The 69,675-nt window shown below is 42.0% G+C and overlaps 7 protein-coding genes across 12 annotated transcripts in view; 5 read left to right on the top strand and 2 right to left on the bottom strand.

Moving 5' to 3' along the window:
• LOC308113798 (cysteine and glycine-rich protein 1-like) overlaps positions 1–4,969 on the top strand; it is an 8,216-nt gene extending 3,247 nt beyond the window's left edge. For both annotated transcript variants that reach the window (XM_080470275.1, XM_080470274.1), the window contains 3 exons: positions 2,552–2,633; positions 2,727–2,823; positions 4,562–4,969. In XM_080470275.1, coding sequence (XP_080326401.1) covers positions 2,553–2,633; positions 2,727–2,823; positions 4,562–4,638 — 255 coding nt within the window. In that variant the 5' untranslated portion in view covers position 2,552 and the 3' untranslated portion in view covers positions 4,639–4,969. The remainder of the gene's footprint in view (positions 1–2,551; positions 2,634–2,726; positions 2,824–4,561) is intronic.
• A 2,155-nt stretch (positions 4,970–7,124) lies between these two features.
• phlda3 (pleckstrin homology-like domain, family A, member 3) lies at positions 7,125–9,517 on the top strand. Of its 2 annotated transcripts, XR_013935509.1 has the most exons (3): positions 7,209–7,885; positions 8,607–8,685; positions 8,894–9,479. XR_013935509.1 is itself a non-coding variant. In XM_080468481.1 (2 exons), the coding sequence occupies exon 1, from the start codon at positions 7,447–7,449 to the stop codon at positions 7,867–7,869; it is 423 nt and encodes a 140-aa protein (XP_080324607.1). In that variant the 5' UTR covers positions 7,125–7,446; the 3' UTR covers positions 7,870–7,885; positions 8,894–9,517. The 2 variants fall into 2 exon arrangements, 1 of the variants encoding a protein (XP_080324607.1); XM_080468481.1 differs by lacking the exon at positions 8,607–8,685 and having other exon boundaries at positions 7,125–7,885; positions 8,894–9,517.
• A 4,374-nt stretch (positions 9,518–13,891) lies between these two features.
• Positions 13,892–18,318, top strand: tnni1a (troponin I type 1a (skeletal, slow)). The gene is made up of 7 exons (XM_080469389.1): positions 13,892–13,995; positions 15,921–15,956; positions 16,284–16,325; positions 16,782–16,913; positions 17,051–17,140; positions 17,244–17,420; positions 17,937–18,318. Exons 3-7 carry the CDS (start codon positions 16,317–16,319, stop codon positions 18,039–18,041), a joined length of 513 nt encoding a protein of 170 aa, XP_080325515.1. The 5' UTR covers positions 13,892–13,995; positions 15,921–15,956; positions 16,284–16,316; the 3' UTR covers positions 18,042–18,318.
• A 2,011-nt stretch (positions 18,319–20,329) lies between these two features.
• Positions 20,330–27,694, top strand: lad1 (ladinin). 2 transcript variants are annotated; one of them, XM_080470426.1, is made up of 14 exons: positions 20,330–20,529; positions 21,449–21,634; positions 22,210–22,486; positions 23,503–23,576; positions 24,249–24,417; positions 25,384–25,476; positions 25,565–25,608; positions 25,699–25,741; positions 25,817–25,860; positions 25,979–26,045; positions 26,128–26,226; positions 26,432–26,521; positions 26,882–26,972; positions 27,079–27,694. In XM_080470426.1, exons 1-13 carry the CDS (start codon positions 20,492–20,494, stop codon positions 26,957–26,959), a joined length of 1,302 nt encoding a protein of 433 aa, XP_080326552.1. In that variant the 5' UTR covers positions 20,330–20,491; the 3' UTR covers positions 26,960–26,972; positions 27,079–27,694. The 2 variants fall into 2 exon arrangements, with proteins under 2 accessions (XP_080326552.1, XP_080326553.1); XM_080470427.1 differs by having other exon boundaries at positions 20,411–20,529; positions 23,506–23,576; positions 27,079–27,527.
• A 670-nt stretch (positions 27,695–28,364) lies between these two features.
• tnnt2a (troponin T type 2a (cardiac)) lies at positions 28,365–35,622 on the top strand. 3 transcript variants are annotated; one of them, XM_080469184.1, is made up of 14 exons: positions 28,365–28,430; positions 28,525–28,598; positions 29,168–29,185; positions 30,534–30,605; positions 31,885–31,914; positions 32,275–32,299; positions 32,874–32,937; positions 33,039–33,155; positions 33,231–33,308; positions 33,383–33,493; positions 33,594–33,703; positions 33,836–33,926; positions 34,019–34,059; positions 35,017–35,390. In XM_080469184.1, the coding sequence occupies exons 7-14, from the start codon at positions 32,884–32,886 to the stop codon at positions 35,048–35,050; spliced, it is 636 nt and encodes a 211-aa protein (XP_080325310.1). In that variant the 5' UTR covers positions 28,365–28,430; positions 28,525–28,598; positions 29,168–29,185; positions 30,534–30,605; positions 31,885–31,914; positions 32,275–32,299; positions 32,874–32,883; the 3' UTR covers positions 35,051–35,390. The 3 variants fall into 3 exon arrangements, with proteins under 3 accessions (XP_080325310.1, XP_080325312.1, XP_080325311.1); XM_080469186.1 differs by lacking the exons at positions 28,365–28,430; positions 28,525–28,598; positions 29,168–29,185; positions 30,534–30,605 and having other exon boundaries at positions 31,885–31,973; XM_080469185.1 differs by lacking the exons at positions 28,365–28,430; positions 28,525–28,598; positions 29,168–29,185; ... (1 more) ...; positions 31,885–31,914; positions 32,275–32,299 and having other exon boundaries at positions 32,695–32,937; positions 35,017–35,622.
• A 728-nt stretch (positions 35,623–36,350) lies between these two features.
• pkp1a (plakophilin 1a) lies at positions 36,351–49,826 on the bottom strand. The gene is made up of 15 exons (XM_080470391.1): positions 49,428–49,826; positions 47,607–47,719; positions 44,374–44,568; positions 43,992–44,275; positions 43,744–43,885; positions 43,313–43,520; positions 42,674–42,842; positions 42,463–42,580; positions 41,101–41,268; positions 40,853–41,029; positions 40,614–40,767; positions 39,332–39,512; positions 39,157–39,241; positions 38,483–38,582; positions 36,351–38,273 (listed from the first exon to the last, which is right to left on the bottom strand). Exons 1-14 carry the CDS (start codon positions 49,609–49,611, stop codon positions 38,508–38,510), a joined length of 2,253 nt encoding a protein of 750 aa, XP_080326517.1. The 5' UTR covers positions 49,612–49,826; the 3' UTR covers positions 36,351–38,273; positions 38,483–38,507.
• A 2,660-nt stretch (positions 49,827–52,486) lies between these two features.
• On the bottom strand, positions 52,487–58,745 carry tead3a (TEA domain family member 3 a; the record flags this gene model as incomplete). Its single annotated transcript, XM_080468694.1, has 12 exons — positions 52,487–54,015; positions 54,340–54,492; positions 54,625–54,765; positions 54,997–55,167; positions 55,252–55,385; positions 55,462–55,523; positions 55,644–55,687; positions 55,852–55,962; positions 56,346–56,357; positions 58,268–58,330; positions 58,450–58,512; positions 58,674–58,745. The coding sequence occupies 12 exons, from the start codon at positions 58,743–58,745 to the stop codon at positions 53,902–53,904; spliced, it is 1,140 nt and encodes a 379-aa protein (XP_080324820.1). The 3' UTR covers positions 52,487–53,901.
• Between the last annotated feature and the right edge of the window lie 10,930 nt (positions 58,746–69,675).

A 69,675-nucleotide genomic window follows, 5' to 3' on the forward strand; every position in this document is an offset into this window, starting at 1 on the left:
TCCACCAGGACCTCCGGCAGCTGAGGCTCCCCCTGTCCCCTCAGGCTCCTGACATTCGTCCGGCTGTTGAGAGTCCTCCAGCTGCTGAGGCGACTCAAGCCTCTGAGGCTGCACATGCTTTTGATACCTTCCTTTTCTCCGGCTCCTCCGGCTGGGCTTCGGCTCCTGAAGCTGCTGATGCTCCACCAAGACCTCTGGCAGCTTGGCTCCTAAGACTCCTCCGACAGCTGAGACTTCTCTAGCTTCTGAGGTGCCTCTGGCCCTTGAGGTTCCTCCAGCACCTGATGTTCCTCAGGTTGCTGACGTTCCTCTGTCTTCTCCGGCTCCCGAGCCTCCTCCAACGCCTGAGAATCCTCAAGCTTCTGAGGCTCTTCCAGCAACTGAAGCCTCTGAAGCCTCTGAAGCCTCTGACTTCTCCGTCTCCTCCGGCTGGGCTTCGGCTCCTGATGCTCCACCAGGAGGTCCGGCAGCTGAGCTCCAGGAGTCATTGGTGCCATCGTCATCGTTGTTGTTTGTTGATTCCCTGTGCAGAAAGTAAGCAAAAAGAAATGAGAAAAGAGATGAAAAATGTAGTATTTCTTTAAGAATATACAAAGCTGGTGTTGAACAAAGCTAAACTGTTATGCTAAAGAAGTTGAAGTAGTTAAAATACCAGAAGTTTTAAAAAGGGACAGAGCCCAAAAGGCCAGGACACTTTTGTATTTGTAATGTTTCTTCTTCTTATTGTTTCTTATTCCTCTGCATCATTAGAGCCAAATATGACCCCTAAACTCGCTCAAAAACTCACCAAATGTAGTATTATCATAGGGAGATCAACCAAAACTGAATTGTTCATCCCATCAAGACCTACAAATCACATGCTGATATGCCTTCCCTAAATCCAACAGGAAGTCTGCAATTTGCCTTTCAAAATAAGATTTTCACTGAAAAAAGGCCTCTGAGGGCGAATATCATTTCGGCTTCAAAACACGATTAAATGAAAGGGGAAGCAACTAATTTGTAGACCTGTGACTGTTTACACAAAACTTTAACACCTATTTTTTTCTTTAAGATTTAGAAAATAAATAATTCAATGACGGATGAATAAAAATAAACCTCTCAAGTCTGAAGTCTCACTGTCACTTGTATTTGTATTTTTGCCATCAACCAACTCAACGATCACTTCCAGTTTTATAAATACTGCCATTTTGTTCGCAATAAATGACTTTTCTACTGATTTAATCTCAAACTGCACAGGTCTGAAAGTCAACAGTTGCTATATCAGCACCCAATAATACATTTTGTGAATAATACATATCAGTTTGTGATCTGTAGCCGTCCGTTTCTGTAAATATGAAGAAATGTTAGATGATTCAGCAACATCCCAAAACGTTGCCACATGTCAACAAAAAAACAAAAAAAAAGATTCATGCAAATGCAGTAGTTAAGCCCCACGTTCACTGAAAAGGTCTACGTCATGAAGACAAAACATTTAACATTTAAAAATGACATTTCAGTAGAAAAGCACAGTTGATTTTCTATTAACCCACAATTGTATTTCTACTGCAACTAAAAATGCTATTAAACTATTGTAGAAATATTTAACAAACGAAGGCAAATTGAACACCACATATTTAATATCGTACTTCTTGTACAAGTTGTCCCAGTGGTCGTTTAGATCAGGAGTGTCAATTTTAAGGCTCATGGCTCAAAAATCTGTCAATCTGACCCACCAAAATAAATGTCAAAGATAGATTTCCTAACAAATTTCTTTAGAGTAACGGACAAAACACAACACAAGCCAAGATACTGATGATGCTGACTTAAAAGCCAGTAAAATTGGTAGTGATTTGGGGGGTTTCGTGAAAATACAGACATTTTTATAACATGCACTCTTCAAATTAAAACTTTGTTATTGAACTTTTTATTTGAAAAACAAGTACACAGATTATACATGTTGCGCACACCTTTGTGTTCACCAGTGTTTTTAACACTTGGCCTGAATGAAATAGCATTGAAAGGTGAAATATATAAATTAACTTCAATAAATGAATAAACAAAAAGGGAAAAATCAAAGCAACTATTAGAGCTCTTATATATTCACCATCCTCCAGGTATTACCTATCCTGTATACAAATATCCAAACTTGCAAGCATAATAATGAATATATAATAGAACAAAAGACAAACAATAATGATTATAATAACGGGTTTGTCCACCACTATAAATCCACCTCTCACATCTGACTGCAAATTCATTCTCTCTTCTGCTCTACACGCCTAAATTCTGGAAGTAGTCTCTGATAAACCCGGCAGCGAGGAGACGCATTCTGCCATCTGTACCCAGGCTGTGGTGATCTGCTCGTGCCAGAAGCTCAAACACAAACAAAGAGTCAACAGCAACAACAACCTGTTGCCTTTGACACAGATTATTCTTCACCAAACACACGTTCCCTCGTGTTTCATGTGTAGTTCAGAATGTGACCTGTATCACACGTTCTGGTTACATATTTAGTCTCTTCTTCATCATTCACCAACGACTGACCACAGTGTTGTTCATTACTTTGACGCAGGATGCCTTTTGGAGGAGGGAACAAGTGTCCTCGCTGCGGGAAGAACGTCTACGCTGCGGAGCAAGTCATCGGAGCTGGGAGCGTAAGGAAGACACATCAGCACACACATCAGCACACACGCCCATGCATGCATCAAACAGGCGTCTCCTTAAATAAATCTTGCATGTGTTTTCAGTCATGGCATAAGATTGGATGTTTCACCTGCGCCACATGCGGGAAGAGCCTCGAGTCGACCACTTTAGCCGACAAGGACGGACAAATCTACTGCAAAAGTAAAGATACCACACACACACACCCCCGTCACAATAAGAGCTGACAATATGTGGCAGTATTACCTTCACACACACATTTAATTCATCTTTTTCACCACTAACACTTGACACGGGTCCTATTTTACATGGATAAACTGAATGCACTGCAGATTCTCAGTTGTATAGCGGGTCAGTTGGATGATTTTTCACAGCGTGATTCAATTTGGTATTGAATTTTTAAGAATAAATAATTACTATAGATGTGAAACAAAGCATGTGTGGCTTGTAGAATAATAGAATAGAATAGAATACAATAGAATACAATACAATACAATACAATACAATACAATACACTGAGCAGTTTTCAGTTTTACTATAGACAGTGTATGATATTCAGCATGATGTGTGACTGCTAAAATTGTATGATTGTCAAATATGAGCAGAAGGGAAGAGAAGCTTGAATTAATAGTTTGATAAAAAGAAATCAGAAGAGGAACTGGACTGAGTGTAGCTGATTGTAATGAACACAAGTTTACAGTAGGGGGCCTCAGAGAGCCTTACAAACAGAAAATTCCACTCAACAATGAAGTAGTCAGAGATTGAAGTGGAAGTTACCGGCTTGACAAAACATCACACTTAAATATTGTTTTTCATGCAACACAGTAAAGACAACCATACTGACGTGTACTTATTTTCCTCACATGTCAGCGAGAATAACCTGAAGCCGACTTTTCAACCTCTCAGGTCGATCATTGAGAGATCTGTTCAAACACTCGTGGTCTCACTCCTTCATCGACAGACACTTTCAAAAGTCAGCTCTAATCTAAAAAAGAAGTGTATTGTAGTGTTTTTAACCCATGTGAACCTAATATTGGCAACCTGTAACTTTGAATGAATGTCATATTGATCAGATCTTCATGAGACAGAATAATTTTCCAGCATAAAGCGACAGAAAGACAGATTTCATCAAGCAGAAGGGAGTTACACGAAGAAATAAAAAATAAATAAATAAATACAGAAATGGCCAATTTTAAACATGGAAACAATAAGTCCAAATGATCAAAGCTCCTACGTGCCACAATCAACCACAAAATATCCACAAGATAAATCTAAACTACATTTGAGACTTCAGGCATCAAAAGAGGCTGACTGCAGAAACTTCTAAAACTGGTCAACACACAGTCCAGAGGAAGAATTTCAAGAGTCTTTGTGATTTGACCTTTGACTTCCAATCAGCGAGAATGTTTTAGAATAGATTTTAATGATGACGACTTATAAAAGTCACCCATCACTAACCTGTAAGTTTTTTGTTGTTGTTGAAAATAGTTTCCACTGAGTCTTCTTTAACCTGTTTTCTTCTTGTTTTAGTCACAGTCAATGAACGACAACTTCTCCCTTAAACTTTAGAAAGCAACTGGAAACCTCACCAGACTCCTGCTTCTCCTAGATTTTTCCTTTTTTTAAACAAACATTTGCAAGAAGGAAAGATGAAACTTCACCTTTTTCAACACGTTTCTGCAAAAATCCTTAGATTATTGACAGGTTTTGTGAAAGTAGAAAGTCGTAGAGGAAGTAAAACACTTAGAGGAAGTGACTTTCTCACACAATGACACTGATGACAACTTGTAATAGCAGTTGCGTTGAATGACCTTCAATAGACTGGGTGTGGATTTAAATAACTGGGGACGAAGCCTGACATTATCAGACCTGGTTTTAGAATAATGCTGAGTGGTAATCCCAATGCGTTTGATTTCCACAGGCTGCTACGGGAAACAGTTCGGTCCGAAAGGGTTCGGGTACGGTGTGGGAGCGGGGACGCTCTCTCACACACAGTGAAGCTCACCTGCTCCGCACGTCGCTGTGGGCGGCTGCAGTTCCGTTCCTGTCCGGCAGAGGCCGCGCTGCTGCCGGCTGCTCCATCCGGCTGGAAAGCTTTATAGAGAAAACGGCAAAAAAAATTGACACAGAAGATAAAAATATAAATTTTCTCACGTTTGGTCAGAGGTTTAATGCAACCTAATATATAGATATGATTAATCCCTCGAACGATGCCTCTCTGTTTTGCAGTTGCTTTAAATGATCATTTCTAATCATAATTTTTATCAACGCACCTTCTTTGTGGCACACTTTGCAAACAGCATGATAATAAATGAATTTCAAACGCTGAGAGCTTTCGTGTTTGCTTATCGTTAAAGATGCGTCACATTCAGTTCTGGTGGAAAACGAGCATATTGAAACTTATCTTGGTCACACGTCCATGGTTTGGTTTTGGGCTTGAGGGTCATTCAATTGTCTTGAATGTCTTTTCTAATTACTTATGATTATCTAAGCACTCATAATGGCCATTGGCAAAACAGAAAATACATGTCTGACATGAGGATTGAACCACTCCTCTGCACCAGATTAAGTAACTTTAAGAGCTTGAGAAAAAAAAGAAAAAAAAAAGGTGTGTGACTGTTGATACCCATTGAAATCATTCACGTAACTTTTAAGTTACTTAAGGAACCCAGGAAGGAAAACAGCATGAAGTAGAAGGAGATTGAACACATCATTCAGCAATCCACCTCAATATTTAAGTTTTTTAAAACCACCATGAGATCAGACAGGGACTTGTACATGTTTCAAATAATTTTAGTGTGCATACCAGACGTCACTCCACATCAGGAAACTGAGCCAGTATAATCAGTCCACCTAAACAATACACGTCAGAGCTATTTTTAAAAGTAGATGTATATAGGAAACGGTCTGGGTTTTACATTTAGTGTATCTGCGTTGGCAAATCTTGAACTTGTGAGTTTACACGGCACGTTTTCAGTAGGTTTACAAAGATTGATGCCACATCCGACCATATCAGTAGTAAATGTCAAACACGTAACTATATCTTCAGACAAACAGTATAAGTTATATATTCTGACCTGTTGAGGTTTACTGTACTCATTTATTTAAAGTACTTACTGTGGAGAGTCAAAGCTTGTATGTCTCAGTAACATGGTTTGGAAAGCTACTTTTACCACACTACATCAGTCAAGTTCTCGTATTTCTTTGCATATTTCATGCGATAATATGAATTATAATATCTTTCTACACAACAACAACCATCCTGAATCTATTATTTTGGGGTCTGTCAGGCTTCACCCTGGCTGAATGTGTATCCTTCTGCGAACTTCACCCAGAATTTCTAAACTCATTCTTATCTTCTTGAGGTGTTACAGCCTATCATAACAGACGTATCAGCGTTACCTATTGACCTGGGGTTTTATCAGGGTTCAGGTAGTGACAGACTGAACTGTACGAATGAGAGAAGCTGGAACAGAGGTCGCACCAACTCATGTAATCTGCCTCACACTTGAAGAACACTATTAAAAGAAACTGCTTGAATAAAAGTGGAAACATGATTTGCATGACTGTGAAACTTCATGGAATCAACTGCCCTGAAGGTGGAGAGAGGAACAATAGCTCTGTGTCCTCAGGTCATCATGAGGGAGGAGAGTTCATCAAACTTCACTGTCCTCACACCGCTGCAGAAGGTGAAAAAGGTGATTCTGTGTTTCAGGAGATGATGACACATGTACATTGTAGCCATTCCTCTCATAACTGTAGACTCACGTCAAACTGCGCGAAGCTCATGACGTACTGTAAATCCAGTGTCTTGGAAAATAAGGGGAATTACAGCTTTGCTCCACCCACAAAGCTCATTTGCCTAGAAGTGAGAAAAAGTAATTCATTCCTCATAACAGGTTTGATAAAGATAATTGAGGAACTTAAAAGTTGGATTGTCTTTGATTTTTCCGCATGTAAATACATTAATATTTCTAGTTTGCGAAGAATGTAAAATAGAAGAATCGAGTTAAAACAAAGTTTCTAAAAAGTAATGGGAAGTAATTTTCCTTTACTTTTCTGTTAACTCCAAACATTTCTTTCCTGGACTTTGTTTCACATTTACACATTACAAACACCCACACACATTCCAGCTCAAAAAAAAAGAAGCCAGATTTAGCAATGTGGTGTAAACACTCACGGGAACTTAAAGGGACAGTGAAAAGTGATTTGACCACATTTGATATTTTGGTGACGGTGGAGGTTTGGAGTGGCAGGTGAAACAACAGCAGGTGCATGTGGTGGCTACTACTTGTCTGCAGTATTTCTGTTAACACATTGACAACGCGAAGCTGTAAAACCCAACTGTCTACTTGCACTGACTCACTCTTTCAAGCGCAGACACGCGCACAAAGGCGCGCGCGCGCGCTCACACACACAAACACACACATACACTCGCACAGTGCACGGAGATTCATAAACAGCCCGGATCTCCTCCTGCCGTCACCGGGGAGGAGGAGGGGAGGAGGGGTGGAGGGGAGGAAGAATAGGAGGAGGAGAAGATCCAGAGGAGCCGGGCATGTTCAAACATATCCAGGCAGAGCAGCCTATGAAACCTACACAACGTGCCGTCTTTACGCACAGTGGATTCATTCCCAAACGGCACAATGGATCTTTGAGGTATTATTAATGCCATGTAGACTTGTGATATCCACGCTTAAAAGTAATTTACGGCATTTGATGGAACCATCCTGATATCCAGCGGCGCTGAAGACTTGTCCAGAGTTTTGTTTCTTCCTGAAGATTTGGGCACAGCAGCGCGTCTCCATGTCTTTCCCGACCAAAGTGATGAGAGACGGGCTGCTGGAGAAGCGCAGCAGCGGACTCCTGCAGCTGTGGAAGAAGAAGCGGTGCGTCCTCACCGATGAAGGTCTGCGCCTGCACACCTGTAAAGGCGGCGGTGACGCTCCCCCCGGGCCGGCCTTCAGCTCCAAAGCCAAGGAGCTCCGGTTCGAGCGCATGGCCACGGTGGACTGTGTGGAGTACAAACGCGGGCTGGTGTATTTCACCGTGGTCATGGCCACCGGGAAGGAGATAGACTTTCGGTGTCCGCAGGACGGCACCGCCTGGAACGCAGAGATCGCCCTGGCTCTGGTGCGCTTCAAGAACCTGCAGGCCGTGCAGACCGCCAGGAACCGGCACCTGTCCACCGTGCACCTGGGCAGCACCGGCGAGGAGGAAATGCTCTGACATGGGGAAGGAAACGGTAAGATGATTTGGGAATTTTGGGGGAGTAGATTTCTTCATTGTAGAATGTGTGCCTCTGTCAGGGAATAAGCAGAACCTTCCACCCAGTGCGTAAAGATCAGATTTCTCTCTCTTCCTCCCAGTAGGTTTCTATCATTCCATCAACACAAGCCTAATAGTTTCAATCCTGGAAGCAGCTGAGGTAACAGTTAATATGTGTAATCACAAAAACAAGCTGGAGTAGGATCAAATGAAAACACACACACACTCTCGGGGAATCAGTTGCACATGGCTAGGAATGAGTCAAACCTCAAACCAAACTTAATGTTATTTACAAGCAGTGTTTAGATCATTTCCCTGCTCTTTGAGTCATTTCTGGGTCTTCTCACTTCGGTCATCTGGCCTAACTGAGGACGCAAACCACTCTCACTTGAGGACATAATTACGACGCCTCCGAAATAACATCTGCCTTCCTCTCCCTCAACAGGCACTCGAGTATTTTTAAACACTCTCACACATAGAGCGGTGCCTTCATGACTCCAGAAGTCTGATCCTTACAGAGAGACTGACACAGTAACCTTACAATCATTCCTTCTCGTTCCCATCAGAGAACACACCCCTGTAATATTCACACATTCTGGTCTAATCCAGACACAGACTCCCTCAAAGGCTCAGTAAACATGGAGACAGTTGGACGTTCCGAGGTGACAAAAGCCCTCATGCATCTTTTTGGCTTTCAGGAAACAGAGACATCATATGACAGCAGAGTAATTTGCTGAAAGTGGCCACAGAAATCTCAACTGTTCATGAACTGAGAGTGTAAGTCTGAACTATGAGCTCACGGTCCAGGAATCCACAGCCATGCTTCCTTATGAGAGCTGCAGCCGTCAAGTGCCCAAATTAACTTAGTAGCCGTGGTAACAGTACAATCTAACTCCCTACAACGGCACTTTGTGCAACACCAGATACCCCAGTGTCCAATATATGATCTCAATATCTGACTGTTTATGTTTTTATTTTCCCGCAGCCTTCGTGAAACCAACAAGCGAACCAATCAGCAGGGAGAAGAGCAGCAAGTCACTTTATCAAAGCCTGACGGGGACGAACCGAAAAGCCATCAGAGGATACGGACGCGCAAGACTCGCAGTCCTGTGTACCCTCGTGAATTTATTCACACCCTCATACAAAGAATAGGAAAATAACGTAGGAAAATAACGACAGTGGAAACGCAGCCTTTTCCTGGCCTGACCTTATCGGACGGGGTCACGGTGGTGAATTCAGCATAAGGAAAATATGACACACAAGAACATGTGGAGCCGGGACACTGTTTACCTTTAATGCCTTAATGTTTGAAACATAATTGTCTCAATATTTTTTTATGCTGCTCACGCAGGCGTCACTTTTGTTCTTCAGTCTTGCTTTTAAACGAGTCTTACTTCTTGTTTCGAAACATTTTTGTTACAGACTGATGTGATCCGCATGCTCCTTTACAGCCGATCATGAAGTATAATTACTTTGTCCATACTCGTTGCACATTGTGTTCTATATATATATATTTGCTGAAACCATGTACAGTATTAGTTACAAACGAAATAAAGCATTTTGTAATCCTGACGTGCCGACATATTTCCTCAAGGCATCAAAGGGTTTTTTTTTTGTTTTGTTTTGTTTGTCGTAAGCAGTCAGCTACAATTTATTTTAGGTTCAGCCCATTAATTGCGAGGCTCATCTGTTTCCAGTTGTGCTGTAAGCTTGCTGTTATAGCCTCTGGAAAATACACACACACACACACACACACACACACACTGTGGTATTGCTGTCCTGATATTGCGTGTTTGCTGAAGTCAGGACACCTTTTGTTCTGAGCGGTTTGGAGGACTAATGAGAAGCGCAGTGAGCCCGAGGCATGTGCACACAAACATCCACCCACACGTATTCACCTACAGGAGCGTAAGTCGGTGAAACACCCAGGACGAAATTCAACGAGGCCAACGAGCATCAGCGGACTCTTGTTAGCAAGACATAGCATTTATTGTTCATTTAAGCCTGGTGTGCGTGCGTGCGTGTTAAGAAAATGGCAGTCAGTGTGAGATGTGTGTGTCTGTGTGTGTGTGTGTGTGTGTGTGGTACAGCATAGTGCAGGAATAAAGGGTTGGTTGTGTTACGACTTCTCTTGTTACTGTGGAAAACCCCAACTGCAGCCACACCGCGTGAGTCAGCAAGAAAACCAGGAGTGCTGCAGTGATTGTCGGACACACCAGGAAAGAAAAAAAAAGGATCGCTCCATTAAACCTGTGTGGTTTGGGACGGGGACAGGTGTAAATACTGGTGTAAATAATATTGGATATGCGGGAGGACTGTGAGCTGTGTGTACCTCCAGTGTGCGCTTATGGACTCACACTCCTCAGAGGAATGCTGGACGCAGACGTCAGAGTGTCTCTCCAGGGCATCTGGTTTTCTTCGCAGATAAACGAAGACACAGACCTGAGAGCTCATAAACGCATAGATACGCTTGCAGAGCGACACGGACGTTATATTCTTTTATGTTGACACTGGGGATTTTTTTTTTTCTCCCCACAAATACAGCAGTCGTTTCTTCAGTTTATCAGTGTTTGCACGAACAAAATAGAGTGAAGTCCTCAGTGACCAGAGGCTCTAATATTTAAAATAGAAAATAGAAACGGTGCTTGTCACAATATCTCAAGTGGAGCTGCAGTGTGCCGCTTTAAACACTAGAGGTCAGTCTGTCTCCTGTTAACAGAAAATCTACTTCTTTTCACTGGTGTTTGGAGATATGAACTGTCAGGTTTCATCACGTCATCCATTCACTTTTCATTCATGACGCAATACTAAAAGTCCAATACCACAAGTGTCGTCTATTCTTGGTCAGAACTGTTGTCAACTTGGTATTTTTCAAGCATTTCAGCAGCATTAATGAACACATTCCTGGATTAACTCATGTCTTTATCACCCGAGGGTGAAATGACGCCGTGGTTCACACAGAAAATATTCCTGGTATGAAACTGTTGGTGTACAAATTCTTTCAGTGTCTTTATTCCCACACTCCAAAGCCGTGCTCAGTACTGACTCTGAACTAACCTTTACACTAACTGTGTAAAGGTGTGTATGGATTATTGTCTGTCTCTCTCTGTTAGTCACGGGATGGTGGTGCGTCCAGGGCGGGGATCCAGGAAACAAATTACAAATATCTTTTTCTATGAGTATTATTCAAGCGGGTAATTGGTCAAAATAACACAGAGGGATCTACTTTTTGAAAATGTAAGTTGCTGTTGAGTAAAATAATAAAATAGAATGCAGTTGTTTGTGGAAGCAGGGATTTTATGTACAGGTAAACAAATTCAGTGTGGTTAAAAAGTAACTAATACTTTGAATTATTTTTGACAAATGCATTTTTACCAGAGAAACTGAGTACAACTTAAACAATAGTAGTTGTAGCTCAACTCTGGCTAATTAGATTTCTGTTCTCCAAGGCTTCGGCGCCATTTAATTACATTTTGTATGTACAATAATGAATGTTATTTAACGTGTAGCCTTCGTCTTCCTGTCTTCTTTGTAAAAAATACTGATGCATGAAAAAAAGCCAATTAAAGACGTGAACATAAGATTCATAGCTATTATTAAAGAAAATAAAAAACTCAATGCATTTTAAGTGAGAAATGGTCCCATACATACACTATCTATATCTAATAATGAAGAAAATAATAACTTCACATTATAAAAGTTCAGAGATGGAAAAAAAATGCATTAAAATGTAAAGACATTAGAGCAGTATTCATGATCTAAGGGCATAGAAGATGTATACATAGATGTTATACGCCCAAATAAGTGGCTTATTTCACGTACTATATAGTTAGTGCCTCAGAATTAAAGCATCCCTGTTCACTCTTCTTATTATTATCATTAGATTAAAACGTGTGAACAGGGATGAAACATGATGAATGACCCAACTTATTGCAAATTAAAAAAAAATTGTGTATCACATGCCTTTAAAATATTAGACATATTAATCTTTTAATGTGCTCCTGCATATCCATCAGCCTGTTGGAAGGAATAACAGCTGCCACTCTATTGTCTGACGTGTTATTGATTCCATTCATTCATCATGTCTGTTATGTCATTTCTATCCCGGAAGCTTAAAACAACACAGAAATCTCCCGAGGGCCTGACTTCTCGCTCCTCCGTCATTCAAGTCTTCCCTCTGAGATTCATGTGTGAAGAGTTGTAAAGTGGTGTAGGCGTTTCTCTGCAGGCCAGTCAAACGAGGCCGTCAAACACAGCTTCGTCCTGAGGTGAGCGTGGCGACGCTCACATGAGAACAATACATTCAGCTTCTGATTCGGGTGAGTTCCCACGACTTCTAGTACCAGTCGTGCACGTCACATAAAGACATGTTATGAACCTATAATCATATCTAATCTCTTTTCAAGTCAAAAAGAGATTTCTTTCATTCTCAAGCCCACATGATTTAAAATAAGACTTTCTCTCTGGTTGATTTCTTTTCAGCAAATATTTCTCTTTGTGATCTGGATGGGATTCAATACATGACACACACACACACACACACACACACACACACACACACACACACACACACACACACACACACACACACACACACACACACACACACACACACACACACACACACACACACACACACACACACACGCACACGCACACGCACACGCCTCCCTTTGTCTACAGATAATGTGGCCTGTCTTCACCATGACAGAAATCTGAACAGTGAATAAAACCAGAAGACACAATGAAACCGAAATAAACTAGAACCAAATGAACAAAACATGAAATGATTACATCTACCGTAAGCAAATGTTCAGGAGAATAAATCAACAGATATTTTGACTGATGTCAACATGAACAGTGTAAACTCAGTTCAAACTCGACATTTCTGCTGCTCGCTGTTGATTCAAAATGTGTTTTGTCTGCGTTTTCTCACCTGTGTCCAGTCCTGACCTGTGATTGGTCAGATACTGACTGTCAGTCATCCTTACAACAGGTGAGCGGATTTCCTTCCTCCTTCCTGCTCCTCCTTGTTTGAAGGTTTTACGAGTCAACAGCCAGGAAGAGCCACTTTACCACCACCTCCTGGACTGGAGCTCGAATCAGTTGAATGTTAAAAAAAAACAAAAAACCTGATCCACGCTATAATATACACAAGAAGGCACACACAAACACAAGATACAATTTAGAGTCACCGATTAACCTCACCTTCATGTTTATGGACTGATTTTATGCTTTCACAGGGAGAAAACTCCACAAAAAATATCCCTTAGTACTGGAATCGAGGTGATAAGATGATATTTGTTATGAAACTAAAACTATCCAAATGACATGAATGATTATCGAGGAAAATGTGCCATGTGTATTGGACAAAATTTTATTTTTAAATGTGTGAATATAGCAATACATTCACTGCGGTTTTCGTCAGTTTATTTTGTCTGTCTTTGTTTTGATCAACCAGTTATCACCGGGGGAAAAAAAAAATCAAACCAACATGGATCACCAGAGTCATTAGGATTTATAATCCGGGGACTGTAAATGTCTGGATAATGTCTCACGATGTTCCAGCCAAGAATTTCTGAGATATTTCAGTCTGGACCAAAGTGGTGAATAAACAGATTACCGTTGGCATCTTTTAGAGCTGCTGTTGGCGTGGCTAAAAATAATATAAATCCTAACCACATGAAAAACCCCAGTCATTCTGCAAAGCTCAGGCGTCATCACATTTTCTCAGCACTTCCACTTGAAATCCCTGGAGAGTTTTTGCTCGTCCAGACCGTCTTTAACCACCATTAACATATTACTTCTGGCCTGTAATTCATAATTTGCTGCTGTCGTCTCCCTGCGAGGTGCGCCAGCAGCGCTCGCCCCTGCTTTGGTTGAATCGGCACGCAACAAATGGACAAGAGCCTCATTACTCGGTGAGAGAGATGGGGTTCACTAATAATAGCCTCCACGACCAGAAAAAAAGAAGGCGAGAGCCAGACAATGGGTGGCGCAGTTAAATAGAGGGACACAAAATCAGTGGGCTCAGCCTTTATCTGTCCACCCTGCTCTGTCGAGGTCCGTCTCCTGCCTCCGTCACCGGTAAGATCCTTTAATAGTGTGTTTTGTAATGTGTTTTTTTTTCTCCAGTTCTGAAAAGTTTGACTGCTTATATGTAAGAAATGCAAGCATCCATCTTCTAGAAATATGTTGTAACCATGTTTTGAGACAGTTGACCTAAGATCTTTGTACATGAAGGGATGAGTTCTCGCAAACAGAGGAGATTATTTCAGTTTTCAGGGAGAAGCGTGTGCATGTATTATCTCAACCAGGTGAACAGGTAAAGAAAGCTGGACCTGTAAAACGTGTTCACATCATTTTGTTCACAGTTTCATCATCACCTTTGGAAAAAAACCAATGTATTTCAATAAACAATATGATGACGTTGGTTTGAATCCAAGGTTGACGTAAACTTTGCAGAGCAGCTTGGGCAGCTTCTTCTTCTGTTGGCTGCACCACAGAGACACACAAGTACCCCCTGAGTCGGGAGCACTAAATCCCCGAGTCGGGCCCGGCACCACGGTCCACAATCTCCCTCCACAGCTGTCTGTCAGATGTCCTCTGGTCTATTTGGGGAGGCAGGCCACTCTAAATTCTTCTCCCTGAGATAATCCTGACGAGGAGGATGGGGATGAGGGGCAAAAGAGATGGATGAGGGATGGCTATCAGGCTGGAATTTTCCTAATCCACTGAAGCAGCTTGTAACTCCGTCATGCTTGGAGGTCTTACATCGTTCTCAGCTTCACCCAAACAGCAACGTGGCCAAGAGGCATGGAGGTGAAAGGGTGAGATAAGGTGAGAGAAAGAGATAGAGGGAGAGAAAGAGAGAGAGAGAGTGACGCCGCAAAGTCCCAGTTCACTTGATAAAGGCCAGAGGGTCTCGAGACCCTGAGAGGAGGGAGAGAAAAGTGAAAACACCAGAGATCAGACACATAACGCAGAGTTCAGTTTCACCAGATCAACTTTTTTCATGATACAGAATTTTCAGAATAAACTACTTCCTAAAGAAACTACACAACAAAGGATATTAATTCCTGATTGGATCAAGAAAAAAAAGGATCATTTGCTGAAATAAAACATCAGCTAGATCAGCAACAGCGATCTCAAAACTTTAGTAATGTAGGATTGCATAGAGAAGTGGTTTACATATACTTTTAAAAAAACAAACCTGAAGTAGTCCAACATCTCTTTGTCTCTTTTTAGATCAAATCTTAAAACTTCAATGGAAAAATTTGGCAAATTTCCCGATTTCCAATTTCATCAATATTCACTGTCTTCAAGCTTTAGTCCTCCCATCGATTTTCAAAAGTGACGGCCTAAAAATGCTTCTTACGATTTGTCAGAGGATGACGGTTGGATTGTTCTGAACTTGTCCCATTGTTCACATCACTCAGTCCTGTTGTTCCAGAATTTTATTAAATACATGCTAAAAAAACAAACCAAAAAAAACAATACACATACTCTTCATACATTTAGCATATATGTTCTTGGATTCTGTAACTGTGGTTAGATGAGGGAAATCTCTTTATATCCCACCTAAAGCTAGAGTACATAGTTTTTGCCAAGTTACCGGATGTGTGCCTTTTGTGTCTTTTGATTTGCGGCTTTTTTTAGTTGAGCCATGAGTTTTCCACACAGCCCTCCAGCAGCAGCCCAGCTACTAGAACCAATGAATGAATGAATGAATGCTATTTTTCCAGCTCAGACTGGAAATTGTAACACAGTAAACACTTCAAACATGCTTCCTCATGCTTCCATAGAGGTTGAACCTGCAAGGGTGAGGATTTTATGACTGGCCTGCAGAGTGTTTACATGCAATAAGAGTGACCCCACATTCTGAGAGAGCCGCAGGAGTGTGGGAAGATGATCTGGTCAGTCGGGCCAAAAGCTGAGACACAACCACGTCTGGGGATCGAGCACGCGTGTGTGAGAGTTTGTGATTCTAATCCTTCTTATCTCCCCTCCAGTGAAATCTCATCGGCAGGATGCCTGAGCATGTGTGAGTGATCAAGTATTTGTGTGCTTTTTATAGATCATTGACTCTGTCTCACTCACACACACACACACACACACACACACACACACACACACACACACACACACATAGACACACACAAAAATATTTATAATTGTTTTTCTTTTATTCTTGAAATTAATTCAGAATTTTGTTCACTATTCCTTCACAGGCAAGAGGTAAGACATGTTTACACTGAGCTTTTTGCTTTCATTGATACAAAAACAAATAACTTTTCAAGTGGTATTTTAAGAGTCAAATAAAGTGTTCACACAATAGTGTTGTTGTCTTCTCATCAATGTTCTTGTCCATACAGAGGAAACCAAAGATCTCAGCTTCAAGGAAGTTGATGCTGAAGGTAAAAGAGATCATGATCAGTTCAGACTAATGTAATTCAAATATTAAGCCACAAGAGGGCAGTAGAGATTTGATACTTGATTATACAGTAGCGAAACCCATAGAAATGTACTAGCCACTACTAGAGGGGGATTTACTAAAGTGATACAACAAAAGTAATACTACTAATTACAGAGTGTATCAGAGTATATTCAATCTGATTAAATTAGTTTCCATTTCCTACTACCTGCATGAAAACACCTTCAGTCCCTATATATAGCCTGCTACTTTTACACCCAAATTTGTAATACATATTATTTTAATCGTTGTCATTTTTTTGTGTTTTTGCTGAAGTTCATAAGGGAAAATGAACTTGGTCCACCTTGATATTTCCTCTATTGCTCTCCACTGATGTACTCAAACTTGAACGTCTCATCGATTTCCTGTAGAAGATGATTCTATGTTGATGTATGTGCAGAGTCTGATGGTGGCAAAGGCCAAGGAGGACCTGGAGCAAGAGATCCTGGTCAAAGAGGATGAGAAGAATAAGTACCTGTCAGAGAGAGCTCCTCCTCTGAACACTGGAGGCCTCGGTCTGGCACAGCTGCAGGTAACAAGGCCTCTAATGTCCAGAAATCTCAAACTGATGAATTGAAACACTTTGTGGTGATTCATAAGCACTCACAAGCTGCTCAGACATGTTCAAGTTATTGTGACATTTTACTGAATGTTTGTGTGCATGTGTAGGATCTGTGCAGAGAGCTCCATTCCAAGATAGGCGTGGTAGACGAGGAGCGCTATGACATTGAAGCCAAAGTGATGCTGAACACGCGCGAGGTAATCTGGAATCACGTTCACTGATGCTTCCCAGATATATTCAATATGGCTGAACTGGAAATGTCGGAGGATCTTTAACTACGATTTTCTGATTGTGACCCAGATTAAGGACCTGAGCATCAAGGTGTTGGACCTGAGGGGGAAATTTAAGAGGCCCAATCTGCGGCGGGTCCGTGTGTCTGCTGACGCCATCCTCCGCTCGCTGCTGGGCTCCAAACACAAAGTGTCCATGGACCTCCGAGCCAACCTCAAGTCCGTCAAGAAAGAGGACACGGAGAAGGTTTGAAAGCAAACTCATGCACACAAAAAGCAACTTCTTCCTCAGGGTGCTGGAGTACGTTTAGCTGCTTCAGATGCACACATGACGTCAGTGAACGCCGTGTTTACGAGTGTGTAAATGGTGTTTGAGATACTGAACGGTAGGCAGGTGCAGGGTGGAGGCCGAGCATGTGTGAGAGGAGGTGCTGTTTATAAGACAATGATGCCATTGTGCACTGAGGAGAAGCTTTTGTGAGAGGGCTTGCTCGCCGGTCAGCGCGTCAGCCGGGGGTGCTGGCGTGTATCTGCGCGTGTGCTGGATGACTCGGTGCATTACATGTGCTCAGAACCAGTTCTACAAGTACGGTCACACAGTAAGCTCTGAGGGGATTCCCGTCTGATAGCAGCAGGTCTCAAAGGATTACAGACAATGAGTTGGTTTAACAGCATCTTTTCAAAACGATAAAACTGAAACAAAACATGTCGGGATTGCTTGTGAAAACAACTGCTGGAGCTTAGAAATGTCTTCTTCCTGCAGAAGAGGCCTGTAGAGGACAGCGACTGGAGGAAGAACGTGGAGGCCATGTCAGGGATGGAGGGACGGAAGAAGATGTTCGATGCTGCTAAAGGTCCTGCCCAGTGAAGATGGACGAGAGGCTGGCGGTGTGTGTTCAAACATCACTCGCGTTTTTTCTTCAGTCTTTGGCAGCTTCTGTATTTTCCTTTGTTTTGTTTGTTTCCTGTTGAAATGCTTTGGGTAAGTCTTGTCCGTAACCTCTTGTTATGGTTGTTATGGGCAAATTTAAGTGGACATTCAACATTTCTGTTTGGGAATCAGCCATAAAGATGCGGTGGAGATTTGTTCGCTGTAACAAAAGTTGAATAACATGAAGATTGAGACAATAAAAAAATCCAACAGCATTTATCTGGTTTGCTTTTTCCTGCATGTTCAGTGTTTGACCTCATATATACATCAAGCAGCACGTGGCAGGACAGTGTTTCTCCTCAAATCTAGTAAAATTGTATTTCCAAATGTTTTCTGTCTCCTCGGGTTTGGTTGGCTGAAGTCAATCCCAGAAAACATCACATACAGTAGAGGGTATGGGTTTCCATTTAAGCAGAGGGTAACGCCAAGAGACTCAAGTTAAACTATTAACTTAGTACGCATGTCTTTGTGATGTTGGAGAAAGCTGGAGGGATGAAGTGATGAAGAGATTCCTCTCAGAAACGCCTCGGACTTGGAGAATTAATGCCGCAGGTCGAATCACTACACCCACATGCCGCTTGGCACTCAAGCAATCTGAGCAAATCATAGTGGAATGTCAAAGATTTGCACGTATAAATTAATTCTTTGGGCATCCTCTGATTTCTCATTGAGGATTTCTATCTGATAGCAGTTTCACATTTAGTCGCACAGAGATGCTTGATGCCTCACACACAGAGGCATTTCTGCAACATAGACGCACATTAAATGGAACATTTCAGCTAATATGCAATTATATCTGTGATAGCTAAAAAAAAAGAAAAAAGGAGGGGGGGCATGCTCTGGGGGATGAGCACACACTGGTACTGCATTTTATTTTCTAAATGTCTTCTCTGTAATTTCTTCATGGTTTCTGTTTTGATTCCTGGAATATGTTATCGATTCCATCGGTCAGTGTTAACTTGATATGTGTGTGTGTGTGTTTGTGTGTGTATTTTCTTTGTCCAGGAAGTGTCATGTAAACCAGTTCCTCAGGATAACATCTTGGTGTTACTAACTTTAAAGAGAAACTTTACCATGAGTGCAGTAAGAGTCTTTGGGACATAGATGTACAAAAATAAAGGGGGAATTGTGACTCGTGTTATCAGTTACATACTGAGCCGAAACACCATGGAGGGTTCCGGTTTGGTGTGAAATGAAGGTGTGTGTCAGTATGTGTGTGTTCGATTGAGGCTTATCCTGGGTCAGAGTCCGACACACTGGGATTTACAGAAAGGTGTGGCCTCTCTCAACAGAGCAAACAACCTGAAGTTCACTGCTCGGTGGAACCAGACATCCTCCTGAAAGACCGTGGTCGAGCACACATGAAGTCTTCCATTTAATTATAGATGATCCAATCATCCCATCTCTTTATCCAGCTTCATGTCCAGTTGAATACGGATATGGGGACTGGAGGTTAGTGGTTACCACAATTTACCCACAGTTTGAATCAGGGCTTGACTAAAGCATGATAGAGGATGGAGGAATCGATGTGAGCTATCACACTCACACATCCACACTTAGGAACATTTAGATTTGTCATTTAGCATCACAAGTATAGATTGTGGGGGTGAGATGAAATAAAACACATTAAATTAGATTAATGAACTCCACACGTAGAAGTACCAGTACAAACTGAACCCAGACCATCAAAACTATACATACTACAGGGTCATCTCCATAGAAACACAATCCAATTCACTTTAGACATCTTGTTGTTGTTTTGTTTACATTTCTAATTGAATACTATTTTATTTACAATGTAGTAACTCATGACTGGAGTTGTTGGATTTCTCTCCGTTAAAAGCGCCTAGAAATGAAATATAGTTGAATTGAAGTGAATACTAAGATGGCGATAACTGATATTACTACTAGAACCTCAATAATGTGGACACTCAGTCATTGAGGTGAATGTATTCCTATTTTCCATAATTAAACTCAACTTGATTTAAGCTTTTGAAATCTTAAGCAGCTTAATTTTAGTAATTCTAAAGAATAATACAATCCACAATAGGAATAAAGATGTTTAAAACACTCAGTGATCTCACCTGTGCGTGTGTGTGTGTGTGTGTGTGTGTGTGTGTGTGTGTGTGTGTGTGTGTGTGTGTGTGTGTGTGTGTGTGTGTGTCCCCTCCTCCGTCAGGTGGGAAGCGCACTTTGCCGGTCACGTGACACGCGCCGCAGTGCGCCGCAGCGGGGTAAAGGTGGACAGACATTGTGTCGCTCTTATTGTAAAAGTGACTGCTTCTGTTAAATTTCTCACCGGGAGACTCTTCCTCCAGCTTTTTCTTTCTTTCTTTTCTTTTCTTTTTTTTCTTGAGCCCAGCACAGCTGGACACTTTCCCCTCAGAATGTCCATCAGTCGGAAGAACTGGTCGGCTTTGTCCAGGTAAGATTACAGAGGAAACCACACCTGGTTGTTTTTTTTAAACGCCGCTGTTTCTTTTCTTGGCACGCACTTTGATTTCGCTTGAATAAAGTCACAATTTAACCCTAAAGATGACGGAAAGCTTTTGCACCGTGCTTGCAGAGAACTTGAAGTTCATACTCAAGTAAATCCCTTGCTACACGCATTCAGTGATAAATCGAAATCCCGTTGCATTAGTACTGTTACAAAGTATCAGTTACTTTTATAGTCTTTATTGGAGGTATTTCATTCAGTATATACCTTTACGATCAAAGCACATTTGTCATAAAAGACAATAATATATCATATTTAAACTGCCAGAGGATTGTGGAAAAAGAAACAGGGATTTGTGTGTGGAAAGAAAAAATTAATGTAATGACTAATAAATTGCAAAAAAGGTTTGCTCTGTTAGTAGTAAGGTGGTACAAAAAGTAGTTTAAAGTAGATTGAGTAAAATCACATATAATTACTGAGTATTAATTATAATTATTCAGTTACATGAATGTGATAACTTTGCTGAGTTTCACCCCAGGTGCTTTTTTCATGTTAAATTGTTTGTGCACACAGAATCTAACTGTCTCTCACTGTCTGCGCTATTAAACACTGTATTCCTATTTACAGATATAATGCCAAACGCTGTGCTAACTTGATTATTTGCATATGCCTCTAATACAAAAAGAAAACAGCTCTTGACTTCACCGATATGAAAGTTGATGAACAAGAAAAGCAGGCTCTGCGTAACGGTTGCTCTAGCTATAACCTTTCCTCTTCATCAACAGAACGTCATAACAAGTCGTCTAATTTATGTGGATTTTATCAGAACAAATGCTTTGTATCGTCCTCCGTTTCATTTTCTGTCCTCGTTTGAAAACCATCATGTTCCTCTGCATTGTGGCTTCAGCCTGACACGTCAGTGGACGATGGAGGACGAGGAGGAGGTGGAGAGGGAGAGGAGGAGGAGGGTGAAGAGCTCGACCAGCAGTGCAGACCCGGAGGCCGACGTCGGCCAATCAGCTGCAGACATATCCACCAGCAGCAGCTCCTCCGACAGGGACAAGTCCAGCGACGTGTCCCAGGGCCTCAGCAGGTTGTTCTCACTAGTTTTAAAAAAAACAAACCCATTGATTTCCAGTTGGTAAAGCCTATTTCAGTCACTGAGAATGACTGTGATGGTTTCTGACGACTGTCCTCGTCTTCAGTCTTTATGCTTCACCCTTCAATCTGACTTCAATGTGTAATCCGACCACCGTCAACCACTAAAAACCTCTCTGATCAAAGAAAACTGATCACACGGCCAGTAATCCTACAGTTCGTGCCCCATGGGAGCGTGTCATCCTGTATACTATTCAAACGTATGACAACACCTGATACCAGCAGAGAAAGTATGAAAAGCTGTCAGAAGCACCTCCAGCCGAGGACCCGGAGCAGAGGACAGCCCTCAAAGAGAGAAGAGACCGACTGTGAAGCCTTTTAGTGTCGAAACCTGAGCAGACGTGAGGCTGACACGTCTCTCAGCTTCTCTCTGCAGACCATCCATCATACCTGGTAACGTGTGTGTGTGTGTGTGTGTGTGTGTGTGTGTGTGTGTGTGTGTGTGTGTGTGTGTGTGTGTGTGTGTGTGTGTGTGTGTGTGTGTGTGTGTGTGTGTGTGTGTGTCATCAGTGAGGAGCAGATGCAAGTGGACTTTGTGGAGATGCTGCGTGTGCGTGATGAAAAGCGGAGGATGAGGCATGTGGAGGTACTGAGACGACAAAAGGATGAGGAGGAGGAGGAAGGGGAGCCAGAAACCAGCAGAGGAAGAGGAGGAGGAGGAGGAGGCGCCACGATGAAGCTACAAGGGGATGTGGCGAAGGAGGAAGATAGTGTTTTCACACGGCAGCCACCCCTAAAAACTGCTTCCTTCAGAACGACCCTCAGAACAAGCAGCACAAGCAAACAAGTAAGACTAAAGTCCACTTTTTTCTTTTTTTTTCTTTTTTTTTTAGCAGAGAAAAAAAATCGATTGTCGCCCCAAAATACACATCATTTGATTTTACATGACAAGCTAAAGCTCTACATGGTACTTGAACCCATTTCTGTCCAGAATGCAGTAGATTTTATGAGACACTGGTTCCTAACCGAGTCAGGAGAGATCGCAGGGGGAACCCAAAGCTTCATCTGCACATGTCAAAGAAAAATAAAATATGACATTATCTAGTGCAGCGGTCAGTAAACTATTGTCAGTGTGTGCCACAATCACCAGCGGAGTAAAACTAAATGAAAGCACTGTGCCAGATTTAATCCAACTCAAACTTTTTCTCACAGATTACACGGATCATACTGATGCATCGGGCAACAAACAGAATATTTAACTTGACTATTTCCAGTCAATTTCCAGTCGCCATGCTGTTATCGGGGATTTGACACAATGACGCCACTGTTGTAGAAAAGTCAAACACTTTGATTCATTAATGTGAAAAATACATGTTGTTAAGTCGACTCAGGTCAGAAGTATGGGCTGGCTGACATGGACATCCCTGTCCTCCCTGGCACACTGAAAGCCATTACAGCCTGCAGGTTAACTGTGGCTCCTCTCAGTGGGAGACTTCTGTCAATCATTTTCTAGACTCTACAACAACACAACATCAACCCAAACCTTTATTCAGTGACACACACAAATACTCATTTATGTTATTAGTACTGCTATTTTTATTCACAATAGTAGAAAATATTTTCAAGCGTTGAGATACAGTTTGAGTGAATTAATGTTTAGCTTTTATAACTGGACTTCTGTACTTCCTGTAAATGATCCAAATCATCAAACGTTGATACGGAGTGCTTCTTGTTGTAAGCTTTTATTACACCTGCAGACGGTTTTAATTCAGCGTCTGGAAAGACCAATGCCGTGACCACACGGTGTTGTGCAACGCGAGGTGTGTCTCCCGACGGCTGATCGTCTCTCTGTGTCTTTGTCAGCAGGAAAACGGAGCGACGTCGGGCAAAGAACCCGAACCCAAACCACCGTCCCGCCAGGCCCGCAAGTTTGTCAGGTTGAAAATGAAAAATGTTGCATCTCTTTTTGTCTTTGTAGTTATATATCAGGAAAAACACTGATTATTTGGGGGGGGGTTAAAACTGATGCCAGACAAACTGAAGAGAAATGTGCATTGTAAATTCCCATTTCAAGATGTTTGAATAGTTTTAAGCTTCTATTTAATCAACATAAAGACTCAGATAACAGAGCATTAATGTACTTGTTATTTTGTCTTTGGATTCAAATAAGATTTTAATTGTATGATTTTCAGATTCTGATTCTGACGCCTTCATTTATCCTACAAGGGGCAGTTCGTCTGTAATTTCCCTGTGTGTACATTTACATACATGCATGCATTCAGCCATCAATCAATCATCAATCTGTCAGGAATTAAGGCGTGACACGGGGAAAGGTCAGAACAGACAAATATATTTGTTTTTATCTTATGGCTTAAAATCAAAAGAAATACCACGGTGGCTTCTTTCATTCAACATCCTGAATTGAACTTGACAGGACAGGAAATAGAGTTGGTTTATTCTCACATTTCAGTGTATTTTGTGAGTTTTATGATGCTTGCACTGAATATTTCTCAAAGAGTAGATTAAGTTCAAAGAATGATATTCCAAGAGATTCTTCATTGTCCCTTTTGCGTCTTCAAATCATTTCTCTGTCGTTTCTTGTGCTGCAGCTCCGTCTCCTTCTCACTCGACAAGAGTCCCACAGTGAGCGTGTCCTCTCCTCCCATGAGCCCCTGCTCTCCGACGACCCCCCAGTCGCCCCGGGACCTCAGGCCCTCGCCCTGCCGGAGCCCGCCTGGCCCAGGAGCTCGAAGCCCCGTGCAGAACGGAGAACTGGAGGTACAGATCCATGATCATATAATTTTACTTTCACACTTTGACTGCAAAGCGCCTGAGACCACAGCGGATGTATTTAATAGAGGAGACAGCGACATCTAGTGTTAAAGAGAAACAATTACAGTCTCTGTTTGAGCTCAGGCCCTTTAAAACAAACATGTCAGAGTGTTGCAGGAGTGTGAAAAGGTTTTAGGAGCCACATGCTGTCATGTTGGATTTCGTTTAGGCCCAAGCAGTAAAAAGATGGCAGAAAAACCTTTAAAAAAATAATATTAATAATTAGAGCAACTTGAAATCATGTCTGCCACATGATTCCTCTTCAGACCTCTTTCAGTCGGATTCATCAGTGTCTCCTCTTCCTCTCCCCCTCCATCATCTTTCACCCAAAATATAGAACCTGTCCAATCTAGATTAAATATAGAGGAGAACTCAAACACTGCTATAGGTGGAATATATATATATATATATATATATATATATATATATATATACACCACCATCAGCAGGCGCAGACAATCACACTCTCAGGCAGAGGTGAAACACATCAGGGTGGAGATCAGCAATCAGACACAGGGAGGAGAAGTCAAGGGGCCTGAACCCTGAGACAGAATTAATCTAAAAATAACACAAGAAAACATGAACCATGACATGATAAATAAACTAAAGCTGTCCCTTCGATTTGTTTTTGTTTGTTTGAAGCATGTCTAGCATGAGATTCTTTTTTCATTGTCTGGCTTTGTGCTGCTGCATTATTTCTCCTATTTACTGTTCGGCGCTGAGTCTCAGTTTTAATTTTCATTCAGTTTATTAGTTATAGTTATGAGACGTGTGAATGCAAAAAAAAAAGAAGCTTTCATTGTGCTTACAAGATAAGTATCAATGGTCTTCTTTGTAATTTTTACTCTGTGTAAAGCTCTTCTGTTAATATCTGATGAAGCAAATCATTTGTTCACAATTGTTTGCTTGCAGACTTCTGTGAATGGCTCTCCGACCAATAGTGACCTGGACCGGTCTCCGAAACCTGCCTTAATCAGACAGAGCTCCAGGACGGTGTCTTTCAGGGTAAAGACACACACAAACACACACACACACACACACACACACACACACACACACACACACACACTCATGTTTCCGTGCTCTTCCCCAGATGATGAAAAAGAAGGAGGCGGACAGTTCACCGATGCGACGGAGGTAAAGTAAAAGAAACTTCTCGTCTTTTCCTGTGTTTTCTGTTATAGTTTTCCTTGGATTTGGTAACTGGAGGACTTTATTCTGCTCTAGTTCCAGTGTGAGGATCGCCTCCAAGAAGTTCGAACACACCACAGTAAGACCACAATCTCAGCCTTCGTCCTCTTCACGTATCAGTGCCTAACGCTAAATTTCTTCTCCTTCACATTAGGAGCAAGACGAGGACCAAGACAAAACGTCGCCTTTCCAGAGAAAGTGAGTTTGTAGATATATATATTAGCAGCGATGGACATTTTTTCTTCTACATGTATTATTTATGATGAGTTAGCGTTCACCAGTGAATCTGCTTCATGCATGCGTTCTGTACTTCCAGCGCGAAGCAGAGGACCTCGTCCAGGTCCATTCAGGAGAAGATGGAGAGACTCGCTCAGGCTGCACAGGTCCACGCTCGTATTTGGACAAAAGTTTCAGTGACGACCATAAAGTTCCTTTCGCTGACGGGTTTCTTCTCTTCCTCCACAGAAGTCGGAAGTGACGAGGTCTCCGGACGTGTCTCAGAGGACCCTCTTCCTGCTGGAGGAGGTGTCGAGGAAGCGAGGCCTGTTTGAGAAGGAGCCACAGGTGGACAGCTCTTCTTCTTCTTCTTCTTCTTCTTCTTCTTCTTCTTCTTCTTCTTCTTCTTCTTCTTCTTCTTCTTCTTCTTCTTCTTCTTCTTCTTCTTCTTCTTCTTCTTCTTCTTCTTCTTCTTCTTCTTCTTCTTCTTCTCCTTTTTTTGTTTTTCTCTTTGTGCGTCCGAAGTGTTACTGATTAAGATGTTTCCATGAAGGAATTCAAAGGCTTCTCCTCCGGGGTGTCGGGACGCATCGGCCGTTGGCTCGACAAGGCCAAACAGACCGGCTCGTCTCACAGTCCTGCTGTAAGTTCATCCTCTCATCGTCCGGCAGCGTCTCCTCATGCGTCTCTGGTAAAAGTGTAAGAAGTGAGGACTGTGGAAGACAGGGGGCAGCAGTTCTCCATCAGCTGCTCCTCCTGGGCCCTTCAATGGAATATAAGTCACATCGGTTTTTATCACTTACTTTAGTGTTTTTCAAGTTTTATCACTTCTTATTATGAAACAAAACATGACAAGTTTTTTTTTCCCCTTATGAAAGTTTGCTTTGTTAACAAGTTGTGTGCTAAAATAAAAAAACAACCTTTATCAAGACTTTTCAGTGACTTTTCCGTCCTTCACCTCGTGGAAAAACAATGTACTCATGTCGTCATGTTGCATCTGCAGGATTTAAGACACGTGAGCATCAGTAGTAAGAGGAGCCTGTTTGAGAACAGAGGAGAAAGCAGCTCTGGAAAACTTTAAAAGTCATAAACAGGTAAGAATAATGTCACAACGATGAAAATAATAACTGATTATACTGTGAAAGAAATGTCTACTAAAGTAATATTTTTTGTCTTTCTGTTTTTGTTTTCGTTTTGTAGGATTTATAATCTGGATGAGATGTGAGATGAATTTCTTGACTGATTTTTTATTTTTATTTTTTTTTTCATTTTTATTCAAGATTATTCTGGTTTTTTCCTTCAATTTAAAATGCAGAGAAGTGAAGAAACGGAGTTGCTTTATGGGACCAAATAGGAGAGAAGCTTTGGAGACTGATATCGTGAATATTTGCCTTCATTTTTCAAGTCTACAAAAAGCTTCTTGCAAATATTCCTAATGTGAAAATCAAAATAAATAAGCTGAGAGATGTATGTTTAGAACTTTCCCGCTACTTGTCTTTTTGTGTAATTTTGTACTTTCAAGCACTTTCAACAGGTCTGCAGTCTTAATGAAATCCAAACTTATCAAACTGCTGTAAAGTTAATGGCGGGGTTGTAATTGTAATTGTGTGTTTTATCAAATCTGTTGAAATAAAATATTTTACTACTACAAAAAACACTGAAGTTTCATGTAACTGTCTGCGGTTAACCCTTTGTCGGATTCCATTCCTCCTATAGTCTTTGATAGCGCATTGATGACAATCATATAATATGTTTGAATCATGTAATTCCTCTCTGTAATCTATTACTTTTGTCCACACTAATTTGCTGACAGTGTAATAAAACAACAAAAGAAGCAGCGTAGTCATGAAACTAAGTTTTCCATTTTACAACACATGGTTAAATGCTTTTGATAAGTCCTTTTTTTAAATACATTCTATTCAGAAGCTATTACAAAGCTTCTGAAAAGCCGGCAGCTTTTACAAAAATCTGTTGAAAAACATATCAAGTATCAAGATTTTTTTTTCACTTTAAAAGGTGAAACCTGCGACTATGATGCTCTTCACCGTATTTGATCACGTACAAAGGCCACATAAGTGTGTTTCACAGTGACTTTCATTGTACCGCAGTATTCTGATATCCACTAAAGGGTTAGATACATCAACATTTTGAGGATTTAAATAGAAGTAGATAAGAGCTACAGGTCTGGGTTCTTTCAGCGGCAAGGTGCCTGACATGGGTGGGCGTGTGTGTGTGTGTGTGTGTGTGTGTGTGTGTGTGTGTGTGTGTGTGTGTGTGTGTGTGTGTGTGTGTGTGTGTGTGTGTGTGTGTGTGTGTGTGTGTGTGTGTGTGTGTGTGGGTGTGTGTGTGTGTGTGGGTGTGTGTGTGTGTACTCTCCTGCACACTGAGGCCTTCTTTGGGAATGGTGATAATGTAGAGTACACGCTATCTAAGAAGTTATTAATAAACACATCAGGGGGTCCTGAAGCTTCCTCCTCCACATCGCAGAGTGTCCCAGTGTGTGGACGTGAGGACTCGGCTTGCCGTTCTCCATCCCTCCATCTGATCCACGGGTGAGTTCCACTGCTTGTACTGCTGCATGTTGTGACATTAGTGTAACTATATGCCGACGATGACGGTAAATAAAAGCGGATTAATTTCTCCCAGGTGAACCTGAACGTGCTCCACCATGTCAGACACAGAGGAAGTGGTTGAAGAGTATGAAGAGTACGTTGAATTATGTCTTTTATATTTCCACTGCACTCTTGTGGGTCTTGTTTTGAGCACATCAATCTTAGTTGACATCTCTTCATATGCACATGGTTTGTATGCGTGCGCTCCTCACAGGGATTGTGTTGTTATAACGTGATGATATATGAAAACGCTCGTGTCTTTTTTGTACCCACCACTAACTTATATATTGTGTTTGTCTTTCACAGGGAGGTGGAAGGTAAGGACTCTCATCAGCCTGAATGATCGGATCTCATTGAGTCGTTTCCAGAAGAACATAATAACGTCACCTACTCCACTAAGTACATAATGCCCAATTCAAACGTAGAACGAATTTCATGACATTGTTAAAACCAGCTCTCTCATGATGAAAATCTTAAATTCATATATAAATGTTGAGCCTGCCAGATCAGCATTTCAGTTTGAGTTTGTTGGAAAAGTAATTCAGACTGACAAATATAATCAATCACCCTGTTGGATAATTTAAAACTGATGTCTGAGGGTTGATTGTGTTGAAGAGGATAAAAAAAGTAAGCCACCATTGATCGCTGTCTGATTTCTTTTTCTCGGGCTGTGTCAGAGGAGGAGGCTGTTGAAGGTATGTGCAGCGAATCTACTGGCATTTGAATGAAGTTTTGGCTCGGCACTGAAACATGGCAATCACTTCAATCACCATAGCAACCGCTGATTGTGATTGATGAAGGCATTTTAATAACCTGCTGGCCGAGCTAACCTGTGCTTTGCTCAGCAGGAGAGCAGGGAGTAGAGGAGGAGGAGGAGGAGCAGGAGGAGGCGGAGGAAGGTACTGCTGGAGCTTTGGGCTGAAAATGCTTCTTTGTTTTCACGCCAAGCTGCCTGTTTTCGCTCACATTGGACCACAAATGTTTATTTTTATTTTTTTCCCCTGAACGTCTGCTGCGATCAAGCTTCAATAACAGTAAAATGATCACATACAAGCGTATAACATTGTAGTTTAAGTGGGAATTAAAAAAAACAGGCCGGTGATTCTTTTAATACCTTGAATTAGTGATACACACTTCTGGTTTAATGTGTCTGTATTATGCTGTATTATGTTAATTTATTCACATCCAGTCCAATATGGTTTAATCTACTTATAAAATAAAATAAAATAAAATAAAATAAAATAAAATAAACCATGTAGCGGAGAAGAGAATGGTAAAATGAAAGAATAATAAACACTGAATATATTTCTGTTTGTTATGAAAAAAACTCTTACTACACTTTTAGCCTTCCAGAATTTATTTTAACCATTTAAAAAATTTATTTTTTTGTTTTGTTTTTGCATTCCCATATATTTTGATTCATTCAAAAGCAGAATTGTTTCAGTTCAGTAAAACATATTGACAATAAGTTAGAAATTCAAAGAATAATTTAAGATAAAAGTTGTTTTTTCGTCCTCTGTAGATGTTTTAATGAACGTCTGACACACGGTCGTCTTTTTGCTGTCTGGGAAGTTTGTATTTCAGAAAACAAATTCTAAATATTTAAGAAAACATGTTTTCAATTCATTTATCTTGTGTTCTTGAATTCCACAGAAACTGACCAAACTCTGCATTCCTTAGTGCTGTTTGACTTTTAGGAGTTTGTTATCTCTTTTGTTTTGAGGACCTCGAGTCCACATTGAGAAACTTTGGCGTCATCAAAACTTTGTGTTTTACCAGCTTTTGAGCTTTAACCTTCAAATTCCAGAGTGACTCGCTCATTCTGGAATAACTTCAGCTTATTGCTCTGAACATTTAGGGCAGGATTAAAAGAAATGTGGATTCAGTGTTGTTAGATGGGTTCTCTCCTTTGTTTCACATTGACCTTCTGAATAACAGCAGGCTGTTGACAGAAGAGAGTGGCTGCTCAAATAAGTCTCTGAGTCAACATCACACCCAGTGACAGTGAAGATTTCTCACAGATATGCCACTGTTTTCTACCAGAGGCCGTGCAGGAGGAGGACGGGCCTGCTGCCGAGGAGGAGGAGGAGGAGGAGGAGGCCAACGAAGGTGACGGTGAGCTCTGTTTGGAGTGGAAACACCGTCAGGTGCTTTCCTCTTGTTTGTCTGCGAGCTTGTCGGTAATTACTCAGCAGGACAGCGTCCCAGCTCAGCGCTTGAGCCGAGCTGACAAACACAGTGACGATGATGAATGTTTTCCTATCTTAACAAAATAGTTAGAGGCAGACGGGAACATCAACATCAACGACTCTTATCTCTGGCAAAGGTTCACTGTGGTATGTGACAGTCTGCAGATACTCACAGTTTTCTTAGTCACACCAGACAGAGCAGCTGGCTGGAATTAATCCCCGGCACTCCCAGCCCTGCGGCTCTCTTCATTAGTCAGAATTCACCACTAAGGCTTCTCTCTTTTTGCCTAATATTTAATGGAAGGGACATTAGTCACACTCAGTCTCATCTTTCTGCCTCACTGATGCCTTCTGATGGGAAAACGCCCAGTGACACACCTGGGAGCTGCTGGCTGGAGCCTCACACTCACACCGGAGCAGAGCTTTAACAGTTATCATTGACATGATTATATTTCCATAAGACATTGCACAGAAGTTGACCAAAGCCGATGACTTATAATAAACAGTTTGGCTCAACAAGTGGGACTATTCACAGTGATAGTGAAGTCTTGATGACTTCCCTGATGTTTGTCTGAGCCTCTTTAAGATGCCATTAATGATATATTTCATTATCGCTATCAACCAATTTAAAAGGCTAGACGCTCTAAATCAGCAAATAATGTCAGTTATTCTGTATTTTAGCTATTGATTTATTATAAATCTGATCTTTTGAAATCATTAAAATTTGGGTTACTTGTCTGTACGGTTACTGTGGAGAGTAGAAAGTAAGTCCATCCCAGTGTGAGTAATGTGCCTCTGTTGCACCTGAAATTTCACCTTTTAAGTCAATAACTGATAGTTCGTCTTGACATCTGTATTTACAAGGTGTCTCTAGGCCTCATGTTGGCTTTAAAAGTGTCATTCAGACACGTGGATCATGTCCTCGCTAAGAAAAGACGCCGTGTCACACAGCAGCTTCTTTCATTCCTTTCTATCTAGGATATGTGACACAAGTCAACGTTTCACTTCACACATTCACAACGCCGATAAGCAAACAGTACCTGCTTTTATCTGTCCCCCATTTTAGCCTTCCTCTTCCTGTCAAGTGCTCGGCTTTATCTGGTTTCCCCCGTCGGTACTGCTGGAGCACTCTTATTTACAGCCGAGGCCAACCCATTTCCCGCACGCAGTCTCAGACTTTCACTAGAATTTTCTTTTGTTTTCAGATGGAGAAGGAGAAGCGGAGGAGGGAGAAGGTAACGCTGTTCTTTTGAAATGTGTTGTTCTTGGAGGACCTCCATCATACCAGAATGAGGTGCAGATGTACTTTCTGACACACACACACACACACACACACACACACACACACACACACACACACACACACACACACACACACACACACACACACACACACACACACACGCTGAATCTGTTATGAGCATTTCGGTGCTGTCACGGCTTGCTGCGGTTGCTTTCTGACAGCACTACGACATAATTTGGTGTGTGTGTGTGTGTGTGTGTGTGTGTGTGTGTGTGTGTGTGTGTGTGTGTGTGGTCCGACCTCTCTGGTCTGGCTCATCCCTCTCATTCTATTTTTATTTCTTTCTCCACAGGAGAAGAGTCCAAACCAAAATTTAAGTGAGTGACGCCCATCGATGAACACACACATTTCACATTTTTTTTTTTTTTTTTTTATCTTTTGTCTAAACAGCTCCTCTAAAATAAAAAGAAATGATCCTGGGTAATTATTTCCTTTTGTTCTTAAATGTCAATGATCATTCTCATGTCAGTACACGGGACTCGCCGATACACTCGACACAAAGGGGCAGAAAATACCGACAGAAAAGCTCAGACGGGAACTTCTCCTGTTCATTTGCAATGTAAATCTCGTTTGTTTGGTTTTTGAAGCCAAGAAGTGGCCTCCGCCCATAAACGCACTGTGTGTTGCCATTTGAAACAATCAGCGAAAAAAAAATAAACCGTCACGCTCTGTCGTAATCCGACCAACGAAACTGAAGTGATGCAACAGATCCATGTGAGACTAAGAGGTCTCGATGGATGGACGCGGTTACCTCGAAGCAAAGCTCTTGATAAAGCATCTGATTAATACAGGTCGCTACAAGCTCCCTCTGTGCATTCACAAAGCACACAGCGGATGATATCTCAGAATGCACCAAGGCAGTTATTTCCTGGCTTTTCTTTCTTTCGTCAGGCCATTTGTTATGCCAAACCTCATCCCGCCTAAGATCCCAGATGGAGAAAAAGTGGATTTTGATGTAAGTGACGTATTGTGTCATGTAGAGTTAAAGTTAGAGTTGTAAAAACTAATTTGTGTGTATTCGAAGCTTGACGACTCACTGTGTCCCTGTTTCTGCAGGACATACACCGCAAGAGGATGGAGAAGGACCTGATGGAGCTTCAGACTCTGATAGAGGTTCACTTTGAGAGCAGGAAGAAGGAAGAAGAGGATATCGTTCAGCTCAAAGAAAGGATTGTAAGCAGACTGCAGCAATAAGCATCCAAACACACAAACAATTTGAATAAAGAAAGTGTGTCGTCTGTTGTTCAGGAGAAGCGTCGGTCTGAGCGAGCGGAGCAGCACAGAATCCGCAGTGACAGAGAGAAAGAGCGTCAAAAACGTCTTGAGGTAGAGTCTCTCTGCCTCAAATTCAATCGACACGCACACGATTCTCATTGCTGACCACCCCTCGTCGTCTCCAGGAGGAGAAAACCCGCAAAGAGGAGGAGGAGGCGAAGAAGAGGGCGGAGGACGATGCAAAGAAGAAGAAAACGCTGACCAGCCTCCACTTTGGAGGCTACATGCAAAAGTTGGTAAGTAAGTGGAGGGGCCCGCGGCGGCGATCGTCCGGGAGATTAAAGTGATAAAATAAGGAAAAGATGTTCACAGGACGCTGAAACTTTTCATTCTCAGACGGAGAAACGCAGCGGTAAACGACAGACGGAGAGAGAGAAGAAGAAGAAGATCCTGAGTGAGAGACGCAAATGTCTGGACATCGAAAACACGAGTCAGGAGAAACTCAAGTATGTGCAGGAATCTGTGTTTTCTCTGTAGCACACCAAAAATAATGTAGGTCATGAGAAGGATTTATCCCTGGTGCGTGTGTGTGTGTGTGTGCGTGTGTGCGTGTGTGCGTGTGTGCGTGTGTCACACAGAGAGAAAGCCAAGGAGCTGTGGGAGTGGGTGTACGAGCTCGAGGCAGAGAAGTTTGAACTGCAGTACCAGTTCACCGGGCAGAAATACGAGGTGTGTGTTCAGCATTAGGAAAACACAGAGAGGAGACATGAGCATTAGTTGGGCCCTCAATAACTATCATCCCTCTTTTCTTCTTCTTACAGATTAATGTACTGAGAAACCGTGTGAGCGATCATCAGAAAACGTGAGGATGAAACCTCCCCGACCAATTTATGGTTCCATTCATATGTTAGAAGATTAAATGAAATTAGAAAAAGGCAGGTTAATGAAAAAAGAAAACAGATTAGTTGCAGTTGTTGAAACAGAGTCTGAGTAAATATTGCCACTGTATAAGTCAAACACAAACGTTCCCGTGAAGTGACTTCAACTCTCTGCTCCAGGCTTCTAAAAGTACTTTCATTAGAATTGTTGACATGAGTTTAAATCAACATTTCTTTTAATTTCTACTTTAAAACGCTCCTCGTATTGCAACAGATTACATGATTAAACCCTTTTTCAGGTTTTACACTAACTGCAACACAGTAATTTGAAAAAGAATCCCTTTTCTGACCGATCTGATGTGTTAACTTCAAACGCACATTTCTCAGTAACGCCACCATCCAAAACAATTCACCCGGTCACTGAAACATTGAGTCAATTAAATTGTATTCTCAAAAATCGAAAAGGAAAAGGGGTGAAGATCCTAAAGAGATTGATGAGTCCTCCTCACATTACTCTCTCAGTTGTTTTGACAGCGTTGCTTTGCGCTGTAGGGCTGATTGTAGCAAGTAGGTCACACCTGCCAAACACAAACTGAAAGACCTTGACTGTTTAGGACAAGTGATGGATTGAGGAAAAAATACCTGATCATTACTGTGTCAGGATCCAGTGGGGCTGTTATGTTTCATAAGGCTTCATAAAGTTCTTTTGTTGAATCCATCCGGTGCAGAGAGTCTCTCAATGGTTCGACTGACGCCGCAGAAATCCTAAGAATTCTTTGCTCTGCTTCCGTCCACCTGAATGTTTAGACAGTGTAGTGGAGTCTCAGAGACTTTTGAATTAGTCGGAGAGGATTCTGCCTCGGACGTCCGCTCACTTTTCCTTTTGTCAACCAACAAGTTGTGCCTGAGATCTTTGACCTCGTGTTTTCTGTTTGTAACAGATCCAAGAGGACCAAGAGAGGCCTGAGGAAATAAACACTGTGAGCAGTGTAAATACCTCTCTCCCAGAGCGATCAGCCTGAAACAAGCCGGGTCTTTCCTGCCGCACCCAAGTCCCACCTATTTCCAACGTACCGGCTCATTCACAAGCACTTATATCCAGTTTTCCAACTCGATCACATTCTGTTGTCTTTGCCTTTTTTCCCCCCAATCGCATGAGATTATGAGAGATTATGGGTGTAAATAAAACCACTGTCAGTTCAAACACTAACTTTCTGCTCTTTCATACGGTTCATGTGTTTGTTTTTGTTATATGAGGAACATACAAATAAAGACTAAGTAGAATGGTATTCGAGACCTGAATGCCGAATGCCTGAAGCAGAGAGAGAGAGAGAGAGCGAGAGAGCGAGAGAGAGAGAGAGAGTAATCAATGTGGGGAGAGACAGGCTGTGACATGACTGCTGCTGACATGATGCCAACGCCCAGACAGACACCCTGCAGCTCCACCCTCCCTCCGCCTCTTCCAGCACACAGATGTGCCCACACAGACACCTTCAAACACACACAGACATCCTGCAGTCCCACCTTAACACCGCCTCTCCCAACACACTCACACAGATATGTTTGCAGAGAGAGCCTCAAACACAAACACCGACACCCTGCAGTTCCACAGACCCCCTCCAACGCACACAGATAGCCTCAAACACACACCAGGTGAAATGAAATCTTAACATTGTCAGCAGAAGAGATGGAAAACTAGTTCTCACAAAAATAATGTTATTCTTTCATATGACCTTAGTGTAACTTACAGACTTGTTGATATAAAAACTGAAGTTTTACTTACTTGTGAAATCAAATGGAGGATTTGAAAAATGTTTTCAATCCCCGGTTGTTTTCTAACGTTCACCCCCAATGCCCCGGAGTGGTGAACAGTGAAGGGTATCTGCAGTGTTCTTTCATTCTTAACGGTTCCACACAAAGAGAGCTGTCACCGAGTCCTCTGAATCATTCAGGTTTTAAAAACAAATACATTCAAGACTCCTGATCTATTGAGTCGGTGAAGAACCGTGTTGTGACATGCTGAACTAGCTCATCCAGTCGACTTCAGCCAAAAGATTAAATGACAAACGAGACACAGGTATCAAAAGTGAATTTTTAACTAAACTGAAAATTAAAAAAAAAAAAAAACTCAACACGGATTGAATATATCTTTTCTTAATGGCACTAAGTCTTGCTTTTCAGTGCATTTCTTTCTCATAGCGTCTTAGAGACTTCCATCATGAAAAATAAAGCCTTGATTAGTTGAACAAATAAAAATGAACACAGACATTTGTTTCGCCCAACTTAGCTTTTATTGTGCAAACATCAAAAATGCACATTTGTAGCATTTGTTAGCACACTGGATTACTTTAGACTGGCTGGTAAGAAAAGGACAACCACTTACAGATTTATCAATGTATTTTTTGTTGTTGTTTTTTTCTATGTACAGATCAAGGAAACACAGAAAGTTTTTGATTATACATCACATAAATTTTACATTCTAAGCAATACTGACATCAATCCCCCCCAAGGCAAAATAATCTGAGCATCACTTGTCTGGAGCATGAAAATGACCAGCTGCCTTGTACTTGGGGGGCCGTGGGAAACGTTTCCATCAGCTGAGGGGCGGAGTGATTTTTATCGTTAGAACTTCAAAAAGAAAATGACAGGTAGGATGATTGTTAAATAAAAATGTAGTTTCGTGACCTCCATAATAGCCGATAACACAGATAAGGCTTCACAAGCACATGAGCGTAAGATGTTATGAGTTAAATTAAAAAACAAACATCTGAATGTATGGATCATAATCCATCAGACGTGTGTCAGAAAAGAAACGGCGTCTCTATCACTCTGGTTCAATCTGATGGAAGCCATCCAACACAAACTGCATCCAGTGTTTCTTCACATCACTTCAATGAATTGAATCAGTTAATTCGGGGAAAGTAACACGAAAGGTGAAAAGGTGAATGTGTAAAAAATAAATCTGCTAATGTCAATATGCAACTTTCTAACAGAGCATTAAAAGAATAGTTTAATACTGAATATTGGGTTTATGCTTATCTGCTATCACCAAGAGCTACATGAGAATGGAGATATATATTTTTTTTTACATCTGTCCAGTTAATTGTGTTTTTTGATTGTTTGCAGAACTAGTATAAACATACAGGATATGATGCAGTGATGATAAAATAAAGCTACCTTGAGATGAGGCTGTGCATGGATTTTATTTAAATTCTTTTTTTAATTTTCTAAAGATCAATCCACCGTTTGTGCAATGCGAACCGACTCCAGCCGGGAGCCGATACCTCGATGCAAAGAAGCCAAGCAAGTAAGCATATTCCCCCCCAAAAACACTAAACTATTCTTTAAGTTAGTTTGAGTTGCATTCTGTTCAAAACACAACCACATCACACATCATACACTCAGCACTTCCCTGTTGATTTTGCACATTGATTGTTTGCTTCCTCCTCCTTTTGTTTTAGTTTTTTTTTAAATCAAACTTTAACATACATTTGTCACATTCAGCATTTAAAAAAATCATCTTCAAGTTCAACAAAGCAAGGGGAAAAGAAAATTCTTAATATTGTAGTTTAAACGACAATCTCCTTTCATTCATCTGTTTCCATCAAATAGCAACAATATCACAGCTCCAATCTTTTCTTTTTTTTTTTTCACACTTTCATAGATTCCTCTCTGAACTTGGGTCGATGGGTTCTTCAGGCCACTGCAGATGTTTTACCTTTTGCCCTTCGTACTGTAGTCACACACACGAGACAGTGGCGGCATTCAGGACACGGAATAATCAGTGCAAGTAACATTTTACTGCAGGTAACACCGTCTATCCGCTCTGCCTGGCATATCATGGTCGTAAGAACACACACACACACACACACACACACACACACACACACACACACACACACACACACACACACACACACACACACACACACACACACACACACACACACACACACACACACACACACACACCACCAACAACAACAAACACACTCACCTACTTATTTACATCAACAGACATTTCCAGTTTAAATACGTACGCCGCAAGATTATTCGGGAAATTGAAAGCTCTTTTTTTCTTTATAGTCTTTACAATGTAGAAGTGAGTCATAATTGATGGGCTCGTAATTCGGAGTGTAATTCTAGTCACTGTGGCGTGGGTGTGTCCGCCGCAGTGTCTCAACATGCTGGTTTCCATCTGCAAGCACAGACACGAGCACACGAAGACAGAGGAGAGAGAGAGAGAGAGAGAGAGAGAGAGAGAGAGAGAGAGAGAGAGAGAGAGAGAGAGAGAGAGAGAGAGGAGAAACGTTATTGATTTCCACACACATGTCTGACTCCATGGCTCCGCCGAGCGTTCAAACCCCCATCAATAACGACTACAGCCTTTCCAGAAGCAGTTCGTACCTCTGGCGGCGCCCCAGCGTCTCACTCAGTTGATGACTTGCATTGACTGGTGCGCTGCGATCGAGGCCTCGTTGACCAAGAGGGACTTGTCAATATGGAGCTGCAGATCAGAAAGTTGAACAGGGAATCAGTTAAAGGGTGTTTCACACAAACACGCCCCTTTGACCAACGGCAGCGAGCAACTCGGAGGAGCCTCCGGCAACTAACTGCGGCGTTAACATGTTTTCGTCTTCGTTAAGGGTTGGAATCAGTGTCACAACAGAATATAATTGTCGTAAAATTACATTTTTGTTATTTTAAAAGTGTATCATGCCAAGTTTTACAATGTGATTTAAAAGTTTTCTCAACTGGAAATCAAATCCCAGAAGCGAAGCTTTATCTGCTTCAGCTCACAAAGGAAAGTGGCTTCATCGCACTTCAGTTTGAAGATATTTCGTACTTTCTCGGTTTTCATCTCTTCTTTACTGCACTCCTCCTCCTCCTCCTCCTCCCGTAACAGACAGTGAGCATTCAAACCGGTCCGCCCAGATTCCTGTGCAATTGTGTCTGTACTCACTCGTGCGTCGGATGTGGCAGAAGTGAAGGGAAAGTGGCTTCAGGAGCCTTTTTAAAACACCCACCCTGTTCAGTGGAGCCCGCCCACCGCTAAACATCTCCAGAGAGAATCTATTTACCTTCTTTATGATGCCTTGAATATTCTTGTCATTCCATAAGCTGTGGAGCAGCGTCAAAGCTACGTTGCTGGCTTTTGGAAAAGATCTGAAAGGGGGAGGGATAAAGTTTGAAAGTCAATTAAAATCCACTGAAGGTTATCACTGCCACGGAAGTCGGGTGAATTTAAAAACTCACTTGTTCTCGCCGAGCTCGACCAGTGAATAAATCAGGTCCTTGTTGACGACCTTCTTGCTGACCTCGGGGTCGGCCATGATCAGTTTGCGTACTGTGTTACACGCTGTAGCCACAGTTGTATCCGACATTTTCCCGGGGCCGGACGTGAGCAGGCTCGTGAGCTCGGGCATGATCTGCTTTGCTGAAAACAGACGGTGACTCAGTTTAACATTCATTTTCCCTTAAAAGCAGACAAAACAAACTTCTCCAGTCACTTATCCGTTATCAGGAGATTAACAAACACTAAAATTATACAAAATCCAAATTACTTTAACGGATACACTTAATCTCACTGGGTAGGCACAGGAAAGAAAGATCACATCACTAACTTGTCATTGTAATTACAAAAAAAACGGTATTTAAATTTAAAGTATATATCTTTTTAAAAATGATATTCAAGATAATATTGAATTTAGAGTTATTGTATGTCACTTGCTTGTGAATACGAGTCTGTTTCAGTGGTTTTCATATCTAAATCATGAATGATTTAAATATTTACCTACTCCAACATATTTAATTCAAATGAATTGTATCGTTAACACATTTCTCTCGATATTTTCTTATGATCCTTCATGTGAGTCAGTCTGACAGATGCTCTGTGAGTTCGTAAAACACTGGCTTCAACTCATATTTGACAGGTGACAAGAAATTCGAAAGTGAAATTCAATTAGCAAACAGTATTTATATATCACATTAAAGTATTAATATCTGAAATCCTGCCAGCAGCTCATTGAAAATTACACCATAGATTTCACTCATTTTGATCAGAGATGCTGTTTCTGCCATAACGGGATTCAAACCCGGGTCCCCTGTACAATGAAGGTCAAGACGTCACCAGAAGAAACAACTACATTGTCTACACAGCTGTGATTTAGTATTTTAACACCAAACCAAGTGACTTTTATTCTACAAAGCTGGCGATGAAAACTACTGAAACCTGTGGTGTGTTACAGTTTGAATGGAAACCAGCTTGTTCTTATTCTCTTTATTTTAACTGTGAATTTCTACAAACTACAGGCTGATGGTAACTCCACTATACAGTTAAGTTTTGTAGTATACAGGGTTTTTATTATACGGATGAGCTGCGTTTATTACTGTGACTGTAGGTCGATGAGCTGCATCCCTGCAGTTTCCAGGATGACTAATCACAAACAGTTATGGGTTTGATAGCAGTAAAATCAAGTTCTGACCACCAGAGTTGTAACGTTTAGCATTAAACTGCACGGAACGTAAATCTTCTTACACATGGCTTTCTGCAGACCGTTGGTCCGGGACATGTTCCCCAGGAGGGAAATGGCAGTTTTCTGCAGGGTGGGGTTTGATGACTTTAACAAGGAGGCCATCTGAATGGGGGCTTTAAACCTCTGAACCAAGATCTGGCTCACTGCGCTGGAGCTCTGAAACACAACAACAATGGGAGCAAATCCAGAGGCAGGTTCCACATTACCGAACCTAAACGTTAATTTGAATCTGCGCGCGCACCACGTGCTGGCTGGCGGTGAGGTTCTGCAGGGCGCCACAGCAGGCCTCCGCTGTGGCGTCTTTCTCCGAGGAGCCCAGCAGGGCCAGGTACATCTCCATCGCTTTAGGGTGGCACAGCCACTTCGCCCCCGATGGCGCGCCGATCTTTGGCATCGCTCGAGTGACGTCGTAGGAAAACTGCAAAGACGGCACAATGAGGACTTGAACCTCAAACCCACGGAAGTGGGACAAGCGGGTTTTTCTCCCACCTCCTTTTGAGCCTTGCTGCTTTTGGGGCTGAAACATCCGACGGTGGAGTTTTTGGCGTTTCCGGCCGGAGCGTCTATTTGTGAGTTGATGTCGCTGAAGCTGTGAGGACTCTCCTTTTGTAGCTGGAAAGTCAGGTTATGAAGGATGCAGGCACAGTTCTCTACAGACTGGAAGACAAGAGAGGAGAGGTTCACAAACTACTATAATATCTTTATTACTCTTATTATGAACGCTGATCGAACTCAGTAAAACTGCAAAACCACTTCAGAGCAGGAAGACGATGAGACTTCTTATTGACTGCTATTAGGTTAAGAACTACACTGCCGGCATGCATCATGTAATTCTCAGTTAAACTCTAAAAGATATATCATTATTTAACACCGTGTTCCAAAAACCTGCCCGCTGGTTCATTAAATGAAGTTTATGTAAACTTCGTCCTTGTAAAAACATAAAATTAGGCTCGTCTACACCCACAACATTTTTCTGAAGTGGACATGTGGAGGCCTGTCAATATACATACATATGCTGGAGTGCAGATTCACTTACGGATGTATTTAGTAATTGAAATAATCCGTGCGAGACGCACAGGACAAACTAAAATAAACAACATGTCGAGCCAAACAAAGAAGTTTGTGTATTTCCAATGAAAGGTTGGAAGAAGACTTTGAAAACATACCAACGATGCTATTAACCACATAAACAGGAGATGGTACGATGAACAGATAAGGCGGTTTTCAGTTCCTATAAAAAAGCTCTGAAAGGCCTTTTTGTCCAACTAACAATAAATGAATGAAAGGAAATATCAGCAATCAGTCTATATAAGGAGACTAAATTATACACAAGTCAGGCAAAGACACATGAAATTAATAAACCTGATTTATGGTTCAGCTGAATTTAAGTTCAGAGTCAAAGAAAAGAGAATGAATATCCAAAGAATCAGCAGATTCACATCAATCAGCAGAAACACCATCAAATAAAAGTCAAAAAGTAGAAGTGATCACGTTCCCATCCTGTCTAACAAGTTCTCTGAAATAACGTCAACGAGGCGTTTTATTTCTTTAGTTTTCAGGCTGCTTTACAAGAAATCATCTTTCCTGACTGAGGGGGAACATCTCTTCTTTTTAGTGATTCATTTATTGATTTATGTACCAATATTTAGTGCTCGACTTGCACTGTGTTTCCTCCTACTCTTTGTTTTTCTATATAAAAGCATCTGAATCGATGAGTTTTTGATATGCGGAGTGTAGATATTTGGGAAAAGATCAAACTATTTTTGAATCTTATTCTGAAATCATGATGAAAGAAAACATATGATGATGTCGAGGAGCTATCTACCAACGCATGACAGATTTCAAAGATACCTTGTCATCGGGGTCGTCCTCGTCCACACAGGACTGGACGTAACTCATGAGGGAGTCGATGAGGCCGGGACAGTTTCTCATTGCCTTCCGCTCCTTCTCCTCGCCGGTGCTCAAGTTCCTGCAGACGCACAATCAAAATTCAAAATCTGAAATACAGCATATCGACCTGACATTAAAAAAAACCCATCTGGCCAGTCTAACCTGCACCCACCTCAGACATCCTGTAGCGCAGTAGAAAACCTGCGGGTCGATGTGTTTGTTGGTGACGCTGTCCGACCAGCAGGTGAAGGGAACCACCACGTTCTCGGTCAGAGCCGGCAGCGCCGTGGCGATGAGTTCCTCCTTCAGCTCGTCGGCGGAGGACAAATTCCACAGGAGGCCTGCAAACGTTGCAAAACACATAGATTCACAGCATTAAAAAAGACCACAGTGCATTTTCTATTACACTAATCACAATACTGGTGTCTTCAGGCCCCCCAACTGTCTCTGGTGTCAGTAGGTTAAGATACTTTGATGTGAGTTTAACTCTATTTTATAAGTAAATGTATGATTTGCATGTCGATTTGGCAAATTGCCAGGAATTATAAGAAAGCTTTTATTAACGTTAAATGATCCAAATTTAACTTAATTTTTTATATTGGACATAAAAACATTGCCAATTACAGGCAATTTTGGAGTCAATATCAAACCTCAAGCGGATGTTTTTAGACTGTAAGAGGAAACCGGACCACCCAGAGAAAACTGCGCAAACATGAAAAACATGCCCCTGTTCTACCTTCCTCATTAAATAAAAATGTATATATATATATATATATATATATATATATATATCAAATTCAGTAAGTCCCACCAGTGATTTGCTTCTGGGTCTCGGTGCAGTCGGTCTCCTTCAGCAGCTGCAGGGCCTTAGCGATGCCGCCGCAGTGCTGGACCTCCAGCTTGTTGTTCTGGTCCTTGAAGACCAGGTTCCTGAGCGCCCCGGCGGCCACCTGGCTCACGCCGGCGTTGGGGCTCCGCAGCAGGGTCACCAGAGCGGGAATACCATCCAGCTGTAAAACCTGCAACACCCAGAGTGTGGAGGGGAACGGTGCGGAAGACGTGAGACTTAAAGGCGTGGAGGCAAACTGACAAATATCCACTTCAAAAGAAAGGCAGCAGCCCAAAGTGGTGACAAAAGATTTCTCCTCCTTTCGCCCTCGGGGCAGGTTCCACAAAGGTCTTCGCCGAGCGCTCGCTCAAATAAGAGAGAAACTAATGGTGCTGGTGAAACGCGGCGCAGACCTCGGGTTTGGTGCTGTCGTCATTGTAGGTGGAGTGCTGGATGAACGTGGCCCCACACTGCTGGTAGTTCTCCTCCGGCCTGGACAGGTACTCCACGGCCTCCTTCAGAGTCAAATCCGACATGCCTGCCGAGTTGCTCACTCTGAAAGATTCAAACACAGAGGTGAGAGAAGACAGGAAGAGGAATGAGGAGCTCTGTTTAAAACCTAAGAATTAGAATTCAAAAGCGAGGCAGTGAGGCGGCTTACGCAGATTTCTGCTCTATTTTGGACGTTTTGATGGTACCCATCTTTCCCTCGTTGTTAGACGAAAATGAGGGAAACATGGGACCCATCTTTGCCTCGTTGTTGGACGGACTTGAGGGAAACATGGGACCCATCTTTGCCTCGTTGTTGGACAGAGTGGAGACAGGCCGGATGCGTGTCTGGCTGCTGGTCTGCTGCATACTGCCGTCAGTCATGGAGTAGGTGCTTTGTCTGTTCAGTTCACTCTGAAAGGTGTTTACGCTCTGGACCGTCTTCCGTTTGGATCTCTAAGAAGAAAACACAAGTTTAAATTGGCATTTTGAAATAGCAAGGTGATTTGTACAAAACACCAGAAGGTGTAAAAAAAAACAAACAAGCGTGTTACCATAATCGCTCCAGAGGCAGGCGCCGGAGTGAAAGGAGGAGGAGCCAGTGACGGGTCACTGCGGCTGGATTTCAGCCCATTGGCCCTATGGGACCTGGATGCAGTGTTGTATTGTTGTTCCCATGCGCCTGAAGTGTTGACATTTCTCCTTCCGGTGGTATTAAGGGACAAAGTACGACTCTTCTGACTGTTTGCCTGAAGAGAAAATCACTCATATTACCTAAGGAAGAGAACTTATTGCACATTAACCATTCCGGTTGGTCGTCTGACGTGACAGAATTTCAGCTGGATGGAAGAACAAATGTTCATGAATCAGAAAACACTCAATCCTAAAAGTTTTCAATGCCTGTTTGTAGCAGGGGGAAATAGGTGACCCACTTTCCACAAGAGGAGCTTTCAGAGGCATCCCCTGTAATTCAAGGTGGAGAAATCTGACCTGACTCGTAGCCTGCATACCTTTCCACAGCCTTTGTTGGTTTAAACTGAAGCAGCAGAATCCACCAAAAAAAAAAGAGAAGAAAATAACACACACACAACTAAGGTAACCTAATATTTGTCACAGAAGACTGCCCCAAGCTGCTTGCAACACAGAACTGGTGGTGCAGAGCAGCTTTCCACAGTCGACCTTTGTGTGTGTGTGTGTGTGTGTGTGTGTGTGTGTGTGTGTGTGTGTGTGTGTGTGTGTGTGTGTGTGTGTGTGTGTGTGTGTGTGTGTGTGTGTGTGTGTGTGTGTGTGTGTGTGTGTGTGTGTGTGTGTGTGTGTGTGCAATCCGAAGTGCCCACAAAGCAGCTATTAAACATGGATTCACAATCTTTCTGTAATTAGAATCTCATTCTCCATGAAACCATATATTATTTGGCTTTGCGTGTTTTCGTGTAAAACTTTTCAGTCTCTCCCACGAAGAGAAAAAAAAAAAATACGACATGAACGGCAAATTCTTCCACAATTAATCATCCTTGTCTCTTACTTTGAAATTCTACAGAACAACAAGACGATTAGAGGAAACTGATATAATGTCTGTGCATATGAGCTACAATGACACACACACACACACACACACACACACACACACACACCCCCACACACACACACACACAGACACAGACACAGACACAGACACAGACACAGACACAGACACAGACACAGACACTCAGAGCTCTCGTCAGCCCTCTTTGTATTTACCGACCGTATTGTTTAGACGGGGCCGGTTGCTCGAGTAACCATCAGTTTGTCAGCTGTGTTATTTAACAGTAACAGTTTGGAAACTGATCTGTCAAACGTGTGTGTGATAAGCACCGACAGCGCCACAGGCTCTACGTGACCTTTTGTTTTTTTAAATATGGGTATTTGGCTGCTCGAGGATGTTTGACCCTGAAGAACACAGATGACACATTTAGGAGAAAATGTGAGGCATTTCAAAGACGTGAAACATAACCGTAAAACTGTGGCACCCATTATTCTATTTTATGTTTATTCTAATAGGAGATCTAAATGACAATAGATAAGACTATCACTTATTATCAAGAGTATTTACAAAGTTAAAAAGGTAGCACGATTAAGCTGCTCCATGTAGAAAATGACTTGTCGGTCTCTTTATAGTGATCGATTGCTTGTTAACTCGACTTTCTTCATTTGCTCAAAACCCCCCAAAATCCTTTTTCAAAATTATTAATCACCATTTTGCACATTGGGCAGTTTATATGTGAAACATAACCGATGCAATTGGAAGTTACTGGCTCTAAATGTGAAACTTGTGAGAAACACTGCGACAGAGACTTATTTCATGACATGATGTTGGTGAGCTTTCATCAGCTGCGGCACATCGTCACACTCCCTCTGAATGCCTCAACTCGCCGTCACCGGGTCACATCAGGACAGCCCGGAACAAACAATCACAACTAAACAGCCACCGAGACACACTAATGAGGACAGCATCACTTCTCAGATTAGGTGGGATTACAAGTAATCTGCCGTTCCAAAGGGTTTTCAAATTTGACAGGACAGACGCGAGGAGAAACGTTCCCATTTATATGATAATCATGTCAATAATGCGACAAAGATGCATCTGTAGAAATGAGCTCAAATACTATTTTGAATATCATTAAAAGAGATGGAAACAACAAGGTGCTTCACCTGCATCAATAACCTTCTCCAGAACAATTTCTTACATGAACCGTGACTAAAAGGGTTACACCCTTTTGGCACAAAGTTACAGAAACACTCCTGAATACTATGACTGCCTCCACCGAACGACTCACTGCCGAGCTTCAAAACAATAATTGTCGGCTTGGAGGGGATTGTGGCATGTGTGGGAGATATTCTACGTCTTTAACATTTTGGAGTGTGTGACCATCACGTTAGTGTCTCGCAGTTTTCTGCTCTGCAAGCACACACACACATAAATACTGTATATATACATATATATATGAAACTACACTTCTTTGGACATTGACCTGATTTGTAATCATTGTCAGTTATTTTTTTATCACCATGAGGGCAGCCAGTCAACTTTTTTACACATTTAAATTCTACAGTTGCCAACCAACATGCTGCAGTGTTTTACACTTTCTTTAAATATTCTTTAAATATTACTTAATAAGTACTTTCAATATCGAGATTAGGAAAGCAGAACAGTGCAATAAGTTCTATTCTATTCTGCGACCTATGTGGGTCTGTAGTGGCTCCCTGAAGATTCTACGTAAACAAAAATGTTCATTTTCAAAAGGAATCCAAGCTCTTAAGGACAAACAACTAAAACCACAAGAAATGAGAAAAACTCGTGAAACAGCTAAAAAATTAATAAATAAAGAAAAAATAAAAAAGTCATTATAGTTAAGACTGCTAAAATGTCAAAATTGTCGATAAAGGATTCAGTTGCTCAATCAGGTGCTACAACTGCAGGAAATGTAATGAAATGTTTACCACCTGAATTGTCATTGAAACTGCATAAATGCAATGTAACACACAGTTTTTGTACATATATTAAAACCATACATTAAACTTTATAAGCTATTGATCCTCACGTTTGAGGTCAAACACGTTTTTGCGACTCCAGTTATATCTTATTTCTTTTTGGTCATAAAGGTTGCAGACCTCTGCGATCGACGATCATCACATGTTCACTTATATTCCTCACCAATTTACTTCGCCACTGAACTGATTCCCTTCGTTACACGCGCTGGTGTCTGTTTGCATGAAAAGAGTGAAGGAGAAACGTGAAGGGAATGGTTACCGATTTGCTGAAGGCCGAGGAGCCGCTGCGGCTGTAGTAACCGTTCGATTTGGCCGGCGAAAACTTGAACGTTCCAAACTCGGTGTACGTTGATAAAGCGTGTGGAGCCAGAGCTGTTGAGACAAGGCAGGGAGGAAAAACGGTAAAACTTTAGAATGGAAGAGACACACAGAGAATACAAGTGCTGACGTCTTTGCAGATAATTAATAAAATAAATGGTGATCTGCAGCTATTTTTAGAAACAGGTTGTAGAAGTGATGCACATACACGTCTGCCTGTGGTTGAATAGACTGAAACTCCCTCTTTACATGAAACCAAAATGTTTTTTTTGCCTCGCCGCTTCATCTTACATGATGATTTATGGAGCTCCGGCTCTATTGTGCCAACTGTGTTGGCCTCAGTGCAACAGTTCCCACGTGGGAAAGAATGAAGAAGTCAACCAAATTGAACAGCATAAAGGTGAACTAAGGGAACAATTTCTGTCTCTTAGAAACGGCTCTGTTTGCTCTCCGGGCACAAGCAGCTTCTCTCAATTTTAGGTGCTTCAGTTTCCAGAAATCTGCTGCTGACAGTGCAGCTGCGGCCTCAATACAAAGGATTGTAGCAGTCAACATGTCGGTCCAGGAACAAAGTGCCTGTTCTTCAGGGTCGCCCCGGGAAACTGGCACCGGAGTTTCAACCTCAAAGAGTTTCAGATTGTTTTGGACTGATGTGGATTCCCTCCCCTCCGCAGACCTACATGATAAACTAACACATGTAAGTCTCTTGTTTTTCTTTTTCTTTAATAAGCAGAAGCCTTTAGCTCCTAAGCCTTCTCCAAGCACAACGAACGAACTCGTCATCTCCCAAAATATTAAAAAACCAAGAGCTCAAAGCCTCTGTAAACACGAGGGCAAAACTACTGACGTAGTTTGGCAGCAGCCAAGTAACGTGACCTTAATGGCCTTTTGTTTGTGACCTGGCTCAGCAGCCCTTGATGTGGTTCAGGTCCAATAGAAAAATCACTATAAAAATACAAAGGGGAAAAAAAAACACATAAAAATTTATGCTTCTGCCTTTAAACTATTTACAAAGCTGCTTTCAAAAGCAAAGAACTTTGTTCCTGTTGAAATATCAATTACTTTCTATGCACTAAAGGCGTATTTTCCGCAACAGCTTATTATTATGCCTCATATATTTCTCCATCACTGTCAGAAAAGTATGCAGACGCTGCACATGTGTCGTTTTTTTCCCACCACGTCCACAAACAACCTTAAAACCTCCGTTCGACGTGTATCGTCTCCCAATCCAAGTGAGTCTGTGTCAGACCTCCTGCCGTGAGGCCAAATGCCGCATCTGTTTAGATTGACTAAAAGGACATTTTGAAAGCCTCAAGGCGACATTCCTAGGAAATGCGTGTTGGAAATCTAACACTTGAGCGTGACAGTGCAATTTCAGAACAAGCTGGTGTTAACTGAAGACTAATTTTAACCAGTTTTACTTGGTTTAAGAGTGAGGAAAACAGTCTATTGTTGAGCTGTCAGATCAGCCAGCACACCTCCTGCAGACGCGCACCTGCCACTCGCTCTTTTACGCGCACGCAGTCTTTTTTTCTCTCACGACTGAACTTGTACAAACAGTCTTAACAAATGTTCACCGCTACTTATATCCAAGTAATAATCGCGTCAAATTGTGTGGGTTTTCTAAATAAGTCAAGTTAAAGTGCGCTACATGTTGAGTTTGCCTCCTGAAGAAGTGCTGTGACGCATCTTTCCAAAAAGGCGCACAGAAAGTGGTCAAAGTGCAAAAGTCGTGTTTGTGGTTGCGAGGCCGTTTCCATACTTGTAGGTGAGGGTGACTGCGGGCCGCTCCTGCCCTGTTTGGACTTGCTCCTCTTTATGGTGTGAACCTGATCCAGCACGCGCTGCTGTCCCGAGCGCAGCCTGTTGTCGTTCGGCAGCGCGAGCGACGTGTCCTCCACGCACCCGGCGGTCATCGCTGATCGCAGCGGCTCCGGAGGCATCATCTTTCCCGACTCGGTGCCCTCTCCTGAGAGAACGGGTCAACTGAAGCAGTTTTTTTTTCCTCCCCCACGAGCAGAAGCGCACCAGCAACTTGCGACCGCCGCGTGCCAAAGTATGCAGATAGAGAGTGAAATGTTCCTCAGAGCTCCGACGGGAGACTCCACCCTCGGGACCGCGCCCCGATCAGGACCGGAGAGCTCACACGAAGGTGTGGAGTGAAAGGAGGAGCAGAGAGGAGGCCCGGAGCCAAGAGGAGAAGGAGGAGGAGGCCGCGGGGAGCCAAGCCGCGGGGAGCGAAGCCGCGCGCAGCCAGACGGAACAAATCGACAGCGCGCAACAGCTGGATGCGCCAAGCAAAAGGTTTCTCTCCAACAAGCAAGTGAGAGTTTCATCCTTTTGTCACTGACGTCTGAACGCTTCCTGCACCACACCGTGGAGTTAATATTACAGGCAGTAGGATGCTGCAACCTGAATCAGTGTTTCAGGATCCAAATGAGACAGAATTAGACTGGAACAGTAAAAAAAATAAAAAAAGACTCATCAATTTATGTTTTGTTGCTTATAGATTTCAGTAGTTCTTAACAATAATATATCACAATGGGAAAACTATTAATTTTAGATTTAATTTTTAAAATGATGTTTAGGTGTGGTTACTTACTTTGAATCAAGACTTACACGATATTTAAGAGCATTTAGGAAAAATCTCCTGGATTTTATCTGATAAAAAACCAGTTACACTTTTCCCGAGTTCGTCCATAACAACTCTGCTCATATTGAATTCTGCAGCGCCTTGGCTCCATGCAGAGCAAAACAAAGCAAAAACACTCATGCAGTCCAGTAAACAATTAATTCAGTCTAAACATGCCAATCTTTTGTAAAATCTCTCTCCAGGAGACTTTTCAAATGTTTCCCACTAATTTCAACATTTGTTTTTCCTCGGATCCTTTGCTTCAGTGGCTGAACCTTCCAGCTTACACCTTTCTTTAATGTTTTGGGAAATTTAAGCGGATTAGAAGTCATTGCAGAAATATAGTCATCCTTCCAGTGATCGCCTGCTGTTCCTAAACAGACGAGAGATGAACAGTTCTTGACCTGAAGAAAAGCGTGTGTGGTGGAAGTTGGGGGACATAAAGTGGTTTAAACTTAGAAAACATTATTTCTTATAACACAATTTGTAATGAGTGATTCAATACAAGGAGTCAACAACATACAACAAAAACAATTATTTTCTGATTGAAGAGACGTTTAAACTGTCGGTTTTAGTGAAACAACTCTGATGACGTAATGAAGCCTTAATGAACATATAAGTGGGAAGCAATGGGAATGCATCATGATAGACTAAACTCCGAGGAACATGAAGTCATATCTCACGTGACCTGAAATCTGGGTCAGTGGTAATGGTGTAAAAGTTGGAACTGGCGTCGAAGCAGAAATTAAAAAGACACCAAACACACATTAACACTCGGATACAAAGTGCAGATTGTGGGCTGGATTAGCGTTTGACTCTTTTAATTAGACTATTAGAGTCTGAGACATGTAGGAATTAACTTGCAGGGAGAGCTTTGAGCGAGAGGAGGGACAAACAGAAACACTTGAGAATAAAGACGCATTAACACACAATGTCTTTGCACAACCGGATTGTTTTTGGCGAAGTTACTGCAGGTAAAGTTTTCCCACCACACCCAGCCAGTCTCAGCACCGCCCATGTGATAAATACATTCTCGTTATATAACGAGCGAAACGTGGGTTTATGACTCCAAAGATAAACTCAACACCTTTCAGTTGAATTGCTTTTCATCCGAGGGGGAGGAACCGAAGTCAAACATTTATTTGGCCGCCTGATAAATCCGGCCGCCGCAGTGAGATTACAGGAGGCGGACAAGGCAGCATTGTTTCAAATACTTTCCAGATCGGAACGAGAAAAGTCGAGAATGCGAAAGTCAGATCGAGCTGATTTGGAAGTTCTTGCCACTCTAAATCTTTCACCGGCTTTAACTGATGGGAGGCGTGACAGAGCTGTGAGCAATGGGTTCACTATTTCATGTCAGTGCCACGCCTGGGCTGAGCTGTGTGAAGAGAACAAGTTTAAAGTTAGTGTTTCAAACATTTATAAAATCAGTGTTCACACGCTGGAGTATAGAGATATGGAAACTGACAACTAAAACCGCGGTGGCTTCGTGCAACCCACAATAGATTTAAAATCAAATTATTAAAGATGTGTGACGGGTGTAGAACCACCTACAATTCATTTCCATACATGTTCCCTCCCTACACCCCAAAAGTCAAATTAACACTTCAGTCAGAATTTACTCGAGGCGTTTTCCTTGTACATTGTAGAACCGGTCAAATTGGAATATTCAGTTATTATATAGTTTTTCTGTGTTAAAACCTTTTTTTTTTTTTTTAAAGTTCCAATATGTTTGGATTATTAAAAAAGTCAAGAGCTGCAACAAATCACATTTATATCTGAAGCAACCGCGTCTTAATCTACATACTAACAAGGTGCATATAATCGATTGAATAAGGAAATCCCAAATTTGACTCATCCGTGAACTTCTGACCCGTTTAATTAAAGAAAACTCTTTACATTTTTGTCATTCTTTCCTTCTGAGCCTGTCAAACGTATACTTTGCATATTGTGGGTGTGATCGGAGTGTGAAGGCTCAGTGACCGAGGCTGTAAGTAATTATGGCAATCTGCCCATTATGAGAAGTTTTAATACGTCCTATTAATATTTTTAATTGAGGGGGAGGCAGCACCATCTTGCGACACATGTGAGAATACAGTTTCTGTGTAATTAAAAAACAAATAAAATTGCACCTTTAAAAACTGATTACATATCAGATATTCATCAAAAAACGATTTTCACTCCCTTTATATTAATATCAAGACAACATCCTGTGATTTTATTGGTACAGCATAAAGGCACAGATTTGATTTATCGAACAGAATCGACCAAAAGGAGTGACGAGGCGCAGCCAAAGAAAAGAACACAGACAGGAGAGAGATCAGATTAAAAACACTTTTGGCTGACAAATATTTTAAGAAAACGGAGCCACGCGGCTCTTTAGTGTCACAATACAAAGTCACAAGACAAAATATTACCTCCCACGTGGTTAAAGATGATCCTGCCAGAAGAGGGTGCGATACAGTTAAATATGCTTTACTATAAAAATGCTGGTGTGCACCAGGAATTCAAAAAATACATAGAAAAAAAAATAAAAATAGTGTCAGATGGATAATTTGTTAGTGTCATCAAGAAAGAGAATCTACCCCAGTGACCTTACAGTCATCTGTACCGTATGTCAACACATGATAAAAACCAAACCAACCACTGTTTGTGATATTCAGAGTAACACTGGTCGCTGCACTGGTGTAATACAAAAAAAAAAAAAGATAGCTCAACTTTACAAAAACGACAATTCAACTTGTTTTGGCTTTAAAAACAGTACCATTACAAGTGTAGTGTACACATCCTATACATCAGTGCTCTTCCGCTTAAGGCTTTATGAACAACAACAAAAAAAGCACATTCTTATCCCAACTCGCGTGGAGGTAGAAATACTGCAGCAAGCCCACACAGTCCAAGTACAAACCCTCTCTTCTCTACCAACAGTAAAAATGATCATTAAAACCAGAGTCTGACCTAATTGTGATGAGTTGTTGTGCCTTGTAGACACCCCCCCCCCCACCCCCCCTCCTCCTCCTCCTCGCGGGAAACCGGAACGGCTCCGGTGGCTCCTGTCAAACTTTACCAAATATAAATACGTCAAAAAAATCTTTATGTGTAGTGCATCGTTTTCTGAGAGATTAAACCGATCCAACACGGTCATGATTTCCACACTGAAGCAGTAACAGCAGAACCGTGGTTACGTCAGCACTGAATATGATTTAAACTCGTCTCACGTCAGTCACACCCGGGAAGTAAAAGCGTTCAGGGGGAAAAAAATGAATCCCCCACGATGTTAGTTTTTAGTGTTTAAACAGCTACATTTTATCTGATGTTCACAGTATGATGGAAAGACATCACGCGTCGGTTTGAGTGTAGCTTCGCCCTTCGGCTGGTTTCTGTTCTGAATTCCCCGTCCGATGCTTGGAAGTGAATTTCAACTCTGCTTCAAACAAAAGGACACATTATTTGCGAGTGTTGAAGCCATTGGTTAACAGAAGGACACAGAAAATCAAACAAGCAACAGGTATGACTACAGTGTGACGGTTGGTCTGATACGAGTGTGTGTGTAGCTGGAAATAGTGTTTATGCTGTACGAATCAAAAAGTCTGAGGAGTCTCTGCTAGTCGTTGACTAGTCGGTACACGTGGTACTGCGCTCCGTGCTCGCTGGTCGACACTTCAAACACGAAGGCGATGCACAGCAGAGTCTCCTGAGTTTCTCTGTTGGACACCACCTGGTTAACACACACACACACACACAGAGGACGAGCAGTCAGATTGAGCATGTTAACACACTATGTCTAAAAGAATAACATACCAGGAACTATTCCAAATCTGTTCTCTACACTCAGGGCTGGTTCAGGTCACTCTGGACCATTTTCCAGTGAAGCTGCTGTTTAGACTCCTGGGAGGAGTTTTTTTTACTTTCCTCTAACCTTCCTTATGTGGATCCCCCCCCCCCCCCCCCTAATATCTTTAAATGTAAATTGGTTCTATACAAATAACCGTGAACTGAACTACTGCTGAGCAAGTTTTTAAACCCTTGAACGTGAACACACCTGCAGTATGGTGAAGTTCTCCAGCACGCTGTTCATCATGTATTTCTCTGGCAGGTGTTTCAGTTTGTGGATGAAGTTGATCATATATTCACACATGGGCGAACGATGGATGCGGAAGATGTACTTCCCTCCTTCCAAATGTGCATATTCTGTCTGGATGGGAAGAACCAGAGCACAGCACGTGTGTCAAAATTAAAAACGCAGGCTCACATGGCCCTACATGAAACACTCAGGAACAAATACATTAAAAAAAAAAAAAAAAAAAAAAAAGCTTTGTGTTCTCACCTCCACTTTCTCCACCACCTGTTTGCCGAAGGAGCAGACCTTGGTGGAAACACTGATAGTGATGTTTTCTGTCCCACTGTACTGGCTGCTGACTCCGTAAAAAGCTCCAGATCCTTCCTCAATGTCGCTGCTCAGGTCCGCCTGAAACAACAGAGGAGGAGAGGATAGAAAGATTAAAACTACTGGACAAATGGTTACATACTAAGATAAGGAGGGAAGAGAAAACGTTATGACTTCAACAACTTTCTAGAGAAGAAGAGTATCAGTCTTTGCTTCCCCCATGTGGCGTATCTCGGTCATAGCCTCAAATAAAGCTTCATGTGGAAATGAACTTTCCCTCGTGATCACCGACCCTCGGTTTCGTTTACTGACCCAGAACTTGACGAGGAAGAAGGCGTTGTGCGGCCCTTTCTCGTACAGCTCCTTCAGGCCTCCTTTCTTCTCAGAAAACTTGTCATAAATCTGCCTCACGTCTATGGACTCCAGCACAGGGTCACTGTAGCCCGGGTTCGACGGCCCGATGTGTACAAAAAGATGTTTATACTGCAAAACAAAAAGAAGACATTTTAAAATCATTTCAACAAACTATCAACATTCTGAAGTAAATCTGATAAAGTCCGTCTGTACCGTCTCTCGTTCCCTCTGGGTTTCCACAAACGCAGAATACTCCAGCAGCCGCAGCTTGGAGGAAGCGATGGTTCTGTCCTGCCAGACGGGAGCTGAGATGGCTGCTGGGCGAGGGGGCGGCAAGGTCTCAAAACCTTCAAAAACAACAAGTTACTGAGACAAGCGCTCACACTACCAAGACATTGTGGCGGCGTTTCTGTTCAGACTCACTGATGGGTGCAGGTACAGGGGCTGGTAGTGTCGTGTATGGTGGCTGTGCAAAGGGTTTGATGCTGCAAATACATGAAGAAAAAGGGAGAAAAAAAAGAAAAGAGGAACTGAGTAAGTGGACCAACGTGACCCGGGAAACAGTTTCTCATTTTCAAGCCAAATAATCTGCCAGGGACACTTACTCCTGAGAATGTCCAGGCTGTCCTGGCATGGGGCTGGGCCAAAACTAGACAAAGGCAAAGAGGGGAAACGGGGAAGATAATGTTACTCAGACTTTTAGTACAGATGTGGACGTGTGTGTGTGTGTGTGTGTGTGTGTGTGTGTGTGTGTGTGTGTGTGTGTGTGTGTGTGTGTGTGTGTGTGTGTGTGTGTGTGTGTGTTGGGCTCACTCTGACTGGTGGAGGGAAAGGGGTCTGGGGTTTTATTACACTGGCAGACACTATCTGAGCTGATGAGAGGTTGGCGACTGTCTGCAGCGCCTTGTCTTTGGATGCTTGGTCCTGGAATCAAAGAGACAAACGTGATATTCAGCGACACCGACCCGCCTCGTAACGTGCAGCAACACCTGAGCGTCATTCAAATGTCCTTTCAGAGAGCAAGCCAGCCAACATGTACGGTACTTCAGCGGGATGCAGTGTCTATGTGGGGGTGGCAGGACAGAGAGCGAAGCAGACATGAAGGGAGGCCAAAGCGGGAGGTGTGCCAAGCTAGCCAAGCTAACCATCACCAGTATTTAACTAAAGCCACTAACAACAAAAAGAGCCACGAGCAGGATTTCTGGAGCCTGGCAGTAAAACGGTGTTGTGGACTAGCGGTAATGTGAGGCCAATCACACAGCACAAAGCCTGAAGCAGAAGACTGAAGTTTAATAACCAAAACTTACCAAGTTCATGGCCTATAGCAAAAAAGACACGTGATTAATTACCTTCAGTACATGGAAAATGAAAGCAGGTCACAGAATGAGTTTTATAAAGAGGACACGGACTTTGACTGTGACGAATCCAAAAAGACAAAAGGAAACTCCCAACAGTACCTGTCCTAAATGTAAGAGCTTCTATAAAAGTCACTTCTCTGTATTTAAAAAAACACCTGCGGAGTGAATAAGGTCAGAAGGAACCAAATATCTATTGTAATTAAAACTGTTCCTGTGACATTTATTCTGCAAACGCCCGCCCCCTCACTAGTTGGCACCAGAAACATTTTATTCAGGTACACGGTGCAGTTTGACCTTCATGCAGCTGTCCGCCACTAGTTGGAGCTATAGAGCAGTCAGACAACAACACAGTGATAAAATCAAAACATCCTCTCAACAAAGTCTAGTGCGGTTTGCAAACTTTCATCTGAAAGAATAAAAAAAAGGCATACAGTGATTTATTGTACCAACAGTTTGATGTTTTCGAAAAAAATGGTTCAGAAATTCTCGATAAGATGGCGACTAAACATGAAAACTGCAAACACACCGATAGACGCTACCGGAGTAGATTCAGGTCGAGACTCAAATTCTTCTCGAGTTAAAACCAATATTAGGTCGGTGCAGAAACCCGAAGACGTCTGAAAGTGTGTCAGAGAAACTTCCAGTGCGAAAGTTACAGAGGTCCTGAATACTTGATTCAAGTTGGTTTGTTATCACATTTTCGAAGTGAGGGGGAAAATCGGTCGCTATGGTTACAGAGTGTAATTCAACAGGAAAACATGACAGTTTTAATGATTTCAAAGAAAATTATAGCGTTACAAAGCACAGAAAAACAGAGGGGAAGTGAAAATTGTCTGAGGTGACAATGCATCATTTCCAGAGAAGCCGAAGCTTACCCATCTGGAACTTAAAGCCAGCATTTATACTTTGGGGAAAAATGAGCTCAGATATTTCATAGAAATCTTAAAGAATTCTTTCCAAATGCGTCTTAGAGAGAGCAGCGAGTGGCTGGAAAATTATTTCATAAAGAGACGACTTTACAAGTCGAGATAAAAGCACAAGGAAAGTGCTTGAATGAAGAAGGACACAAAAGTGAGGAAAGCGTTCAAGATGAAGAAGTCTGACATGTATATGTGTAATAAACAAGAAAGTAAAACATTTATTTTTTGGGAGGTGGGGGGGTTTGGCAGTAAAAACTCCTTGTGTTTGTGTGTGTGTGTGTGTAGGCCATCACATGCATTCCAAAAGCCACACATGGTTTTAAACTGAGCCAGCTACTGAATGTCATGCAATTATCTCTCTGAGGCCACAAACCTCTTGAACTACGTGAACAGACAAAACTGCCATGCATTATGATAAAAACCCTTTTCCCCGCAAATTACGACGCACACTCACTCAAAACAGCAGACGCTCAGACTGACTGAAGCCATTAAACTGCAAATATGTGTGAGACCTGAAATGCCCCCGAGCAAACAAAATAGAAAAAAATCTTACAAAGATTTTTTTGCGCGACATTCCCGCAGCCATTAACGAAAGACGCCTCAACTGATTTCCCTCAATTCATGCAACTAACACAGACTGGTGGACAAACTGCTCCCTCGAGGTTTTCCTAGTCAAGACTTGGACGCTGGAAGGTTTGGACAGGACGTTATCACCACCTCGCTGCATTCGCTTGTCATGCATTATCCCCGACACGACCAAACATTTAAGATGGTTTTGGCTCAAGGTTTCGAGCAGTTGCAGTTCTCACGAAGAAAAACCTTCAATAACGGCATCCACACCCCAGTGAAGCATCAATTAGCCAGACTTCCCGGCAGAATGACGGGTTAGGTGGCTCGAGGACGCATGCAGAGCGAAGCGTCTAGTGTTGCAGAGTCAGTGAGCGAGTGTACCTTGAGCTTAGACTGAATCTCACGAGATTTTCTCTTGGCCAAGACTTGCAGGTGACTAGAGACCTGAAGGAAGACGGGGGTGAAGGAGAACAGGATGGGAGGAAAAGAGGAAAGGAGAAGCAGAGGGGGGGGTGGGGGTGTGACTATAGAGCAGAGGGAGAGTCGGCTCGGCAGGCACCCACCTTAATGCTTGCCTGGTATTCTCGTACCCTCTTACGTGCCAAAACCTGAATGTGACTAGACACCTACGGGGTCAGATTCACCCCCATTAAAACACACAGTCACAAGAGGATTTTACAGTTTCAAACAGCCATGTCACATCAACGTCAATAAATCAACAAGTGGAAGATATTCAAAAATCACTCTGGAGTTACACCAGATACTTCTTAAAGGAAGATGCACGTACCTGCTTGCGTGTGCGCGTTTTCCCCGTTCGTAGCTTGATGTAGCGAGCTATCAGCTCATTTCGACCTAGCATTATAAAAAAAAAACAAAAAAAAAAAAAACAACAACAAAAACATACTCTTAGGATGTGTATACCCAGAAAGACATTCACAAAGACAAATAGTGCAAAGTTAGAAGAACGTTTAAATAAATGAAGATATGCTTGCATGAGCTTGTCAATCACATGGCATCAAAGTTGAGCAAATAAACATCAGTTTTACCTCCTGTGAGGAATAAACAAGAGGCCGGACTTGTTGCAAACCAAGTCGATTTTGCTCCCTAAAACAAATGTGAAGCTCAAAGGAGGGATGGTAGGATGACTAACACACACACAAAAAAACTAATCGGCTCCTGATGTTCGACTTACTGTAAGACAACAGACCCGGCACACTCTGTTTGTATATTGCAGCATTTAATCTGTCAAATGCAATCAAACAAAAGAGCAGAAGGAATCCGCCATGTTTTTGGCATTCAGGTCACAGTGATGGAGGATCTGAATCGGACGGAGCACAACTAAACTAAACTAAAGCGGACTTTATGGAAAAGCTCAAAACTGAACATGTGGATATGTTTCTCAATCTGTAATGGGATTGAAATGAGGCCAAGTTTAACCCTACTCCTTTTATCCTCTCACCACTGGAGGGATAAAGCTCTTGTTGAGTCTCACAAGACCATGACCATTTGTGAAATCTCAAAAAAAAAAGAAAAAAGTCAACAACTATGAGAAAGCAGAGAAATGTCTGTTCACGTACTTGTTATTACGCTGACATTCTACAGTACTACAGTGCAACCACTGACAAAATTCAACAGCTGGTCACACGTTTGTAGTATTGCAGTAATTTTTGACAATTCATTCACAAAAATCTAAAGATATCCTCTCAATAAAACTGTTCATCAGATTGCCATTACAGTCGGCTTGTGAAGCTCTGCCAGGATTATCATTTTCTGTCTTTCACTTTATGTTTCTGAATCTTTTAGTTTTCTACATTCCTGCATAAAATTACCTACAACTGTGGTTTTACAACACTTTTTACAGCGTCTACCACCTGAGAAAATGTTGTGCTTTCCGAGTATCACCACTATGGCCTACCTGAGCATCCAGGCAGTATTCCAAAATCGACAAATTTTAAATCCCCCCCCTCAAAATTCTACAAATGTTAGATGAAATGTTTATTAAGAATAAAAACCTGAGAAGTCACATAAACATTAACAGCTTTTGCAATGAAGCACAAAACTGAATATTTTTTGAATGCACTGTACCAGATGAGCTATGATCAGTTCACAAAGAGACTCGGAATATTTTCTTTTTGATAACTTGGCACGTGGTACAAAATCAGTAATAAAACTATCATCTAAACTCAAGTATTAAGAAAAAAATTATTTAATTAATGTAAAATATCCTGCAATGTCTCCTTTATTTGTAGAAGATGTATCCAATGATATGAAAATTAGTAGAAAAGGTGTGCAAAGTGCAGACATTCCCTTTCAGTGTGTGGCCTGATGCAAAACCTGCGGCTACGCTTCACAAGGGTTTACAACTTTTCGAGCGCTGGTGTAATTAAAAGAACTGTCAGGCTTTCCATTTCTGTGGCTCGTAAGGAATCCGCATTAAAAAAGAGTATGTTAATTTTGGGTCAGGTTTGGCGTTGCTCGCTGACAAAGCTCCAAAACAGATGGACAAATGTTGGTGAAAGGGAGGAGAGGTCATCATATTGTTAACAGACTTTAACAGACTGCCTGCTCAGCCATTCCTTTCTCTCCTTCGACACCTGATGAGCCGATCGCCTCTCAACAAAACTGGCAAGCAGCTCTCTCCCATTCACTGGGCTGCAAAAAAGGTTAAATACGAGGAAAAAAGTGACCAGGCCGACTTCGTAGCTGTAATCGTTTATGCACCAACATCATCTTTCTGGGAAGTGGTGTGATGCTGCAGAGGCTTCAGATGAGTCACATCTGCTCTGCTCGGTTAGTAGAACACAGAATTTCCCCCAAATCAACAGAAGGAGCTGAGTCAGACTCACAGCAGTCTGATCCAATTCCCAAAACAGGACACGTGCTTTCCTGCAGCCGACCACAACTCCACTTAAGGGCAACAGCAATGTCGCGTTTCTCCAAGAGCCACTTAATGAACATACAATGGTACATGTGAGCTGGGAAACAATGCATGGCAAAAACTTATATCCACAAGCAAACCTTTGCATGTTTATAGCAGGTCTGAGTTCAGTTCTTTATGTGGGTAACTTCCAGTGACTCCCATGGCTCGGAACTCTCTGTGCTATTTTCCATTAAAGGTTTCATCTGTGATCCACTATGGTCCACTGAGTGCCACCATGCGAACACACAACGCCAGAATAAATGCAACACAGCTTCCTAGAAACACAGACGACAGCAAGTCAAATATTACCAAAGTGAGAAACTTTGACAAGCTTGAACTAGAACTCTTTAAAAAGTGACACTGAAATCTGATCATTGCAACAAGTAACCCATTTGGATCAGTGTCTCCATGCAAATGGCTGAGCAACAAATCTGTCTGTGGACCATCCCAGTTTGGAAATACACACACTCTACACACTATAATCCGGGCTGACATCATGGCAGTGCGAATGAGACTGGAGATCCATTACAACTGACTTAGTTTAGAAGAAGGTTCAATAAAACATCTGAAGTTTGCTGTTGCAAAACCCTCAAAGTCTGACTGCAATAATAACCGATTCCCATGCTCTGCATGTTTACGACTGCTTCAATTCATATTTATTGAAGGTTCATATAATATTCACTCATTTCATGACCTGTCGGATGGCACAACTCCATAATGAGTGGAGCAATTAATGGGAGTGTGAACATTGTGTTCGGAGTCACTGTGGCTTTTAAATGCGGGTGTGTACACACCGACGGGACTTTATTTATTGAGAGGGAAGTGGGGGGAGGTGAATACAGGGAGCCCACACTTCCACAAAAGGAGAAAATGCCGCAATGCTGAAACAAACTTTCCCTTTCTGTCGCATGGGATCACATATCCCGTTTCCCCTCATGCACCGCTCGCGCTCACACAGAAAACAAATGGATCAAACAGGCTGCTGCGGATGGGAATGCCATCACTCGGCCAAAAAAACACTGGGAATGTTGGGAGGGAGCCAGGACCTTCAATAAAGAAGAAACTGTTAAAATACTAAGTTCTCCTCGCAGGGTGCATCGTGAACAAATCCTAATAAAAACAAACAGAAGTCAAATGGGCTACTACTCCCCATCTGCAGCCTTGTAGAGCAACATAAATCCTGGAGCAATCAGTGTCTGAACAGAGCAATTCAGCAACTTAACTTGAGCTTGTGATTCTCTGTCCTTTAACCCTTTTACTGCACTTTGACCTCTGACCTCACAGCTTAATAGCTTGCTCCAAAAAATACCTGCGAGCGCAACACCTGTGCATCGATGAAAATGTCTCAACACATCAATGAGTGCAGAGATCAATATTTGATTGTATAGAACGACAATATATTCTTGTGTCTTGTGTGTACAAGTGGAAACCTTTTAAATTTTAAACATTATTGCAAAGTGTTATGTTCATAAAATCATCTCATCGCACAGCCTGTAGACACACTGCATGGAATTAAACACATTACACTTTAAATAGTCATTTAATCCTGTAAAAAGCCATAATGATGCATTCCCGATGGACTCATTAATACATTCATCGTGAATTTCACTTCATTAATTTTTTTCCTGCGATATTAACTCATGACTCTTGATAATGACATCCAGTCAAGTCAGTGTTTATTGCTCGTTACCGATGGCGATGCCCTGTTTAGACAACAACGTTTCGAGTGAAAACACTTCTTTTTTTTGCATATGTTCCAGAAAAGTTGTGTATCCACGTGGCGATGTTTTGAAAACAACAACAGCAAACAATGTAGTTTTCATGTTGCTACCAAGTGCCAGGAGAATATGAACTGGGAGTCATGCCACTATGGAGGCCGCCATTGTTGTTATTGCCCATCTACTCACACACGTGCAGCAGAAGTATTTACTACAGTCGTGGAGCGGCATGCGTAGTCGCAGCATTTTCACGGTCAAGACAGAGACAGAGTTGGAGCATTTTCTAAAACTTTTGTTTTCCCCGGTTGCATTTTACCCCGTTTCAATGGAGACCGTTTTTTCAACAAGTTCCACCTTGGGAGCCTTTTTTTTTTTTTTTTTTTAAAGTTGTGTTTTCTCAAAGCACCGTTGTGTAAACGGAACCCTCAAAACGCAACGGAAGTTTTCTGTTTTCACTTGAAAATGCTGTTGTGTAAACGGGGCCTAAAACACAAACTAAGGATGAGTCAGTTTTACAGCAACATAAATAAAATCAACTACATGTAAAATGTATTTCCCACTGGCCAAGTGGTGTTACAAACTTGCAAATCTCATTCTGTGACCGTTCATAATATAGTGTCAATGTGTTGCTGCTGTAGCTTACAGACATGCCTGACCAGACAGGAATCATTAAATAGGGTTTCTTCTCATATGATTATTACTTCACACACACCATGAACCTGACACTGCCGTCTGTCAAGTGTCACTATTTCACTACTTCCCCTTCTCTTCTTGACCTACAGCGTTACATGAAGTCCAAAACAAACCTCACAGTCACTCCAACATGAAATGTTGTTGAGATTAAACTTTTCCTTTCAGACCATTGCTGATAAATGTTGCCATAACTAGCAGACTGATCATTGAGACATGTCAAAGTGAGCTCAGAAAACAGATTTTTAGACGGTGCCGTCAGTTGATCATCTCGAAACAGTGATACATTTTTATGAAACTGTAAAAACTGAAGAAAAAAAACCAAACAAAATCTAGATGTCTGAGAACTGGACACCCATGGATCCAGCTTCTATAACTTGTTATTTGACAGGGTAGCAGGCTGCTGGAACTGATCCCAGCTGACAATTTATGAAGACAGAGTAACTCTGGACAGATTTTCACTTTACAGTCCTACCTCAATTAGACACAGTGGTAGGCAGACACGCTTGCCTTTTTTCAATACGACATGTCATCCATGCTCAACAACTGTGTTATTCCTTTTAAACATTTAATCGGATGAAAATAAGTTTGTGCATGTAACTATACAGTGTTTCTTATATGTATAGCTTATATCAGGGGTCCCCAACCACTGGGCTGTGGACTGGTACTGGTCTGTGGATCATGTGGTACCGGGACACAAACAAGAAGAGGTACATTTAAATTTCCATTAGTCTGGATTGAGTTATATTTTGAAAATCGCTTCACTTCCATCAGTGTTTCTTCTCTGCTCTTAAGTCCGTCACAGCAGATCCAGATAAACAAGGTAGGACTGTATTTAATCATGTTTAGTATTCACCAATTAAATTAAAATTTAGAACATGGTTTCTTTTTACAGCCTCAAAACAAATCTCATTCTTTGCAGCAGATATGGATATAAAAGAAAAAAGATCAGACGTGCGACGGCTGGATGACAATGATTATATTCATAAAGAACCGAGCTGATCCTCACCATACATCTTGCCTTCATCTGAAAGTATGATCTTCCTCCTGCCACATGGAGGGTAGATGGCCAAAGCTTCCTGGAAGCTCTGTTCGATGTCTGGACTCCAGACGCCCTCGGGATCCCCGTCCAGACCGCGCTCCGAGCCGTCTGCCAGCGCCTCTCCATTGGCCCCCTCCTCCTGCGCCCCATCAGGGCTGCTGCGGCAACTCCACTCCGACGCAATGGTGACGGCTCCAGCCACAACACACCTAGAAACCACAGGAGGAGACATTTCTTCTGATTCTGGACGGATTTCAGACATTGATGAAGAGAGAACGTTTCCATAATCAAAGGAATAAACAATGCAAATGGAATTAATCTTGCTGCAACCGTGTTTAAAGAAAGTTTATTTTGGATAATAAAAGGGCATTTGACTAGATTTACCACCATCTGAGAGAACAGAGAGGTATTTGTTTTCACAGCTGATGAATTTAGACAAAAAGGCGCCACAATCAGCAAGGTTTTAAGAAACACACGCAGCAGCCTCCTGACCTTTGAAAAAAGCACAGTCGAGCTACGAAACATCTAAAAATACTGTACATACAAACCTTTAAGTCCACAATGTGTGTGGAGTTAATAATAAACAAAGAAGCATTTTGTGGTGAAGGAAATTTTACATCTCCGAGTTGTTAACAGCTGGGGACGCTGACAACAGCCTCGAGGCTATTTAGTTTCATAAAAATCAACCGTAAAGAAAAGAATAGGAAAAACACTGAAACTTTTAACTGACAAGACATTTTACAGCGGTTAGCTTGGTAGAAATGGGGAAACTGATTAGCACTAACGGTTAAATGTAAATTCAAACCAGAAGAGTATAAAAATTAAGGTAAAAATCAGAGTTGGGAGAGGAGTGAGGAGTTCCTCAAACAAAGAAACTAAGCAGAGATCCACAAAATAAAAATAAAAACAACAGAGTATTGTGAAACTAAATGAGTTGTTTGATTCATTCACAGAAGAATGATTCCAGTTATTAAAAGCAGGACTTTGAAGCACACCAACAGATCATATAAATTAAAAGCGAGGCCTTGCACTCGACTGTGCTGATCCGTGTCACACACATTGCGATCGATGGCCAGGAATAGGATTAACTTTGCGGCTGTTGAGAATGGTGACAGATTTCGGGGACTACGAATGTCTCCACACTTCACCGGGAAAGAGATCAGATTCATCCGAAGTTGTTTACAGCTTCCATGTGTATAGAGTGTATTAATAGCCCCTGGCATCCAGGGTCAAAGACCTGACGAGCAAAGCACCTAAATATTAAGAGCTTGTAAAATTATGAAGCCACCAGCCAAGGTCAATGAAGACACGAGCAGTTGGTGCAGTCATTAGGGCCACGTCGCTAAATGGAAGGCAATAAATAATAAATTGAACACCGCTTGTGATGACGAGACCGGTTAGTCATTTTCCTTTGCGATTTATCCCGGAGGAGCTCGATCTAAAGGCAATACCCAAGCCGTACACAAACTTCTCAGAAGCCTGCAAAGACCACATGAGGAAATTACACATTCTTCTGTTATTGTTGAGGATGCTCCAAGTCTCTTCAAACACATGCGCACACATGCAACATGAATGCTGCCTGGTGTGTAATGTTTTCCAGAGTGCGGCTAACATGCTTGCTGCCACGGGAGAACCACAAAGGATCAGTGTGGTCGCTCTGCTTCCCCTGCTGTGGTGGGCTTATTCTGCACAGTGTGTGCGCGCCGCGGCCTTCCTCCGAGTTTCACTCGCGGCTGACTAGCCTGTGCTGTTGCCATAGTGACCAGACAGGCCTGGTGGGATGGTTTGGAAAGAGCGAACGTTGTGATATTCAGGGGGAGGAGATGTGACGGCCTTGAAACTTTTACTGTGAGTGAGATCAACGACGGGGGAAATGTTTCTCTGTCCTGACGGGTTCTGATTTATCTTAATGTGATGTGCACATAAAGAAACAATGATTTATATCATTTTGGCTCCATAAAAAATAGTTGGAAGATTTTAGTAAGGCTTTGTCTAGCAGATAATAAACATGTTATTTAAACTCACAATACAGCCATGACAGTATATCTTACAGGTAAATTGTTTTACTAGAAACAGCTGTCATTGACTTGTTTTCTAATACAATGATACTTTTGGATGCATCCAACTTATTGGTGTAAGATGCTGGAACCAATCCCGCTCATATTCACATCAAGGAGCAAGTGAGAATCATTTGGCTCAAACCTACATTAAAAAAAACCCAACAAATACACAGGAAAAACATCTAAACTCCACACTTAAAGCCTCCTAAGCCTCTTACTATGAGGCGAAAGTACTAACCAAAACACTTTTAAAATCTATAAATAGATTTCAAATGACCAGAATAGAAAAACAAACTGCAACGCGATACAACGCAGTTGCAGGTGGAGTTGCTGTTAGGAACAAACTGAGAAGACACAGAAAAACTAAAGAAAACCAATTAAAAAACACCCCGTGGACTCTCGTACTGCTAAATCAAAGAAGAAAAAGTGAAAAGATTGTTTCTAAAAACGTCAATCTGTATGAAATGTGTACAATTTGTGGGTACGTTTTTAGTGCCAAGCCCTGAAAGTATAGTTTTGGTGCTTTATCAATGCTCTAAGGCAGAATAAAATAAGGAAAGCACAGAAAACAAACAGTAAAAAGTAAACTCATGTAGTTTTTCAACCAGTTTGTTTGACAAAATGATACAAAACACTACATTAAGTTAATACTGGTCTCTGTATCCCTACCACAACATGTCTGTCCTATCCTTTTCTCTCCTCGATCCCCTCACCCCAACTGGCCAGCAGAAAGCAGACGCCTCTGAGAGTCTGTTTCTGCAAAGGTTTCTTCCTGTTAGAGGGAGTTTTGCCTTTCCGCCGTCGCTCACACTTGGTCATGTGGATTTGTTGGGTTTCTCTCTGTTAAAAGCACCTAGAAATGACAGTGCTGTATGTGGTGCTTTATAAATAAAGTTTAATTGAATTGTATTTATAAACATGGTTAATAATGTAAATGTTTACATTTGAGGTTGTGCTTTAGTGGGACGGTGACCCGAGAAACAGTATATATGAAGATGTTGTTAATAACTTGGCCACCTATGGGAACTCATGTAAACACAATGGCATGATATAACCTCGTGTGTCAACATATAGCTCAATTTTAATATTTTAGATTATCTCAAGTAAACGTGACCATTATTAAGGGTGGTAATCCAGTGGGATGTATAGTTTTACAGTAAATCACAGACATTTATGCCCAGATTAAGATTTGGTGAAACTGTGTACAAGGTTGCATCACAGCTATGTCATTTCCAAATGTAGTGTGTATATATATATATATATATATATATATGACTGTGTGTTTCGATATAGCTCCCAATGGCCAAAAGGTCAGGTGTTTAGTGCAGAGAGGAGCCAGCAGAGCATTGAGCTAAATAAAGCTATGAGCTCAGCAAACAGTAAAAAGACACAGGCGCATTAGAGGCAGCCTGCAGCTCAGATGACATTATGAATAACAAAGCTTGATTTCATCACACCGACAAGACCCGAGCCCCAAAACACCCCAAAAACTGACCAAACACGAACCCCCAAAAGGTCACCAAGTTTTGCAAAAATCAATCCCTCTGAAGTGGTTGGGATTCCTGGTTTGGCCTGTGCAGGGCCACCGAGGACAGACTCAAAGTTTTAGGAGGAGAAATGAGCTGCTAGCATGAAGAGGGAAAACGAAATCACTTTGGGAGCCGTTTAGCCAAACTGTGAGTTGGCAAAAAAAAAGTAAAAAAAATATGAAAGGGGGATAAACTTTACACATGATGCCCCTAAAAGTTTTCAAAAAGACATTAGAGAGAGTTTTAAGTTGTTAAAAAAAAAAAAAAGATCGAGTCACGGTGTAGTTTTGTGTGATCAAACCAGAGCTAACACACTCGCGCTGACATGCTAATCGGTTAGCCTGCGTGCTAATATCACCGTAACAAGCTGCAAACTCCGTCAAAAGTAATTATTTGCGGCCGGGGAGGCCCGGGGACCACACCGGGACCTCCCCCGCTCCACACGCGAGGCTCTGAATCAGCGAAGCCGCGGCGGGTGAAATGCGAAATATGTGAAATATCCCAAAACTTCCAGCAGAGTCGAAGCGGCGCAGCTGCAGCAGCGTGAAACTTCCCCGAACACAACAAAGAAGTGCGGGAGAGAGAGAGAGCGAGAGAAGGGGGAGAGAGAGCCGACTCACCTCGCAAACGGCTCCCCGGGCTCCGGGCTCCTCTCCGGGACACTCTCCCAGACGATGTCCGGGAACACGCTCCGGGATTTCTGAAGGAAATGTTTTTTTTTTCCTCGGGAGTTTTGACAGCGAGAAAAAAGGCGGAATGCAAAGTATGAGTTTGGTATGAAGTCAACGCGCGGAGGAAAAACGCAACAGAGGCGTGGCGTCGAGACACGCGCACACGCAAAAGTTTCGAAGGTCCCAACGCAAACTCCTCCCCCCTCTTCAGAGGTGGTGGTGGTGGGGGGTGGAATTACCCTCTGAGGAGGCAGTTAATTTTTCTTTAAGAACTAGGGCTAATGCAGGGGCCTTAAACAGAAAAAGTCCCCCAAGTTTCCTGACTGTGTGTACACGTACACACGTTAAAACAGGGGTGCCAAACATAAGGCCCGTGGGCCAAAACAGAAACAGGTGTTTCGGATTAACTGGTTTCCCTTTTAGCTGGTGACCGACTTCCGTTGGCTTCAGAGATGATGCTGGTAACAGCAGCTGTTGAAACTCACAAATGGTGAGAAGACTTTCTCGTATATGCGATTAAATGGTGTTCGCCAGGATAGCTAAGAGTTTTTAACATCTGCTTTAACTCGCAGCTTCGACAGACAGAGGTTGGTCACCAGTTAACAGGGAAACCAGTTAATCTGAAACACCAATCCCATATGAGGCCTTACTCAGCCGGATAAACTGCGAAGCAAATTGTAAGAATTGTTTTTTTTTCAACAGATTTCTTGAGAGAAATGGACAAAACACCCGACACATTTCAAAGTGAAAATGCAAAACTTTTGTTGCGTTTTGGGGGTCCGTTTACTCAACAACGGTGGTGGGAGCATCTGAAAATGCAACTTTCTGAAAATGACTCCCAAGATGGAACTTTTTGAAACCACCCCGACTCTGTCTCAGTGCAAAAATGCAACTTTGTGAAAACACAAAGTTGAAGTAGTTCTAGTGCACTTGCACAATTAGATGGACAATAACCACAATGGCATCCTCCAGAGTGTCATGACTCTAATAAGTTCATATTCTCTTGGTAGTTTTATAGTTCAGGGTCACACCAATCCAACTTCATTGTCTGTCCATGTACTCACAATTACTAATGTCTATTTGATAATATTCTGATTTCTTTTAATGGAAAAAAAACAAAACAAACAAAGTAACCCAAAAAGTTCATTTTTTTCCAAAG

This window comes from Lipophrys pholis (assembly GCF_963383615.2).
Source record: "Lipophrys pholis genome assembly, chromosome: 8".
NCBI lineage: Eukaryota > Metazoa > Chordata > Actinopteri > Blenniiformes > Blenniidae > Lipophrys > Lipophrys pholis.

Bases quoted from the DNA above. Each gene is read 5' to 3' on its own strand.
- phlda3 (XM_080468481.1), top strand. From the start codon at position 7,447: ATGTCTTTCCCGACCAAAGTGATGAGAGACGGGCTGCTGGAGAAGCGC.
- tnni1a (XM_080469389.1), top strand. The intron at 16,914-17,050 runs GTAACAAGGCCT...GTGCATGTGTAG, and splicing joins TCGGTCTGGCACAGCTGCAG to GATCTGTGCAGAGAGCTCCA. The intron at 17,141-17,243 runs GTAATCTGGAAT...ATTGTGACCCAG, and splicing joins TGATGCTGAACACGCGCGAG to ATTAAGGACCTGAGCATCAA.
- lad1 (XM_080470426.1), top strand. From the start codon at position 20,492: ATGTCCATCAGTCGGAAGAACTGGTCGGCTTTGTCCAG. The intron at 25,742-25,816 runs GTAAGACCACAA...CCTTCACATTAG, and splicing joins AGAAGTTCGAACACACCACA to GAGCAAGACGAGGACCAAGA. The intron at 25,861-25,978 runs GTGAGTTTGTAG...CTGTACTTCCAG, and splicing joins ACGTCGCCTTTCCAGAGAAA to CGCGAAGCAGAGGACCTCGT.
- tnnt2a (XM_080469185.1), top strand. From the start codon at position 32,830: ATGCACCAAGGCAGTTATTTCCTGGCTTTTCTTTCTTTCGTCAGGCCA. The intron at 32,938-33,038 runs GTAAGTGACGTA...CTGTTTCTGCAG, and splicing joins GAGAAAAAGTGGATTTTGAT to GACATACACCGCAAGAGGAT. The intron at 33,309-33,382 runs GTAGAGTCTCTC...CGTCGTCTCCAG, and splicing joins AGCGTCAAAAACGTCTTGAG to GAGGAGAAAACCCGCAAAGA.
- pkp1a (XM_080470391.1), bottom strand. From the start codon at position 49,611: ATGATGCCTCCGGAGCCGCTGCGATCAGCGATGACCGCCGGGTGCGTG. The intron at 42,843-43,312 runs GTGGGACTTACT...CAACGTTTGCAG, and splicing joins GACCCAGAAGCAAATCACTG to GCCTCCTGTGGAATTTGTCC. The intron at 39,513-40,613 runs GTAAGAAGATTT...GTCTGTTTTCAG, and splicing joins CGGTCTGCAGAAAGCCATGT to CAAAGCAGATCATGCCCGAG.